This window comes from Lemur catta, chromosome 6, assembly GCF_020740605.2.
Source record: "Lemur catta isolate mLemCat1 chromosome 6, mLemCat1.pri, whole genome shotgun sequence".
In the NCBI taxonomy this organism is placed as follows: domain Eukaryota; kingdom Metazoa; phylum Chordata; class Mammalia; order Primates; family Lemuridae; genus Lemur; species Lemur catta.
In genome coordinates, this window is record NC_059133.1 from 74,298,788 (window position 1) to 74,370,876 (window position 72,089).

Sequence of the window (72,089 nt, forward strand, 5' to 3'; positions counted from 1 at the left end):
TTGCTATAAAAAGCAACTCAGCCATAAAAAGAAATGAAATAATGTAATTTGCAGCAATGTGGAGGAAACTTTAGACCATTATCCTAAGTGAAGTATCTCAGAAATCAAAAACCAAACACCATATGTTCTCACTAATAAATGGGAGCTAAGAGATGGATACACATGGGCACAAAGTGATATAAAGGACATGAAACCAAGTAGGGGAGAGGGCAGGAGAGTGGGTGTGGGATAAACACTTACCTATTGGGTACAATGAACACTATTCTGGTGGCGGGCACACCAAAAGCCCTGACTTAAGCATTATACAAGATATCCTTGTAACAAAGACACTTGTACCCCCTTAATTAATATTTTAAAATTAAAACAATATAATTAAACACTACAGCAAAGTGTTCATTGCTGTCCTATGACTTGCATGATACTCTGCTTACTCAGAAATCCAAAATATTTCTAGGGCCAAATCAGTATATCTCATTTTGAGTGTAGCTCACAAATTTCTGTCTTCTCTCAAAGTCAGGTTTTCAGGCTGAGCAGAACATTCAGAGAGAAGAGAGATTGAAAATATTACTCAATTCTAATCTGTAGTTCTGGCTGATTTTCAACAAGATTTGAAACGTGATGCCATCCTTTCTTATTCTCAAGCCCAAGTAGCAGTGGAAACATTTAAGAATTTAATTTTACAACATGATTTTCCCAAATATTGATTTTCCTTTAAAGTCTAAGAATCATGTCATGTAAAGTCAAAACAATTTTTTCAGGTTTTGCAGAGACTTGTTTAACTGGTTATGTGATGAAAATATCTTCCAAGGGGCTAGTTTTCATAGCCATTCTTCACCTTCAAGGTAAGTAGAAAAATCTGGGCCACTATCTCCTTGAAATTGCTTTTGCAATTTATCTTCCAACTAAAACAACTTGTTAAGGAATGCTTTGTCAGCTAAGCCACTAGATTTTCTGTGTGTAGGAGATGTATGTGTTTTTAGTCTAAATTTTCACAGTTTTTTTTCTAGCTCAAGTTGGTCCTTGTTTAATAAAGACCATTTAACATCATCTAGATCATTTTTCATTTCATTTCTAAGAATATTTGGTACCAGAATTCCTCTGTGAAGAATGAAGTGTATTTTAACAAAGTCAGACTTTTCATGTTTTTTACAAGAGCGGTGAAACCACTCATGAGTATATAATCAATTGAAGGGACACTGTCAGTCTAGATGTCAGTACAGACATTTTGTTTCTAGATATGAAGATAAAACATTTGCTTGTTTCAGGCAGCTTTTGTAGCAGAAACAATTTCTTGAATTTCACCAGTATATACAATTTTTACAAGTCCTATACACCATAGCATTTATTGGTTAAATCTAGTTGATTTACCAAATTAGATATTAAAGCTGTTTTTCTTCAGTTTGTTGCACAAAGTCTCTTGAATTTCACGTGACATGTGATCAATACATTAACTTATCACACTATTTGAGAGGAAACCTTTTCAATTTTTTTTCAAATATTTACCAAACATTTCCATCACCCCAAAAAGTTTTCTTATGTCCGTTTGCCATAAATCCTCTCCCATATTTCAGGTCCCTGGCAATCACTGATATGTTTTCTGTCACTCTAGTTTTGCCTTCAAAATTTCATATAAATGGAATCACATAGAACATACTCTTTTATGTCTGGCTTCTCTCAGTTGGTATAGTGCTTTTGAGATATATTCAAGTTGCATGTATAGTATTATATTCTTTTTTATTGTGGAGTAGTGTTTTAGTTTTAGGAATATACCACACTTTGCTTAGCCATTTACTTATTGATTGACATTTGCATTGCTTCCAGTTTTTGTCCTTCCTATCTCCATATAAATTTTGTGAACATGTGTGTTTTTTCCTCTGGGTAAGTAGTTAGGTATGGATTTCTGTGTTTTATTGGAAGCGTGTGCATACTTTAAGAAGCTTCCAAAATATTTCCCAAAGTGTCTGTATCATTTTGCGTTCTCATCAACATTGTATGAGTGGGTTTCACTGCTCTACAACTTTGCCAACACTTGCTGTTCTCAATTTGTTTACTTTTTAACATTTTAGTGTGTATACAATGATATCTCATTGCAGTTATAATTTGCATTTCCTTGAAGATGATGTTGATCACTGTCTTGTGTGTTAATTCACTACTTGTATATATCTTTTTGTGAAGTGTCTGTTGAAATATTTTGCCTATTAAAAAATAGGCTGTTTATCTTTTTATTATTAGGTGGTAGGGATTCTTTATATTTTCTGTATGCCAGTCCACTTTCTGATAAATGCATTGCAATATTTTCCCCCAATCTAGGGCTGACTCTTCATTTTGTTAACATTATTTTTTTGGAGGGTAAAAATTTTTAACTTTGATGAAGTCCAATTTATCATTTTTTCTTCTATAGTTTATTATTTTTATCTGTTTTAGCTAAGAAATCTTTGCCTATCCCAAGATTAAAAAGACTATTTTTCTGTGTTTTTTTGTACAAGTTTTATAGTTTTGGCTCTTACATTCAGTTGTGTGATTTAATTCATATTAATTTTTGTATGTGGTACAAGGTTAGAGGTCCATTTGATCATACATGGATAGGAAATTATTCTTAATCATTTGCTGAAAAGATTGTCCTTTCCCTTGTTGAATTCTTTGGTGCTTCTGCTGGAAATCTATTTATTTTATCTATGTGTTTTTACTTCTGGACCTATGTTTTTGTGGCATTGGTTTATATCTATCTATGTGTCAGGATTTCACTGTGTGTTTATTGTAGCATTACAGTAAACCTTGAAGTTAGTGTAAGTCTTCCAATGTTGTTCTTTTTTGAAGTTGTTTGGATACTCTAGGCCCTTTGCATTTTCATGTAAATTTATAATCCACTAGACAATTTCTACAAAAAAGCCCTCTGAAATTTTGATTGGATTTGTGTTAAATCTATATATCAATTTAGGGAGAATTGATTCTTTAACACCACTGAATGTGCCAATCCATGAATATAGCATATTTCTACATTTACTTAGGACTTCTTTAAATTCTTAGCAATGCTCACACATATTTTGTTTAATTTATTCCTAATTATTTTATATTGTTTGATACCATTATAAATGATATTGCCTTTAAATTTTAATTTCCAAATGTTCATGGTTAGTATATAAAAACACGATTTATGTATATCAATCAACCATATGTCCTATGATTTTACTCAACTCACTTATTAATTCTAGTAGCTTTTTCATAGATTTCTTAGTATTCTGTACAAAGATGATTATGTCATCTGTGAATAAAGACAAGAGATGAAAAGCCAGCGAAGGAAAAATAAACAGAAAATATTACAAAGCAACCAAAATGGTAATAAACCCAATAAATATCACTGAGATACTTTGAAGAACCTCGAAGAAATCCCATAAAATTAATTAGAAAATTGGAAAAGAACAGAGACATAAATATGATTATAGAAAAGATGGTAAGTATTGGAAGATGATAAGGAGATCCAATTTCCATATAAGCAGTATTCAAAGAGAAAAAAAGCAAATGGAATAGAAAAAGGTTCATGTAGTTGACTATGTTCCATTTTAGGTACATATACTAAATTCATCTTCTTATGTTGTTCACATAATCTTTCATAGAAGAACTCTAGCTGCTGTTTAAGCTTTAGAGTTAGATTCACTTGGTTCAAATTATTGCTCAATTTGTTACTAGCTCTGTGACTTTGGGAACACTAACTCATCTAGGTCACTTAGTTACCTTATTTGTAAAGTGGAGAAAATAAGAGTAGTTATCTATAGGCTTGTTCTGATCTTTATTAAGATACTTTACATAAAGTGCTTCATATGGTGCCTGGCACAAAACAAGCATTCAATAAATCTTTTTTTTTTTGAGACACAGTCTCGCTCTGTTGCCTGGGCTAGAGTGCTGTGGCATCAGCCTAGCTCACAGCAACTTCAAACTCCTGCATCAGCCTAGCTCACAGCAACCTCAAACTCCTGGGCTCAGGTGATCCTTCTGCCTCAGCCTCCCGAGTAGCTGGGAATACAGGCACGCACCACCATCCCCGGCTAATTTTTTTTGTATATATATATTTTAGTTGTTTGGCTAATTTCTTTCTATTTTTAGTAGAGACAGGGTCTCGCTCTTGCTCAGGCTGGTCTCGAACTGCTGAGCTCAAACGATCCACCCGCCTTGGCCTCCCAGAGTGCTAGGATTACAGACATGAGCCACCGCGCCCGGCCTCAATAAATCTTATACTATTAAGTATCTTTTCCTGGTCTCTTGTGTTTCATTTAGGAATGTTTCTCAAAAAGGCAACAAATAACCATAACCAAATAGCTCAAATCATAACAGAAAATTTATTAGATCTTGAAGAGATCAGAGAATGAATTTACCCAAGGTTAAAAGTATGTGTTCAGGACTTAGTTTCATTCTCTCTGTCTTTCTCTTTCTCCTCTTTGGTTCTCTCCCTGCTCCCCCACTTCCTTAATCTCTCTCTTTGGTCTTCCTTCCTCTCTTTTCAAATTAGCTTCTTTGGTGCTTGTTCTGATCTTGGTCAGGAGCTCCCCTTGTGGTAGTAAAATAGCTACCAGCAGCTTCCAGAACTTCTCATTCACATGGAAATAAAAGAGTGAAAGATTTTTTTTCTAACCCAAATGTTGCATAGAATTAACAGCTTCATTATGAGTTGACCAATTTAGGACTCATGTCCATTCCTGAACTGATTACTATAGCTGAAACGTTACCTGTAGAACTAAGCGTGGAATCATTTTCTTTCAAAGTATTCTGGTTGTATGAGGGCAGACAGAAAATTCTCCTACGAAGAGAAGGGGAAATGGATGACAGGCAGCCGAAAACAGCAAATATCTATGACAAATCTTATCCCATTCATGTTGTCTCTTCTACATTGAGGTCATAAGATTTCCTTATCATATGGAGAACTACTCTTTACCTATATCCTTGGGTAATTCCTCTATTTTCTTTGGATGAAGTATGTACTTTATCTGCTTTTTGGTTATGTGTTTTCTTTTTCTTTTTGGCACAGTTTTTATGCATTAGTCCCATGTTGGTTTCTTAATAACAATTATTACTCATCTTGAAATGGAAGTACTAGACACTTGCTAAAAATAAATTAATAAATACATAAAATAATACATGCTGTAGTTAGGAGTGGTTGAGGATAACAGCAAAGTATTTTAAAGTGACTAGCTCTGTGTTGCAGTCTGGCTATAACTGCTTCCACTCCCTCCTTCTCCCCATTTCACCTCCAGAGGTCTCCCTTGGCTAGAGCACTACACTGCAAATCTCTTCCCTTGCCTTCTCTCCCCTCCCCTCTCTTCTCTCTTCTCTCTTCTCTCTCTCTCTCTCTCTCACACACACACACACACACACACACACACCCGTCTTACCTACCTTTCTTCTACCACTTACAGCATGATTTGTCTTCCTACTGAATTCTCCCTGCATTCTGAGATGTCTCCCTAAGGACATTGTCTCATTCCCATAGACTCCTTGCACTCATGGAGCTCAACACTCTAATCAAAGGAATCTTCGAGCTGTTGGTGACATGAAATTTTGGAGAAATCAGTTGTCCTCGTCTAGATCCTAGGAGGCAAGGATTGGCTCTCTGGGCTCTCTTCTCCTGTCTTAGTCTAGACTTCACAGTATTTGGCAGATATACCTCCTAGTTTGTGGCTTGTGGTCGTGTCCTTTTCCATGTCTCATTGAAGATAATTTTCCCTCTACTTTTTTGTTTGCTTTTGGTGGAGTTTGGGATTGGAGAAGAGTAAAACATCTTCTACTTCCCTTTCTTTAACCAAAAGTCTTCTTCGGAATGATTTCAGTCTATTTGAGATGTTCACTTGGATGGCCCGCAGACACATCAAAACGAAAACATTAAAAAGTATAAATATATTTCTTTTTGCCTTGTACTACAATCTTTTTCTTTCTTCAGTTTTTCCTATCTCAGTAAAGGCACCACTGTTGCCTTGAGTCTGGAACCCTGGAGATTTTCTAGACATATTTCTTTCTCTTATTCACAACACCTAATGGCTGCCAGATCTTGTATTTTCTCTCTTTCATACCTTTCAAATCCATATTTCTTTCTCAGTGCCCACTGCCATTTCTAAGAGGCCCCCACTTTGTAATTATGACTCTCCTTCTAGACTGGCCTTCACGTTTGTTGTTTACACCATTTTTCTGCTGTGTTGTAATGCTAAAGAATAGAGGGAGGCAAGGAAGGAGGTGTACAGTATAAATTAGCTCTTCCAAATCTGTTCTTGAATAACTTTCAGATACATCACAAACTGGTCTGTGGTATGAGACTGGTATGAGTTAACCTTTAACATGTGATAAAGTCTACACTTTTATTCTTGAGAAGAATGATGTCCTTACCTATGTTTTTAAAAACAAGGAAGAAACAGTTCTCATTTTTTTCTGGTGAATTTGCCTATGTTTTAGCAGTGATGGCGAGAGGGTGGAGCCCTGGTCTAGCCTGTGGCCAGGTCAGCGGTGCAGCAGAGGACATGTATGAATAGGGAAAAATAGTTTCAGTTTGTCCTTCAGCACATCAGTGAAAATTATTAGTAGAGGACACCTAGTGGTGTTTTGCAGAAATTCACTTAGACTAACAACTCTTTGAATATTAATAGCACTCAGTATACCAGGACCTTTTAACTCCTGTAACACAGGCACGATACGACAACAACGTACAAACCAAACCTGGTGTTAAGTCTAACTGCATTGGTCAGTGTGCGTTAACTGCCATAACAACCAACTTCCAAATTCTTAGTGGCTTAATATAATAAGTTTATTTTGCATCCTCAAAACAGTGTAGATGCTCAGTTGGTGACCTTCCACATAATGATATAAAAAAAGACTTGATCATATGGAAAACAACCTACCTTATGTTTGTATAAGAAGATTCAATACCATAAAGATACTACTTCTCAATACAAAATAAAACAAATAAAACAAAATATAACATTGTATGTTAAATAAGTATGGAGTACATGGCTGTACGAAATTGCCAACTCATTAAACTATACAGTTAAGGCCGAGCACTGTGGCTCATGCCTATAATCCTAGCACTCTGGGAGGCCGAGGCGGGCGGGTGGATCACTCAAGGTCAGGAGTCTGAGACCAGCCTGAGCAAGAGCAAGACCCCGTCTCTACTAAAATAGAAAGAAATTTTATGGACAACTAAAAATATATATAGAAAAAATTAGCCGGGCATGGTGGCGCATGCCTGTAGTCCCAGCTATTTGGGAGGCTGAGGCAGGAGGATTGCTTGACCCCAGGAGTTTGAGGTTGCTGTGAGCTAGGCTGATGCCATGGCATTCTAGCCCCAGCAACAGAGTGAAATTCTGTCTCAAAAAAAAAAAAAAAAAAAAAAAAAAAAACACCAAAAAACTATACATTTAAGATCTATGTATTTCACTATATATAAATTTTACCTCAATTAAAAAAAGAATTAAAAAAAGAACGTCCAGTAGAAAGCTGGAAAAGAAGAGCAATAAAGGTTGGGGGTGGAGGGAACACCATATATGAAAATTCATAAAATCTCAATAATTAAAATAGTACTAGAGTTTAAAAAGTAAATAATTAAAAAAGAGAAAGATTAGTATGGCCATGTGAATAAACAGATTAATCAAATAGAAAACCCAGAAATAAACTCAAGTGCATACAGAACTTTTAATAAAAAATAAACTAGCCATCAGAAATCCAATCAATTATTCAATGAATGTTTTGAGGATAACTGTAAATATGTGTATTCTATGGAGAGAAAGGAAGGAGCAAAGGAAGGAGAAAGAAAAGTTATTCATGCTTAAGAAAAAACCTTCAGGTATTGTATTAGACAGGGTTCATCAGAGCACAGAACCAATGGTATGTGTGTGCATATATATGTAAAGGGATTTATTATAAGGCATACTTCATGCTGTTAGGGAGGTTAACAAGTCCCAAGGTTGGCAGGGTGAATCAGGAAGCTGAAGACCTACCAAAGCTCATGGTGTAGTTCCAATGCGAAGCCCTCCTGGCAGGCTTGAGACCCAGGAAGAGCTAATGTTTCAGTTCAACTCTGAAGTCAAGAAAAAGCTGATGTCCCAGTTTGAGGGCAGACGGGCAGAAGGAATTCTCTCTTACTGGTGGAGGGTCAGCTTTTTTGTTCTACTCAGACCTTCAGTTGACATCAGGGAGGATAATTTGCTTTACTCAGTCCCCTGATTTAAATGTCAGTCCCACTCAGCACCCTCACAGACACACCCAGAATAATGTTTGACCAAATATCTAGACAGCCCACGGCCCACTCAAATTGACACATAAAATTAAGCATCATAGGCATCATAGAAGATTTACATTCTCTATTTATTCTCTTTCCTGAAATGTTGGTGTCACAAAGGATCATAATATTTGGTTTGAAAAGGACCCTAGAAGAGATATTTATTGCAGAATTTTGCAGCTATATTTTTAATATGTGCACAGAATTTCTCCTCTACTTCTTACTGAACATGCCTCCAAACTACAACATAATATTTGTTTAATGAATAAATGTAGAGAAATTTTTGCTCTTTTCATAAGATGGAGAGGCATCAAATCACGTCACTTCCGGTTGCCCACTAAATTAAAATGGCCACTGGCCATTGACTTTCACATATTAGGATGCTGTCACACTGTCTGTAGCCATCAGAGCCCCTGACAAATAGGGACACACACTTCTCCTCATTTTTTTTTCTTTAATGGGTTTGGATTTGATCTGTGCTTTGTATGATCATTGGTGATTAGTTTACTTTGATAGTTAACTTGGTATCAATATCATACATTGATATTGCATCAATATCTGATATTGAACTTACTCTGATAGTTCAGTGAGTGCAACAGAGATCACTCAAAGGCACCTGCAAGAGTGAAATCATAAAAATATTGTCAAGGATAACATAGCACTCATGTTTGGATCCTGCATGCTCCAAAATTATCCAAATTATCTCCCAATTTGAAACAGGCAGAATTTTTGAAGAGAAGCCTTTCTGAGAGTCCCACCCAGTGTCACTTTTAATCATAAGGGCACCTTTCTGCAGAACATTTTAGTCCTGGGGAAAAGAAGAACTGAACTGCTAGCAGGGATCACCTTGGCATGGTTTAGCTAATTGGCATTGATCCCTCACATGACTCTCTGATTTTGCATGTTTTTTGCTTTGAAGCAATTCAAAACCATATTGTTTGGTGTCTTAATTGACTCAAGAGAAAATCTTTCTGGCTTTTGGTGGAAGATAAATCAATAACCAACCATAAATGATGAATTAAGGCATTCTAGTTTCTGTATCCCATAAGAAGGATACTTTATCAAATAAAATTGGCAAGAATAAGCCTTTTAAATGACAAATGATTTTTTAATATGAAGTCTCAATTATCATGACTGGGACATACACCTATTACACCAGAATCATTCTTTGTTCCTCCGGTTTTCCCATAGTGCAAATCGCATGTATCTATATGTGAACTGGAGGAACTCATGACTGCCTTTCTTCACTTGCAACTGTTTGTTCTGCCAACCCCCAGATCATCATGGAAAACTGAAGAAAAAAAATAAAGAGTCCTTATAAGAATAATGAAACTGAAGTCCCTCTGGGGCTTACCAAGGAAGCAGCTGTTGAAAGATAATTTGGTTCTTCTGTTTCTCTGGTAGGTTCCCAGGTGGAGAACAGAACTAATCCCTGCTCTGCTGGGTAATGGATTTTGATGTTTCCAGGAAAGAAAATGAAGTAGTTATTAGGCAATAAAGAAAAATATTTCCTTCCTCAGTATAGGTTTACACTGTTCTGTCCCTGAAAATTGATATCTCCACTAGATAAGAGTGTGTATATGTTTTTTAATAGGTTCAGTAGTCAAAGAAGTAGGAATTTCTGCATTTAACTTTTCTCTATGTTGTTCACTGTTATAATCCAAGTGTCTAGAACAAAATAGTGCCCATCACATTGTAGGTGTTAAACATTTTTAGATATGTGAATGAATGCCTGACTTTGTAGAGTAAGATTCATACTTGATACAAATTATAATTTTACATGTATATACATTCATGCTTAAATGCACCCATATAAATGTTTCTGTACATTAACCAAAGTTAACTTCACACTGTGAATTATATCCTCCTTGATTATTTTTTGGAGCTTGCTTCCAGTCCAGTGAATGCAGATCTGCCTTTCACCATCTGCCACACCCCCCGCCCTCAGGAGATGCAGGAGTTCATGGGTGAGAGATGATGCTATAATTGAAGACAATTTCTTATCTGCATATGTTGGGGCTTTGCATAAGGATGCTGCTTTTAGAGCATATCTATAGATAATCTAAAAGCCTCTGTCATAGGAGGGGCCCAAGAGGTGGGTTTCGGTTTGTTTTAGTGGTCAAGTATTGTATCATTGACCTCATTTAGAATTGCCAGCACATGGTGATGATAAAAAGCAGACCGACTTTTAATCAGTTTTATTACTGTTTTAAAATTGTTTGTAGAGTATGTGCCTCTTTATTGCCAGCACTCTGACTGGACTGCCACTGTTCTGTAAGTTCCTATTTCTAAGCCTTTTGATGTGTGCCTATGAGTTAAGGACACTGCAAACTCTCAGGGGAGCTCAGGGGCACTTCAATCCATCCCAATGTCACTCTACTCCCAAGATGGGGTCTGATATGGAATACAAAATGGGGCCACTGAAATAGAGGCAGAAATTATAGTGGCAGGAATAAAGGTTAAAATGGAACTGGATATAGGCAACACTTTCAACCAAGTTTCTCTGACTGCTCTGTTCTCATATCTCTCAGAGTCTTTTCAGAAAAAGATCCTTGGGATCTCTGTATTTCCTGCCTGGCCATTGAAAAACCAAGTGGACCTTGGGTGCTGCCTGTATCTAACTATGTACTAAAGCAGGAAGGCCCAGGGCAGCTTGAGAGGTATGGTGGTTAATTTTGTGTGTCAAATTGGTTGGGCCACAGTGCCCAGATATTTGGTCAAACATTATTCTGTAAGGGTGCTTTTAGATGAGATTAATATTTAAATCATTAGTGTTAAGGTTAGTTGGTGGATTAACATTTAAATCAGAGTATAGCAGACTGTCCTTAGTTCAGAATAGGGATAGGCTTCATCTTAGTTGAAAGACTGAATAGAACAAAGACTGACTTCTCCCCAGCAAGAAGGAATTCTACCAGCAGAAGGCTTTTGGACTCGAACCATAGCATCAACTTTTCCCTGGGTCTCCAACCTGATGGCCCAGCCTGCAGATTATGGTCTTGCCGACCTCCATAATCAGGTGAACAGGTTCCTTAAAATAAATCTCTCTCTCTTCCTCCCCTCTCTCTCCCCATCCACAGGATAATACACACACATCTTATTGGTTTTGTTTCTTTGGAGAACTCTGACTAAAACACCAGGTATGAGACTACGTGAGGATTTGGGAAAAACTACCAGCTGGTAATAAAAAGTGTGCCTGTTTGTGGAGGATCGTCTATGTCCATATTCTTCAGGGAGGCAGCTGGGGTGCTGGGGACAATGGGAAGTGGGTGGTCAAGAATTCAGAATCCAAGCTCTGAATATCTGTCTTACCAGGACACATTACTAACCATAGCATAGTCTATAGCTGCCTTTGGAGAAGTGATACACTTTGGGAAACAATGATATTTTTTCGTTTAAAATAACACAATCTTAAACTCCCAGTCCAACAATCTGCTTCCTATAGATATTAATTAGTAGATTATTTTCTTATTCAATCAATAACAGACAAGGAAATAACTTATGTAAATTACATTTGCCAAGAATGCTTGTAGAACTACAAAAAGCTAGACCAATAGAAAGTGTTCTGTATAACGTGCTACTGTTTTAAAACAGTTTTGCAGACAGTGAGGATTATTTAGGGGGAAGTTATGGATTTTTTTTCTGAGAAGCATAGGAAAAGGCAGAGAATATTTTACATAAGACTTCAGAAACATTATGTTATTCATTGATCAGAATAACTCTTGAAGATAGATTTCTTTGAACATCAAAGAAATGGAAGATACCATTATGGACTCAGTTTTGGTCAAAGCGATTAGATGTAAACAATAGAAACAGAGTCTGGGCAATTTAAGCAGAACATTTTATTTATTAGCAGATGGATGTCAGATTTATAGAAGATAATTAAAATGTCTAAAATTGGTGTAGAATGTCTAGAAATGACTCTTAAAAATCGACAGGACAAATGTAGAGAAACAAAAAGAAAAATAGGCACAGATACACAGTAAGAGAAACTCAAAGGGCTAACAAATAATAACAATTAAACAAATTTAACTTAGAATCAGGGAAATTAACAGCACTTTTTAACTGTTAGATTATGAAAAAAAAAAAGTGGGATGATACCAAGCATTGGTAAGGGTGGAGGGAAACAGGAAGCTATGTGTGCTTGATAGGAAAAGAGACTGATGGAGCTATTTTGCACATTTCCTAAGATCCTTAATCCTCTTCACGGTGTAAACTCCAGAGAAACAAATACATATGCCCATGAAGGGATACACATGAGAATGTTTATTGCAACTTTGTTTATGATAGCAGGAGTTGGAGGCAACCTAATTTTCCATCATTAGGAAAGGGATAAGTAAAATATGATGAAGATTATTATGTATTACTGTGTAGCAGAGGCAATGAATTGCAGGTATCTACAAAAACATAAGTAGATACTATCAGAGTATTTAGTTAAAAAATAAACAAAATAATAAATAGCTTAGCACAATTTATGTAAATAAAAAAACATGTAATACCCAAAACAATAGTATAAGTTTTCAAAGAGATATTAATATATATAATATCCCTGCACATATAACAAGACATTAGAGTAGGTATATCTTTTGTGGTGGTAGAATGAAAGAATCAAAATAATTAAATCAGAAAAATGGTCTTCTATGATGATAAAATAAGAGTATAATTAAATCAGTTTTTGTTTGGATTTGAAATCCAAAAGAAAAAAAGAAATTTAATAAAAGGATATGGGTACGTTTATAAATTCCTAGAAGGAACAGAAAATCATGCACTTAGTGGCTATATGACCTGGAAAAATACCTAGAATCATGCCACAGATTGGTCCAGTGAGGAATCTACAGCGACCACAACGGAGCACTAGATACTTTCAATGGCGCTTGATGCTGGATGCTGTCACACAGACCTTTGCACTGTTGGCCCAAGAACTTTGCCTTCCTGCTTCAGAGAGAATCATTTTCAGTCCCTAACAAGCTTCCAATTCAAAGTTGGGGTCAAGAGTCCCAGTTTAGTGGTGCCCATGTCACATATCCATAAAAAATTGGCAGATATCCACCACAGACTCCAAAACATTGAGGTCAAGTTTCCAAAAACAACCAGACATTCAACCATGAACCAGATGCTGATTGGGTACCAGAACTGGGGCAAGAAAAGGAGGTGTCTTTTATTGCTCTCTTTGCAGATGGAACTCATAGGAATGATGATGAACAGGCCTTCCTCAGAATATTGTTTCTTCTTGTGATTTCCAGAAGGATACATTGATGTTGGGATTTAAAATGTTATTTTTACTTGTGAACCTGTGTCATTATCAAATTATGTTATGTTATCAAAGTATGTTAAACACCATAATTATATGTGATTTAGTCTTGGGGATAAACAATGGCACATTAAGGCATGGTTGTGGCCCCACCCCACAATGAAATGTCATGAAAGAATTATCTTTAATTTATAAACTGATGTTTCAATTTTGCCATCTACTATGTTAATATGTCCTGTCATGTATATAAATTATGTAACTTAGGAGTATGGAACTTCAATATAGAGATGGGGGAGGGGGCAGGGGAGGAGGGAAACCTACCTGATGGGTACAATGAACACTATTTGGGTGATGGGCACACTTATAGCTGTGACTCAAGCACTACAAAAATGATCTATATCACCAAACACATTTGTACCCCCTTAATACTTTAAATTAACAAAAAAGAGATGGGGAAAAGGCATACTAGGAACATGGGCAGGCAGGACAGCTGTTGGAAGAAGGGAGTGTCATGCAAGGGTTTACATGAAGAGAAGGAATTGAAGGAGAAGAATAGTATTTGGGAATGAAAGCTTTGAAGTCTATTAAGAATTTTCAGGAGCTTATTGTCCTTACTTCTAACATTTTCTACCTTCTATTATTTTATAATCGCAGTATAATTTTTATTCTCTTTACAAAGCATGCCTAGAAAAATAGAGGTGACACTCAATAATAAAATGTTTGATATCACTATTAAAGTTTTTAATGGAATAGAAAATTTGATTTAAACATGATTTAAATGGTTAGCAGTCTCTATTAAAATAAGTCTTCCTGGAGCCTAATTACTTTTCCTCTTCTTATAAAATATTTAACTATTATTATTCTTCATAGATGAGTCATCTTCATTGAAACAAGAATGTTCTGTGTCTTGGCATCTGTGTGTGTCTGTGTACGTGCGCGTGTGTGTGGAAGCAAGTGCATGTACATCAACCAGGGGCTTGGCAAAAACCAGAATTTGTTCATATGGTTCAAATGAAGAGACTTTAACAGGATAATGGTCGACAGGCTTAAGGGGACAAACAAGTAGTGGTGTGGCACTCAGACTAGCAACAAAGAGAAGCTGTTAGTCCTTTGGGACCAGAGGAGGTTATAGAGTGAACAGAGCCTGGGAGGAGCTGTGGTCGAAAGGGACACAGCTGCCACCAGTGATAATAGTGCCAAGCAGAGAAAGTGATCAGAAAAGGAATGTCCCAACATTTTTCTTTTTCTGCCTTCCAAACACCTGCCAGCCCCTCCCCTTGGCCAAATCTAGCTCTAGGAAGCCAGCCATCAGGGAATTCCTGGGATACAATTCATGGAGGTCAGCCTACCTGATACAGAGAAGGGCAGGAAATGGTGAAGAATAAATCTGGGTCCGGGAAATGAGAAAGACTGGCACATTTTATAGCTTTTGTCACATAGCATTCACTCTTGTCCATTATTTAGAAGATGAAAAAATTGTCACCCCTAACACTGAGGAGACACAAAATCTCATCAACTATCAGATGGAATGATGTATTCAGTTACAACTTCAAATGAAATTTAAATTGTAACATTCTCCATCATCACAGCCTTTCAGACAAGATATTAAGGAAAGAGGAGAAAAATAATCAATCAACACAAAATATACATAATGACTACAGTACCTGGCTCTGTATTTTGTTACTAGACCAAAGATTATTATATTTTTTTCCTCCCGCATCCATTAAACATTCTCCTTATACTCTGCTAGCATTTGAGTGCCCATGGGTATTTATCAGGTGTAGTGTCACAAGCCTTCATCCCTAAAATATCTGAGATCATAGTCTTATCTTTATTGAGTTGCTGCAATTTCCTATTGAGGAAACGGCTTGCATGCAGGTGTTTAAATGGAAAGTGATCACAGGAAGCAATAGTGAAAACCAGGGGAAGTAAAACATGGAAGGGGGGAAGGCATTACAGGGTGGGTTGCATTATCAAGTTAGCTATGCTATGGGTGACTGGTACTCAATCTTGCAGATCCATCTGAGGAGCCTTTAGAATTGCATCTCAGAACTGGCTTTCCCAGGTATAAAAAGATAGAAATTTATTCTTTGGTTCCTGTTCCCAGGAACAGTGCTCTATTGGTCCAAGCATTGTCGCATGTGTGTTACCTTCCATGGGTTAGGCATGCATGAGTACAGAGTAGATTCCCACAGGTGACCCCTGCTGTACATCAAAGAAACCACAGGACAAGAAGCAAAAGGCACACAGCAGAGGCATGAGATGAGGTGCTGTCAGTTTGCAGTTGCACAAAGTTAGTCCCTGATTTGTGGAAACAGTCACAACAGGAGTGGGTGGAGTAAGGGGTGGAGCTGTGTGGAAAAGAAGTGGGACACCAGATATACTACATAGTATAATGCAAGCACCGAGTACATTGGTAATAAAGCAATAACTAACAATGTTGGGAGTGGAGCCCAGAAAACCATGAAAGAGGTGTTTAACCTGAATATGATTTTGAAAGGTGATTATCAGGCTGCGTGGGCATTTTAGAGGGACCAGTATGTGCAAAGGCCCACAGAAGTGAAACCATGTAGTATGTGAGAATCTAAATCAAAGTGCGTGTTTTCTCAACATCCCAGATCTAACTATTCTTTTTCATTTAGTGATATTTTAATTGTATTTTAAGATACTTTGAAAAATAAGCACATCCTCAGACTATATGACTTTGGCAAGCCTATAAATATCTTTTAGCTGTCATTTCCTCATCTGTACAAAAAGCACATTGGCCCATGTGACCTCTAAGGCCTTTTCCGGCTCTCAGCTTTATTCCTCTGCGCATCATTTTATGCATACTGACAGCATTACATACAGGCAGGTAAAATGAGCAGCTGCTGGAAATCAGCTCATATACATGTGTAAGAAGTCTGTCTACAAATGGTAGAATTGTCTAGAAATAGATTCTGGAGTAATAAATGTGGGAAAATATGGAGGCTACATTATTCTTTTTGCCTAGCCACTCATTATAACTCATGTAGAAAACTCCCCACTTGTAATGTGTAATGCAGTCTTGATTGCTCAGGCAGCATCCTACATATTACCTGTATTAAAATATTTTGTTTTTAAATTTCTTACCCTTAAAATATAATTTGCTTGATCATGTAAAGGGTAAATTGGTGGGAATAATTTGAAATGGGGAAAGTTTGATAGTTATTTTCAAGATTATATTACTCTCTGCTGCGTAGTTCTCTTATCATGGAAAGAACTGTAGAAGAAGTAAGCTGGCTTATTTATAAAAACTAAATATTCTGCAAAATGAATCATAAAAATGTTGTATTTGTTAGCTTTTTAAGCTAGCAACTAATATAAATTGTTTTGGATCAGGGTAAGAGGTATAAACAAAAGCATTTATATATGTAAACTAACATTCATACAATATACCAGGTGTGATAGGTGTGTTATAGGTGGAGGGTACCAGTGTTGCCTGGAATTCTATAAAACTTTGTGATCCACTTCAGGCTTTCTCAAATCCATTATATTATAGCATAAAACAGTTACATTGTAATCGGAAACACTTCTGAATCATTGCCAAATTTGCCAGCTAGTAATAGACACAATTCTTTTATTCATGGTGAATTGAACATTGACATACTATCATAATTCATGTTAAAATATCTCATATATTCATCTTTAGAGCTTCGACAATTCACAGCTCTGGAAAGAAATATGTACTGTGAGACTGAATTCACAAGGTACATCTAAAGCAAAGGCCGGCTTTTACTCTTTTCTCAGTGCTACAGGCCCAAATCAGTGGTTTTGTTAAGTGGCATTAACGAAATTTTTAACTGTTATTGTACCAACAATGAACAAATAGAATTTGAAATTAAAACATTATTATTTAAACGAACACCCACAAAAATGAAATACTTAGGTTACGTATAAAACTAACAAAATCTATATAAGATCTATATGAGAAAGTTATAAAACTCTGATGAAAGATATCAGAAAAGAAACAAATAAATGGAGAGATCACCCATGATTGTGAATAGAATGATTCAATATTGCCATGCTGTCAGGTCTTCCTAATTTGATCTGTAGATTCAGTGAAATACTAATCAAAATTTCATACCTTGCCTTACTCTGCATTTGCACAGCACCCAAGAAACCTTTAAAACAGCCCTTTTGAGATACTATATAGAAGACCATTCTTAACATCTGACTATTAATAAGTATTATTATTAATAGATCCTAATCCTAACTTCACAACCTCTTATGTAACGAATCTGAGCCAAGTTCAACAGGCGCTTCAAGAATACGAAAATCATCATTTACCTCAAGCTGATGCTACAAAACACCCCACCCCAGTTGCCCCAGGAGACTGAATTCTGTTCAAATCCTTGAAGGAGGGCTCCCTGACAGACCAATTGTCCCCAAAATGAAAAGGCAAATTTTAATGAGTGCCCCTATAGCAGTTAAGTTGGAGAGAATACAACATTGGGTACACTTGTCTGAGTCAAGCCTGTTTCTCAGTCTTTGCAGACAGAAGACATCCCAGATGCTGGTCAAGACTCCTATTCCTGCAAACTCATTGAGGACCTTGCATATCTTTTCAAAAGACAACCACTAAGCCATTGCTCAGATGAGTAAATTTGCATTTTTTGGTTCGATTTGTCAAGCTATTTGTTGGTTATCTTTACTTTTGTCCCTTTACATGTCTTATTTGTTTACTTGCATTTTCTACCCATCTACAATAATTCTCACTGTTGGTAAATCCTAACAGTCCTATTACTTTTAACCTCTCCCAAATAACCAAATCCAAATATGCTTTTTTATGGCTAGATTCCCTTTGGAGTTTAACCCAAGAAAAATGAGAACAAAATATGTATATTTAAACTTCCCAAGCCATGCCCTCCAGGCTAAGCTTATCAACTGCTGAGTCTGTCAACAAAACCCATACACTTTGCCTCCTGATCCACTTACCTTAGTCCATGAAAGGGTTAATTTTCCCCTACCATTTATGAGATGGGCTACTCCCACCACTCCTATTGAAGGACTCCTTAATCCCAACATTTCCAATCCTAGTTGGCCTTCCTTTATACTTCCCTTAACCAACACCTACCATATTCTTACCTTAGAGTGCAGAATCCCAAATGCAGGCAAGCCCCAGCAATGCAATTCCTGTGCTAAAACCCTTCCTTTGGCAAAAAAAAAAAAAAGAAAAAAAAAAGAAAAAAAATTCGTATCAAAGGTCCTGCTGTTAGGGAAAGGTCACACAACCTCCCACAATAAAAATTCCTCTTGCCATTATAATTATAGTCAAAACACCTTAGTTTGATGCCAGCTATATACAATTACTTCCCCTAATTGCCAACCCTACACTGTTCACAGTCCCACCCTCAGCTGGCCTACGGTGTCTAAATTTTTAAGCCAGGTTATTTGAATTGAAGAGACTACAGCCATCTTATAAGCAGAAATCTTACTTTCCCCTCTAATGCCAATAATTCACATCCTCAGTGGGCCCAATTAATATAAACACTTAAGAAAAGCCAGCCAGTTCAGTTGTGTGTCCCTAGAGGTATGATATTCCTCTGTGGGCATCCCCTGAGACCTCACATGGGGAAAGACTAAGACTACCCCTGCCTAGAAAATACCAGGGAATGCATATGAGGGAATGCACACTAGGATACCTGATATTGAGTGAAATCCAAGTTTATTCTAAGCCAAATACTGCCTGGACTAAGAGGGCCAGTGGCCTAATAATGGCTGGAATAATAGGTACAATCAGTCTACTTGCCCCTTGGAGTGGTTTTATCTACTGTGAAACCATCCTCAACAACATCACCTACCTTTTAGAAACCACCATTTATAATCATGAAAATGAAATAAATCAGTTGACAATCTCCCTCAATGCACTTACAAATTAAGCTTTAGAAAATCGAAGAGGATTAGATTATATATGGGCTACCAAAGAAGGGGTTTGTACTGTATCAAACTCTTCCTATTACATTTAGATTAATAACACTAGCCAAGTCTCTACAAATTTACAAAAAATTTATAAGACGGCTGAGTGGCTGCACAAGACAATCAAAAGAAAAAGACAGATGTGGCCTCTAATATGTGAAACAAACTATGCTGGTGGCCCACTTTTAGACAAATGCTGAGGTCCTAGCTAGGACCCTTTATAGTCCCCATTGTAATCATAATTTTTGCTCTCCTTTTCTCTCCTTGCATTATTAAACTTTTAAAATCTCTTATCTCTCAGGTTGTCTAGACCACCACACAATGAGTCTTGACATTCCAAAGGTTCCACCTCATTCCTCTTCAGAAAGATGAAGAATGAGACTATTAAAATCCCCTTAATCAGATGCCTTGTTCCTTCTGTCAACAGCCACCTGACCTACGGAGAGCCCCGGAAGTCTCCCCCACAGCGTGAGATGCCTTAAAGCCCATGCCCTGACACCCACTCCATTAATAGAAAAGGAAAAATATATAAAAGACTTTTGTGCCCATAGGCAGGGTCAATGCTCCATACCAGCAAAAAGCAGCTTCAGAAGATAGATCTTCTCTCCTCGGCCTCTCTTGTAAGATTCCAAGGGCCCAAAGCTCTTAAATAGCGGGGGAATATTAGACTAGGAGACTAGGAGACAGGGCCGAGACAGGATACAGAGATTGGAAGACTGGGTGCGGTGTTAAAGTAAACAACTCTCAGGTGGAACCTAACTAGAGGGCTGATTACCACAGACAAGAACCAGCTGCAACCAGCTTGTCAATTATCTCTTTCACTATACATGAACTTTGGCTAATTATAATATCATTTACATTGCAATTTTAAAATTTCTCGAACCTGGAAATTTCCATGACAGTTCTGAGACAGCCATATAAAGTATAAAAATGGGAGGGAACCCAATTCTAGGAATTATTACCCAAATTCTTAGTAAAAGCCAACCCCCTAGCTTTAAATATTCCTCCCCTCAGTTAGTAAGACTTCAAAAAACAAAAAGCCACTTCCTCCTGGTGCAGGTGCTCGTTTTAAGACTGCCCACTCTCTCTTTCTTAAGAGTGTACTTTTCCTTTCAATTAAAAAAAAAAAAAAGCTGTGACATGCTTGGCTCATGTGGTACATCCTAAAATTCTTTTCTCCCACTGATCACCAAGACCCCGGAAAAACCTCCACTTGGAGGTCACTAACAGCTCCAAAGTTATTTTGAGTCTTATACGAAAAGTAATAAAATGAAAAACGATACAGGGACTTCTAGCTGTGACAGAGTTACTAATTTAGAAAGCAGAAAATAATGATAAAAAGCTGTTTTCTTGACTATTCTATAGAAGCCGAATGCAAGCTGACATACTCTTAGTTATCACTCACATAAAAATTAGTGGTGCTCCTTCTTCAAACTTGCCTTTTCTCCACACCTTTGCTCATGCCATTTTCTCCACTCAGACTGTCTTCCTTTTCCCCAGCTTCATGAGTTGAATCTTTCATGGATAACTCATTAGCAACCTCTTCCCTGAAGCCTTCCATGAACATCTAGTTAGAAGTTCTCTCTCCATTTCCTAAACTTCCAGGGAATATATGATCTTTTAAAATCTCATATTTATATCAAGCACTGGCTTAATATATAGTTATTTGTGTATTTATTTTTAACTCCCCTATTTGTAAACTCTTGGAGGGAAGGAAATTTGACTTAGATTTCATTGTATTTTTCATCATAATTTACAAAAGGAAGATGTTCAACGAGGGGATATTAATAGCTACCAAATGAATAAATGATTATGTATTGAATACTTTTTGCCTCCAAAAGCTTTCCAACTTGTCACTGATGCCTAAAATTCAACCCTTAGAGATACATTTCACTGACTTAAGCACTGTAGGTATTTCCATAAAAGCAAATAGTACAACATTAATTAGTTGTCACTAACTACCTAGTGTGAATTAATGTGTATTTGTAAAGTATGTCTGGGCCATTATGAGAAGATGAGGATTTTGGGTAGTGGGAAGGAAAGGGCTACTAGAAGAGAGGAAGAGGGACATAAGAAGGAAGGCAAAAGCCTTTCAGACAAGCCAGTGGTAGATCTATATCTATGCTTTCTCTAAGCCTTGCTAGGTATAAACATTCTCATGAAGGAGCTCATCTCAGAAAACATTTTTCTTTAAATGATTTTTTGTTCTTAATTCCAAGATGGAAATGCTCAAATCTAAGGCCTTCCTGGAACTTGGTAAAGTATTGGCAAATCTGATTGCTTCAGACCGTTTCAAACTGGCTGGATTGTTTGTTTGGAAGCAGCTAGGTTTGTGTCCACCACATTAAAACATTTGTCATCCTTCTGTCAATCTGTGGCAGTTGTTATGGCTGTCTTGCAGATTAAGCCCATTTGGGGCTTTCTAACTGAAGCTTCAAATAGTGGCATCTGTTCTTCATCATCTTAATCTGTGGTCATTTTCCTGAAAGGCCAAAGATGGCCAATTCATCCTGAGAGTGGAAATCAATATGCCTCTAACCTCATGTGGCCCAGATTTTATGAATAACATCCATGGTTTCATTCAGAAATGTTCCACCTTGCTTTGATTCTTGGAAAAATAGAGATCATTCTAACACTCTGCTTTCCAGATGGTTCTGTCTTTAGCTGACTTTCAGCAGTGAGCCAGAAGCCGGTTCGTTATGACAGTCCTGGGGAAATGCTCTCACTGGTGCACCGCTGGGGATCCTGACTTTCTCCTCAGATGCCACTGCAAATGGCCCTCTGCTCAAATGCAGATTCTGACAGGTTGAGCAATGGCAGGCATTTCCTGGGTTGCCACAGCCTTGAATGGTTTTTAACGGAAGAGAGGTTTCATGGATGAGTTAATTTAAGGTTTCTGATGCTGGGTTGTCTTTGGGTTAGACACATGAGATGTAACAAGTCTGTAAATTCAAACGAATAAACTCACACAACTTCACATTCCTTGTGCCATGTTTGAACTGTATATTTTGCGAGCTTCTTTAAGGTGAAAGAAGTGTATTATAATAAAAGATAATCTTCATCAGGTGCCTTAAGTTTGCATGAATGACATTTTTTTACCCATTTGATACTTAAAATCTCATTTAACCTTCTCAACAAACATACAAATCAGTGTTGTAAGTCCTGAAGACAACTAATATTAAACTATTAATATTAAGAAATACAACCTCCTCTCAAATATTAACAGGAATTCTGAGATAGGAAAAATTTTGAGTTGAATAATCCCATGGCTGAACCGTATCAAGTTATTTTTTATCCTTTTTTTAAATTTTTGCCTCAGTCTTTTGCTCTGAACTCTAGTTTCCAAGATGGTGGTAGCAGCTCTAAGCAACACAATTATTCTGTAAATATTTAATGAAAATCTAATTTGTGGTGGGCACTGTTCTAGGTACTGGGGATATGATAGTAAATAAAACAGACAAAATTTTATGCATTATCAGGTAAATGTATTATGAATATTTTCTTTTAGTTTGTGGCTTACCTAATTATTGTCTTGATATCTTTTGATGAAGAGAAATTTAAATTTTGATGAAGTCTAATATTAAAATATATTATATTTTAAAGGTTATTGCTGTCTAGGGCTAAGAAATTTTTGGCTACTCCAAGGTTTCAAAGGCGTTCTCCCATATTTCTTCTAGAAGCATTATAGCTTTAGATTTTTAATGTATAATTTGCATAGAGTAAAATTCACTTTTTTTAAGGACACAGCTCCTTCAATACTGATGAATGCATACAATTGTGTAACCACCACCAAATCACAGTATAGAACAGTATCATTATCCAAAAACATTTCCCAGTGTCCCTTTGAAATCAGCTCCCCACTCCACTCACAGTCCCTGATAAATACTGGTCTGTTTATGACACTGAACTTTTGTCTTTCTCCAGAATGGAATCACACAATATACAGTCTTTTGAGTCTGGCTTATTTCACAGGTCATAATGCATTTGGACAGTACTCATCTTGTATCTTTATCAATAGTCAGTTGTCTTTTATTCCTGAGTAATATTCTAGTGTATGGAAAAAGAGCTTTTGGATCTATTCACTACTTGAAGGACATTTAGGTTATTTCTATCTTTTGGTGATCATGAGTACAATTACTATAAATGTATGCATGCAAGTTTTTTCATGAACATAAGTTTTCTTTACCCATAAAAGTCATATTGCTGGATTATATATGGTAAGTGTAAGTTTACCTTTACAAGAAATAGTAAAACTGGAGGACATAAGCTGCATGGCAGAACAGGAGACTCCTGACTCTTCCTCCACCCATGGATGCACTGAATAAACATCTACACATTGATAAATTCCCTCTGAGAGAAGGTCAGAAACAAGTTGAGAGATTCCTATGCACCGGACAACTGAGGAAATATCCACATTGAATAAGTAGGAAAAGGTGAGGCATACCCAGGCACAAATTCCTCCTTGGGTTCTATGCTGTACAATCAGGAAGAAATCCCTAACACCTAGCTTCTCTCTGGAGTAAAAGTATGGAGTTTGTGTATGAAATCAAAGTTAAGTTGTTATCAGCTTAAAATAGGCTGTTATAAGCATTAGATGTTTTATGTAAGCAAAAACCTATAGTAGACATACTAAAGACAAAAGAAGAGTCAATGCCTATCACTACAGAAAATCATAAAACCACAAAGAAAGACAGCAAGAGAGGAAGAAAGAAATAAGGGATCTACAAAACAACCAGAACACAATTAACACAATGGCACTAGTAGCAATTAGGCAAGAGAAAGAAATAAAGGGCATCCAAATTAGGAAAGAAGAAGTCAAATCATCTGTTTGTAGATAACATGATTGTATACAGAGAAAACCCTAAATACGTCACCAAAAATTTGTTAGAACTAGAAAAAAAATTCAGTAAATTTGCAGGATACAAAATCAACATACAAAAATTAGTAGTATTTCTATATACCAGTAGAGAACTACTGGAAAAAGAAATCAAGAAAGCAATCCATTTACAAAGCTACAAATATAAAAGTAAAATGCCAAGAAATAAATTTAACCAAGGAGGTGAAAGATCTGTACAATGAAAACTATAAAACATTGATGAAAGATACTGAAGAGGACACAAATAAATGGAAAGCTATGCTGTGTTCATGGATTAGAAGAATTAATATTGTTAAAATGTCTGCACTACCCGAAGCAAAATCTACAGATTCAATACAATTCCTGTCAAAATACCAATAGCATTCTTCACAGAAGTAGAAAAAACACTTCAACAATTTGTATGGAACCAAAAAAGACCCCACTAAAATGGCCAAAGCTATCTTGAACAAAAGAATAAAGTTAGAGGCATCATAACACCTGACTCTTTTTTTCATCTAATATGTTTCCTTCTTTCTGAGATGATCTGACAACCAATATTTCTAGTCAGCCATCACATCAATTTTTTATAGTTTTCTTTTTAGAGATCTTTTATTTTTTCATCTAAATTTATTCCTAGGTATTTTATTTTTCTGTGGCTATTGTAGGTGAGATTGTTTTCTTGATTTCTTTTTCATATTGATTGCTATTAGCATATAAATGCTACTAAGTTTTGTATGTTGATTTTGTAATCTGCAACTTTATTGAATTGTTTATCAGTTCTAAGAGGTTTTTGGTGGCTTCTTTAGGTTTGTCTAAATATATGTCTTCTGCAAACAAAACTAGTTTGACTTCTTCTATTCCAACATGGATGCCATTTATTTCTTTCTCTTGCCTAATTGCTCTGGCTAGGACTTCCAGTACTATGTTGAATAGAAGTGTTAAGAGTGGGCATTCTTGTCTTGTTCCAGATCTTAATGAAAAGGTTTTCAATTTTTACCCATTCATTATGATATTAGCCATGAGTTTATAATGTACAGTCTTTATTGTGTTGAGGTATATTCCTTCTATGTCCACTTTGTTGAGAGTTTTTATTGTTGGGGCTCAGAAAACAATACCCCAAAATGAAGGCCTCAGAAACAGCCTCATAAATAAGTTTTCTTTGACCTTCTCCTATCCTTCTCTCAGTTCCCTTCTTCCCTGAGGCTAGCCATAAAAATTAGAATTCCTCTTTCCCAAGGTGGGTCATAAAAGCTAGAACCCCTTTTCCCAAATGCCAGCCATAAAACCTAAATCCTCACTATAAATAAATTATCTGACCTTCCTTGTTTGATTGAAGATCATAAGACCCCCAATCCAGAGAGGGCCCTGCCTCATGCCCAGAATTAAGGAATGCATACTCTCACAGGCCAAAACAGGCCTTGCTGGGTTTCCTCACTCAGTATATTAGCATTAGATTATACCCTTTTTGTCCAACCATAATTCTACATGGCTGTCTATATTTTATTGAACCTAAGTACACAAAAGGACAATTTCTCCTGTAACTTCACATCTTTATTCTGAAGGCTTCTGTGTATACATGTTGAATAAATTTATATGCTTTTTCTCCTGTGAGTCAATCTGCCTTATGCCAGTAATTTTTCAGTGAACCTTTAGGGAACCAAGGGCCTTGGTCCCTACATTATCATGAAGAGATGTTGAATTTTGTCAAATGCTTTTTCAGTATATATTGAGATGATCATATGGTTTTTGTCCTTGATTCTGTTGATGTGTTGCGTCACATTGATTGATTTGTGTTGTTGAACCCTCCTTGCATCCCTGGGATGAATCTCACTTGATCATGGTGAAAGATATTTTTAATATGTTAGTGAATTCAGTTTGTTAGTATTTTGTTGGGGATTTTTGCATCTATGCAAATGAGGTAGATACAGAGTCTTTATAATATTTGTGATTTCCATATATTTTCTTTCCATCTGTAACTTGTTCTTTTATTGTCTTAACAGAAGAGCAAAAGCTCTTAATTTGATGGAGTCTAATTATTCAATTTTTTATGGGTTATACTTTTGTTATCACATTTAAGAAAATTTTTCTAACTCTAACAAAGATTTTCTTTTATGCTCCCTTCAAAAGTCTCCACTTGTTAAATTATCTTTGCATATTTGTCAAAAAGCAGTTGGTCAAATAGATGTGGGTCTGTTTCTAGATGCTACAATCTGTTCTATTGATCTAAGTTTATGCCAAGATTATACTTTCTTGATTACCTTAGCTTGATAGAAAATTTGAAATCAGATAGTGTGGGTCCTTTAAGTTTTTTCTTCTTTTAAAAAAATTGTTTTGGCTATTCAATTTCTTTTGCTTTGCATAAAAATTTTAGAATAAGCATGCTCATTACTATGTAAAACTCCTGTTGGGATTTTGTTGGGAAAATCATTGAATTTAAAAATAAGTTTGGGGAAAATAGATATCTTAATAATTTTGGGTTTTCCAGTAGGTAAACATGGTATATCTCTTCATTTGTCCATATCTCATTTAATTTGTTTTTTTAGTTTCCAGCAGAAAGATTTGCAGATATTTTGATAAATTTATACCTAATAAGTATTTTGAGTGCTATTGTAAAATTGTACGTTAAAAATTTTCTTTTCCATTTTTTTGCTGGTAAATGGAAATATGATAGATGTTTGTAGATTGGCCTCATGTCCTCCAAACTTGATAAACTCACAGAATAGTTCTGTTGGTTTTTTTGTTGATTAATCAGAATTATTTATGTGGACATTTATGTCGACCACAAGCAAAGAAGTTTTACTTTTCCTTTCCAAATGGCATGTCTTTTGTTTCTTTTTCTTGCCTTATTGCATTAGCTAAAGATGTTGAATGGGAATTGTGAGAGCAGACATTCATGCCTCACTATTTATCATGGGGAAAGCATTCAGTTTTCCACCATCAAATATTATGCCAACTATAGGGTTTTGGCAGATACTTTTATTAGATTGGAGAAGTTTTCTTCAATTCCTAGTGTGTTGAATTTTTATGATAAATACATAAAAAATTTCATCAAATGTTTATTGTGCATCTATTGAAATGATCATATAGTCTTTACTCTGTTAACATGGTGAATTTTATTAATGCTTAAATATTAAAACAGTCTCAAACTCCTAAAATAAACCCTATGTAGTCATAAGAACAAAACATTTTTTTATGTATTGCTGGATTTGATTTGCTAAAATTTTGTTGGGGATTTTTGCATCTGTGATCATCAGAGATTTCTGCTTGCAGTTTTGTTGGGCAGAATATTAGTGCCCTCAAAGATTTCCATATTCCAGTCCCTGGAATTTGTATGTTATATGACATGGCAAGGGGTAATTAAGCTTACAGATGGAATTATGTCACTAATCAGCTGACCTTGAAATAGAGAGATTATCATGTATTATCAGGGAGAGCTCAATGTAATCACCAGCGTCCTTATAAATGAAAGAGAGAGGCAGGAAATCAGAGACAGTGAATATGCGATAATGGAAACAGAAGTTAGAGTGATATGATTGCTGGCTTTGAAGATGGAAAAGAGCAATTGGCCAAAGAATGCAAGCGGCTGTAGAAGCTGGAAAAGACAAAGAAATGGGTTCTCCCCTAGAACTTCCAGAAGCAATGCAGCCCTGCTGAGACTTTGATTTTAGTCCACTAAGACCTATTTTAGACTTCAGACTTCCAAAATTGTAAGATAATAAATTTGTGTTATTATAAGTCATTACATTTGTGGCCATTTTTAATAGCAGCCATAGGAAATGAATATAGTAGTTTTGGTTTTGTATAATGTTTTAGTCTGATTTTGATATTAGAATAGTGCTGACCTCATACAATAAGTAGGGAAGTAGTCTCTCTTCCATTTTCTGGAAGATTTTGTATAGGATAGGTCTTATTTTTGTCTTAAATTATTTGCTGGAATTCACCAGGGAAATCAACTGAGCTTGGAATTTTCTTTCTTGGAAGTTTTAAACTACATATTCAATGTCTTTATTAGATGCATAACTATTCAGATTATCTATTCTTAAGCTTTGGTAATTTCTAGTTTTTAAGGGATTTATTCATTTCATCTCAGTTGTAGAATATATGGTATCTTAGCTGTTCAGGCTGCTGACAAATTAGCATAAACTGGGTAGCTTATAAACAACAGAAATTTATTTGTCACCATTTTGGAGGCTGGAAAATTTAAGATCAAGGTACTGGAAAATTTGATGTCTGTAGAGGGTCTACTTTCTGGTTCATAGTTGGTGACTTCTTGCTGTGTCCTCATACGATGGAAGGGGCAAGACAGTTCTCTGGGGCACTAATCCCATTTATGAGGCTCATCCCTTATGACCTAATCACCTCCCAAAGATTCCACCTTCTAATATCATCATATTAGTTATTAGATTTCAACATATGAATTGTTGGGGGAGGGGTGCAGAAACATCCAAACCATAGCATATGGCTATAAATTTATTTACAGTATGCCCTTTTTATCCTTTTAATATCTGTAAGGTCTACAGTGTTATGCTCTCTTTAATTTCTGATATTCATAAATCATGTCTTCTCTGTTTTTTTCTTGGTAATTCTGGTTAGAGATCAATTTATTTTTACTGATCTCTTCAAAGAATCAGCTTTTGGTTTCATTGATATTTCTTTATTGTTTTTCTTGTTTTTTCAGTTTCAATGATTTCTTTGCTCATCTTATGGGTTTCTCTCTGATTGCTTTGAGTTTATTTTCATCTTCATCTAGTGGCTTTGAGATTGTTTTGATCTTCTTTATCTAGTTTCTTAAGGAGTAACTTAGATCGTTAATTTGTGACTTTTCTCTTATGCAAACAAAACTAATTTTAAATACAAAAATGTATTTAATGTATTAATTTTTCTTCTGAGCACTGCTTTGTCAGAATATAACAAATTTTGACATGTAGTGTTTCTATAATTTTTATTTCATCCAAAATACTTTCTAATTTACTTTGTGATTTACTTGCACATAATATATTGCTATTCTTTTTGTGTTGACAGTCAATTTGCTTCCAAGTTTATTTTTCTTTTTCCGGGTTGCTTTGGCTATTTGGGGTCTTTTTGGTTCCAAATGAATTTTAGGATTTTTTTTATTTCTATGAAGAATGCTGTTGGGATTTTGATTGGGACTGCATTGAATCTGTAGATCACTTTGGGCAGTATAGACATTGTAACAACATTGATAGTTCTAATTTATGAGCATGGGATATTTTCCCACTTATTTGTGTCTTCTTTAATGGCTTTCATCAATATTTTATAGTTTTCAGTTTTATAGTGTACAGATCTTTCACCTGCTCAATTAAATTTATTCCAAAGTACAGTTGTGCACTATATACCAAAGTTTTGGTCAACAATGAACTGTGCATATGACAATGGTCCCATAAGATTACAATGGAGCTGAAAAATTCCTATTGCCTAGTGATGTCATAGCCATCGTTATGACATTGCACAATGCATTACTCAGGTGTTTGAGTGATGCCTTTGTAAACAATGCTACTGCATTTCTAGTCATATTAAAAAGTACAGTAATATCCTAAGCCTTCATGTTCACTCACTTCACTTCACTCATTCACTGATTCATCCAGAGAAACTTCCAGTCTTGCAAGCTCCATTCACGGTAAGTGCCCTATACAGGTGTACTGTTTTCTAGCTTTTATACAGTATTTTTACTGTACATGTAGATATGTTTAGATACACAAATAGTTACCATCGTGTTACAAATGCCTACAGTGTTCAGTACAGTAACACACTGCACAGGTTTGTAGCCTAGGAGCAATAGGCCATACCACATAGCCTAGGTGTGTAGGAGGCTATACCATCTAGATTTTTGTAAGTACACTCTATGATGTTCACATAACAATGAAATTGACTAGTGACACATTTCTCAGAATGTATTCCCATTGTTAAACAATACATGACTGTATTTTATTTTTTTTTATGCCATCAAAAATTGGATTGCTTTCTTGATTTCTTTTTCATCTAGGTCATTATTTGTGTATAAAAACACTACAAGTTTTTGTATATTGATTTTGTATCCTACAACTTTACTTAATTAATTTATTTGTTCTGGTGTGTGTGTGTGTGTGTGTGTGTGTGTGTGTGTGTGTGTGTGTATGTAATCATTGGGTTTTCCTACATCATCCTTGAAATTTAAGCAGAGTCAGCCACACCTTCACAGCTCATAAACTCTGTGTCTTGCAAACTTAGAACCATATGGACACCACCAAATTTTATGCACTGTACTTTCCAGAGCAGTGGCTTGAGCCACATTTGGACCTACTTGAGCCACTGCTGGAGCAGCTGGTGGTGTCCACGTGGTGATGTGAACTGCTTAGAATCTGAGGCAGAAACTTGCTGCAGGTGCAGAGCCGCAACAGAGAGCCCCTACTAGGGCAACGCAGAGTGGAAATTGGAGTTGAAGCCATCACAGAGAGTCCCCACTAGGGCAGTGCCTAGTGGAGCCGTGGGAGTGAATTTACTTCAAATACTCCAGAACTGGAGGGGCACCAGCATGCGACTCCAGGCTTGGAAAGCTATAGGCATGAGACACCAACCTGTGAGAGCTGCATAGACTGAGCCCAGCAAAGCTGTGGGGGTGGGGCTGCCTGAGGCCTTAGTGGTTCAACCCCTGCCCCAGTGTATCCCAGGAAGTGGGACATAGAGACAAAAGGAATTATTCTCCAGCTTTAAGATATAATGCTGTGTTCCCTTTTGGGTTTTGGACTTACTTGGCACCAATTACCCCTCTTTTATTTTTATTTATTTATTTTTTTACTACCTCTCCCCTTTGGAATGGGAATGTCTATCCAATGTGTGTCCCATCATTGGTATGACCCTCACCAGATGCCAGCACCATGCTCTTGAAATCCCACACTCACAATCACAAGCCAAATAACTTTCTTTTCCTTATAAATTAGCCAGTCTGTGGTATTCTATTACAGCAGCAGAAAATGGATTAAGACACAGGCTCTCAATGGATTGGATGATGCCAACCTGCATTGGTGACAGTGATCTTTACTCAGTCTACCGATTTGAATGCTAATCTCTCATGGAAACACTTGCACAGACACACCTAGAAATAATGTTTTATTAGCTATCTGGGCATTCCTTAGCCCAGTCAAGTTGACACATAAAATTAACCATCACAATGTTAGTGTGAGATATTGGCCTGTAATTTCCAGTTCCTTTCCTTCCTTCCTCCCTTCCTTCCTTCTTTCCTTCCATCCTTCCTTCCTTCCCTCCCTCCCTCCCTCCTTTCTTTTTTTCTTTCCTTCCTTCCTTCCTTCTTTCTTTTTCATGTTTTGGTACTAAGATTTTGCCAGCCTTGCATATTCCCCCAGCAGATGTCCTCTAGAGTGTCAATGGTCAGCACTATGTTCTATGTCCACTGCATGTCAACTACTGACAAGGCAATGGCTTCATAAGCTTGGTTCAGACTATTAAGGATTCATTCATGAGTGAGGGGCTGCTTCTGAAACTGCATGGAGGAGGATGGCTGTGCAATCAGAATTTTTTAGGAAGGGGGAAAAGGAATAGCCTTTATAATATATACCACAAAATATATTATTACCATCATCCTCATTGACAGAAGGGGAAAAAAGGTGTTTAAGAGATGAAGTAGCAGGCTACCAAGGTACACAGACAGCAAGTAGAAGTTCCAGAATTATGGCATAATGAAAATAATACTACTCTACATGTCAGAAAATCTAGGTTATAGCTTTATTTAAATCATTAAGTAACTATGCAACCTGTGGCTAGTCACCAAAACTCTCTGGGCTCAGTTTCCTCATTCCAAAAATAAGTTCTAAAATAAGCTCTATGAATCACATATTTGACAAAGACAGCTTCCTACATTATGTTCCTAAATTTTTGTTGACTTGATTAATGAACCATTTGTTACCAGAAATATAAGAAACTGAATGTCAATATTAAACATATTAGAACAGAAAGCTACTAGAATTTTGATTTTGTGTAAGCAAGTTGGATCAAGAAGAGCTGAAGTTGGAAGCTAAGTTTACACGAAAACTATTGTAAAGGCCCAGATAATTCTATATTCATTTTCTTTTTTAAAGATGTATGAGTTACATAGTTTTAAAGTTTCTGCCACTTTATGTTAAATGAATATAAAGAATTAAAGCATCAAGATTTAAAGTTATGAGGGAGATGTAATGAACATAATATAAGCACATCTTGAGTCTGAATATTGTTTTTGCCTCTTACTAGCAAAGTAAGGACAGATCACTTAACCTCTTGACTCTCAGATTCTTTATCAGAAGAGGAGTAAGAAAGTCTGATGAAGATAATAAAACTTATCTCTCAAACATATATAAAAGTTTTGCAAGCATATATATAAAATTAATGGCAAAATATATGTACCTAGGAGGTGCTCAATTATTTGTCCATCTCCCAATTTCACTTGTGAATGATGTCTGTAAGTGTGCTTCCCTATGAAGTGGGTATTTCTGGGCTGGGCTGGAGAGCCTACAATGTGAAGTTCTAGTAAATCAATACTGTATTGATAATGAAAGCTAAGGGACATCTTCTCTCCATAAATTAATCCAGACAGTGGGAAGGGTATCTGGGGAGGGAGCTATAGCAATTGGATTTGCATCATCATGGCTTTGTGTAACTGTGTCTCACTCCCACTCCCTCCTGACCCCATCCCTGAGTTAAATTATTTAAAGAAAAAATCTTAATTGATTTTGACATCTGCCCTTTATTGTTAAGAGTACTTTTCACTGCAAGTAACAGAAATTCCAGCTAACAGTGGCCTAGATAAAACGAGTTTATTTTCTCACATAATAAGAAATATGTTGCGGCTGATATTGGTTGAGCACCTTGTAAATATCAGATCTGGTATCTCTGCAGTTCTCTTGACCTGATCATTTTCACACTACAGCTGCCAATGTTACAGGCATCAGGTTCATGTTCAAGTCATGAAGTGCCAGTGACAATTATGTCTGTCCCTTTTATCAGTGAAGAAAAGTTTCCCAGAGGGTCCCCCAGTAGACTTCCACTTCAGTCTCTTTGGCCAGAAGGACATGACAAGGTCATCTGTAGCTGCAAAGGAGGCTAAATAAATCAGTATAGGTGTTCCCACTTCTACAGAAGAGACAGACATGAAGGTTAGTTCATAATGGATGTGGCCTAACCAACCAGCAGTGAATACTCTAGTACCCCTTAGCAGGTGCTTAGAACTGCTTCCTCAATGGAATTTTTCATCTTCTGCACAGTTAGAAATTTTACTACCAGGATTCACATAGCTGTGGGGAAAAATATATTCTACCTGAAAGTTTAGGGTCTCAAGTAATAGCTAGAGCTAGCTTTAATTCTACACGTAGTAACTGATTTTAGCAACTTGGGAAGGCTAATTAATGCCTTCCCTAGTTTTTCTTTATTTGCTGATGTATGCTTGAATTTTTAGTTTCACCCTTAATGAGCCATTTATTCTAATTAAAATATATAGAGCATCTCTGATGTGACTATTCAGTATGTTAACCAGAATTCCAGAATTTTACAATTGCAAAGTAAGAAGCTGAAGGTAGATTTTTTAAATATTAAGGATTGTGTTACAGCCCTGAAGAGAGCAGAATGTGAGAACCAAAGACAAATTTCATCTGGTTCACAATTTTGTCCAGAACTAATCCTTATAGGTAATCATCATGATGGCTTATACATTATCTGTCTCTGGGGTAGTCAGTGGTTGAACTTGATTCTTTGCTTCCTTTCAAAAGAGTAGATACCAACCAATATATGTCCCTAGCTTATCTCCTGTTGCTATTCTATAGAAACCAAAGTGGCTTTCCTTGATAGTATCAAAACATCCAGAGCACTTTGCTACTTCTATGTGTTCGCTTAGTGTAAGTCCCACCCAGAATGCCCTCTCTGCCCACTACTGAAATCTTGCTCATGGTCCAGTGTCATTTTCAAATACTCCCGTCTTCATTCATTTCTTTCAAAGTATCGCAGTCAGAATTTCTCTTTGCGATACTGATCATATGCCACCTTGTATGGCAGATATTGGGTCACACCCCTATTAAACCGTAATGTCCTTTACCTTGAGAGTCATAATTTGTCATCTCTTTAGTGTCCAGTGAGGCAACTGTCACATTATAGCCAATTAATTTTTACTCTAATTGTTGAGTTTTTACTGTATTTGTGGAATACATGTAGAACAAATGAATACATGGAATAATATTGTGGCTTGAAAACCCATTGGCCTGAACAGATTGTAAACCTCCTAAATCCCTGCCAGCACCAGCACCAAATGGTATGTGCACATTTTTCCATGAACAGCTCACTCTTGGCACTTTGTGTTTGAGTTGCTGCTGTTGTTATATTTTAGAGACATCACTGAAAAGAATAAATGAAGAAGGACAATATTCACTAGATTATATAGAAAATGAGAATTCTGGGCATTTTGCACAAAAATATATGATGATCAGTCATTTATTTAGATCAGTTTTTTAGAGAACTAAGTTGCTCATCTTGGTTACTTGCAATGACTGGTATTTGTTCGTTTTATTGTAGCAACCATTCCATCTGGTGATAGCCAGTCATTGAACTGAATTCTCCTTTCTCTGCCAAGAGAATAGATGACTTAATAAAATTGTGATGTTTCTACATAATATTAATAACTAACATGTCATGCTTTTTTTTTTTTAGGTAGGTCATTTGCTCCAGACAAGAAGACTCGTAGATGAAGTTTCCTGCCTGTCACTGAAGATTAACTTAAAACACATCCATAGGAAATGGAAGAGCAACTGTGGTGAAAGATAAGAGCTGACCATTGACCAGAGAAAAACATTGTTCAATGGTTCGTGAATGACACAAAGATGTGTTACTCCTGAGACTTGCTGATGTCTAAAGATGCTGCCTGTACACTAAATAGAGACCACTCTGAAAACAATCCTTATGAACAAAATATCACTGGGAGAATATACATTTTTTTAAAAACTTAATATAAATAAGTGGTAATTTTCAATTTTCTTTCCCTTAGCAGCATGTCTATCAAGACTTCAAAAATTTCAAGTGACTCAGACTTTGCATTTTTAAAAGTAGGTTATTTTCTGGTATATCTCTGATGGAGTGATTTCTCACCCACAGAATCTAGGAATTACCTGATTTTCAGTAGTATAAAACAGTCCAAGGCTAAGAGTAAAACAATTGCTAAAGATTCTACCAAAGTCCAAAATAGTTTTTGAATTAAAGAGACGCTCAACATAACCTAAGGAGAATTTCGATCCAATAAATTTCAAAGGTGTAGGGATGCTAATTTACCCCTTCTGTCACTGTAGGTGCTTCTGAGACTGTGTGGGAGCTCCCAAGGGGAAACCTAGAAGAGCTAAAGCAAGGGGGACCCATTTTAGATCTCTACAAGAATTCAAAATGAGACTGTATTTTGCCCACCCACAACCCCCACGGAGGATCTTCCAATTACAAAATTTCCATCCAATTTCTTTTCAAAATCCTAGCCTACAAATAGTAAGTCTTCCCTTTCTTCCTCTTATTTGGGCTTGGGTTTCCCTTATATCTGTGATGCTGTTCTTATTTCATGAAATCAGGATTTCTTACCTTCTAGAAGCTGATTTACTGATTTGAAGAATGATTCCTCTTTTGTCAGGATGTCAACAAATTTTCCAAGGCCATATTTCTGAAAGAGGCTGTCTATGGAGTTTTTAAGGCCAACTTCATAGACTTTACATTTTATTATTCTAGAAGGAACCACAAGATATTTGTCACTGCTAGTTGCATTCCTATGCTATAAAAGACTTTTATTACTTCTATTTCTATATTTAGGAGAGTTTCCCTGTTTCCCCATCAATATTTAGAGAAACAAAACTTCATGCTCCTGTACTATCATCCTTCTGCACCAAAGACTCTGCTAAGCTCAGTGAACACTTCAGAAGTGCCTGGTTCTGCATCATCTGAGGCCTTGTCCATCCTTTCTCTCTGACTTGTGGCTGTGGCCAGGGCAGAATTTTCAAGTTCTTCAATCTCAGAGGCATATGAGCCTAGGAATCCACTAGCAAAGGCCTTGGGGTCAATATTCTGTAAGTGATCATTCCTGTAAAAAATCTCTTTCCACTTTATCATGGTGTCCTTGGATGGCCCTCAACAAGAAGATCAAGCCTGCGGTGAAAAGAAAATATACCACCTTACTCCTCTAAAATGAAGACTCAATAATAGTAATATATGTACTTTTATATTCTGTGTTTTTACACTTGACTTTATAATGTGATTTTTTTAAATTTTGAGACACGGTTTTGCTCTGTTGCCCAGGTTAGAGTGCAGTGGCATCATCATAGCTCTCTGTAGCCTCAAACTCCTGGGGCTCAAGTGATACTCCTGCTTCAGCCTACCGAGTAGCTGGGACTACAGGCACACACCATCACACCCGGCTAATTTTTCTATTTTTTGTAGAGAAGGGGTCTCACTCTTCCTCAGGCTGGTCTTGAACACCTGGCCTCAAGAAATCCTTCCACCTCAGCCTCCCAAAGTGCTAGGATTACAGGTGTGAGCCACCACACCCAGCCTACAGTATGATAATTTTTAATAGCTTCAAATAATTTTAAAATATGAGTTGAATAGCATGTAATTGTTAAAATATGGCTGTACAACAGTTTTTGAGACAATTTGCTTAATTTTTGGCAGAGTGTCAAAATATATATTATATATATTTCTTCATTTTTAGGCATTGAATTGCATGGAGTATCTTATTCTTAATGATATTTTTATTTATTTATTTATTTTTTGCTCTATCTTGGGCTTGAAGTTTTCCAACTTTCCCTTTATCTCCTCATATTTATCCTTAGGCTTTTAGGACATAGAATTGAAAATAAAACAGAGGCAGGACCTTCTGGTTTTCTTTTCTTTCTTTATTTTTTTATTCTAAGTAGCAATTGATTGGCTCCAGAGAACAAAGCAGGAGAAAAAGTGTTTCGTGCTAACTCTCAGGGCTGGCCTACTTGGTGCTGGTCTGGGTAGTAGGAACTACTTCCCCTGTGGCTACAGGGAGACAGTTGAGGATAGTAGGACACTCCTCTTTTTGAACTCAGAGGTAGAAGCTGCTCTGAATCTGCTTTGTCTTATTGTGGCTTCAAACTTTAGATCGCACAATTGGATGTCACTATGACACAGACAGTGAAAGTCAGAAACTTTGACAGTTGGTTTTAGTTTTGGATCCCTGCCAAGTGAGCAGTGGCTTTTGCAGTCTATTTGTTTGTGAAGTCACCCCACTCTGAAGCTTCTGTTTATTTAGATGGTTCTTTCTTAGTACTACAAATACATTTTCCTCTGTGTACACTCTCCCTCTTTTTTTTTTTTTTTTTTTGGTGACAGAGTCTCACTCTGTTGCCCGGGCTAGAGTTCCATGGTGTCAGCCTAGCCCACAGCAACCTCAAACTTCTGGGCTCAAGTGATCCTCCTGCCTCAGCCTCCCGAGTAGCTGGGACTACAGGCCTGGAACACCATGCCTGGCTAATTTTTTCTATGTATTTTTAGTTGTCTGGTTAATTTCTTTCTATTTTTTAGTAGAGATGGGGTCTCGCTCTTGCTCAGGCTGGTCTTGAACTCCTGACCTCGAGCGATCCACCCGCCTTGGCCTCCCAGAGTGCTAGGATTACAGGCGTGAGCCACAGCGCCCGGCCCACTCACTCTTTAACTGAACCTCTGGCACACTAACTAACTTCCCCTGGCCCAAGACAGCCATAACTGTGATGATAGATAACTTGACACAATTTTAGAATCACGCTGTACTGACAGCATCCCACTTTAAAATCGCACCATGTTATCTTTTTACTTTCTGTTCCAGAGCTTTGTCATACTCTACAAGACCCTGCAAGATCCTGCTTGGCCCATGCACAAGCTCAGTCCAGAAATAGAGTAGAGAGTAGTATTCAAGGATTAAAGACTCCCATTCTTTGGACCATTAAGTGACAATTCTTGAAAATATTTTGCATGCTTCCCTTGAGATCCTAATTGCCTGAAGCATGTACTTTAATAATAGTCCCTGATATTTCCTTCTCTTCCTTCCCTGTCTCACTGTCTTCATTACTTCACACCTGTATCCTGGGATCACATTTCAAACAAAATACTCTCATCCACATCCTTGTATCATCCTCTGCTCTCAGGGAACCCAAACTAAGACAGTTGGCCTACAAGTGGTCCTTCAAAGCCAGTTCTCAGAATTGGATCATAGAACTGGCTCACTCACCAATCAGGTGCAGTAAGGAAGGCATCACTGGTCCAAATAGAGAGGTGATAAACTCTGGGGTAGTCACAGCTGCTGGCATATTGTAGCATTACAATTACTAAGATGCTCACCAGTGTTGGATTTGGAGGAGGTACAGCATTAAGGAGAAGCAATGGTATGTATCAGGGATTGGCCTGCTAGAAGCTGAGTCACATATGATTCACTGCCTAATTTTGTATGTAAAGTTTTGTTGAAACACAACCATGACCATTCAGTTATGCATTGCCTGTGGCTAATTTAATGCTATAATAGCAGAGTTTAGTATTTGCAACAGAGACCATATGGCCCACAAAACCTAAAATATTTACTATCTGGCCCCTTATAGAAAAAGTTTGCTGGCTCCTGGTATATAGCATGGGTTAACCTCAGCCAGACTAGATTTCTTGACTGCATGTTTATCTCCAGAGTTTGCAGAAGCGCAGTATTGACCCTTGACCCAAGCTGTAGGATGCGCTGAGATAAATCATGTTTTGCAATCATGGGTCTGTGAGTTGTCTGGGGCCAAAAGCTAATTACCAATCAGCACTGTTTAATAATGTAACATATGTTACATGTTTTGGATTTATGATTTGCAGCTGGTTCCAGTAGAACCTGTGAGGCTTCAGTGCTTGAGGCTGGTCACATGGCTGGAATGTGCCATGTGTAAACAACTCCTTATAAAAGACTCCTGCCATGAGCACAAATGTGTGCTGTTGGTATCATAAGTGGGATTTTGAACACAGCCCTGACTCACACTATGGGGAAGTAGCTAAGACTGTTTTGGGGGAAAAAGAGGGAAGATGAGAAAAAAGATTCAAGTGAACTTTTCATGGCTGAAATGGTTACCAAGTCACCTCTAGTTTGAAGTGGCAAAAACTTTGTGCTCTGTGATGGTGGAAAACTTATTACTGATGTTTAGAGACAATAGATGTATGGAACCTAGAGAAATAGAAAATGGATTAAAAGGGGTATGTGGGCTGATATAAAGCAGCAAAGAGTTTTGTTAGTCACTTAGTTACTACCAGTCACTTTAGCAAAATTAAAAGGAAAAAGTCATCTGTTGAGAGACAAATGAGATTAAGATTTTTGCATTTTGGCCAGCAAATTAAGCTCTGACCAAAAGGATCTGAGCAGATAGTATGTTTGAGAGAAACACTAGTCCTGTTTGACCATTACAAGAAGCATGATAAATGTGGGAAATGCTGTAGAACAAGAGAACATAGAGCTAAAGGATATACAGTTAAGAAATTGAGCCTCTTTATGGATGAGTCAAACAACCAAGGCATGGAAGTAGGACTGGCCCCTCCCATCACTCTCAGATACCCACTTAGCAAATTTGTATTCTTACAACTATAACGTTTGTTGGACCAGAGGCCCTAAATCCCCAGGGAGAAAGGCTTTGGCTTGAAGACAGGTAAGAATTCCATTGGCTCTACATGCCATCAGATCAGCATGTAATGAACAACATGACTAAAAAGGGTGGGAGTGAGAAACTTAATTTCTATAGAGAGCAGTTTGCTACTACACAGGGCAGGTGGGGAGGAGTATGTCTGGAACTCAGGAGATTCACTGGTTTTGTCTCTTGCTGTTTCTATGTCCAGGGTTAATAATAAATAGGCAATTACAGCAATTATTTCCTGAAAAGTGAAGGACAACTAAGGGCTTAGATGTCTCAGAGATGAAGATCTACATCACCTCCACAGGAAATATAAACAAGCTAGAATGTCAAAAAAAGTGAGAAAAATCTAAAATGGATAGTGAAGGAGGGAGATAAAAAATATCAATTATTGCCTTGGGGCCAGTTGCAACAGCAAAGACTTCAGTTTGTTCACCTAATCTGCTTGTATAAAGTCTTTAAAAATATTGTGGCTGGCCACCACCTTGAAGCAGACACTGTGACAGATGGGATTTCATGGAGATCTTGAGCAGATCAGAGGGCTGTGAAGCGTGGATTGTATTAGACAACTCTTGTACACAATTTCACATAATCTAAAGCTCACATCTTATACCCACCATTGTAGTGGAAACCAGATCTGCTCAGATTTTGACAGGCTTCCTCAAGTCATAATTTGATAATGTCTCAACTTGGGTCTCATGACATGTATTTTTTGCTTTCTGCTCCATGATTTCTCTAATGCCAGAGTTTGGAATGTCTGTGGATATTAGTTCAACAGCACATTGGGAAGTGCAGGAGCATTAAGTTTGGTAGGGCCACATGTGACCAGTGGAAGAGAGAAGCTAATGGATGAATGCATCCCTCTTTTGTCTCTTGAGCAGAGAGCTCTGAGACATATTTCATAGGTTTCCTTGGATAGTCTCATAAAATCAAGCTCCAATTTCTTGAAGCAGTAACAAACTTTAAAACATATCCTCCAAATGTTTTTTTCTTCTTTCCTTGTCCTTCACAACTGTTTCCTTGCTCACATTCTCAAATAAAACACATGTATGCAAGGCTTTATCTCAAACTCAGCCTCAAGAGAAAAATAGTTGATTTCCACTGTATTGGGATTATTTGTTAACATATCTTTCTCCACATTAGATTATGAGTTCCTTGAAAGCAGGAATCACTAGGTTGTCAATGGGTATTTATAGAATGAGTGGAATAAAAAGAAATTCAACATGCATAACTGTTTTCTAAGTATGACCCTGGCATAATCTATTCTCATGACAGAGTAAAGCATAAATTTCCAGCAAAAGTGATTTTATTTTAAAGGTGAAGACTACTTGTTAAACAAAGTTGGCTGTCTTTACCATTATAAATTGTCTTGAGTCTATATTCCTACAAAACGAGGGGCAGTTAAATAGATAAGTCAATAGAGGATGGACTGAGGACTGGCTGCCATGATGTGGCCTCACTTGGGAAATAATAAAGGAGAATAAAAATAATTAAAATTAAAGGAGAGCTGCCCACTACTAGAGTTAGACGAATTTGTCACACATGAAAGAGCTACTCTAATTAATATAATTGCAACAATTATAATAATAGCTGCCATTTGTTCAAAATCAAGTAAGTGCCTTACATGCATTCTGTTAGTTAATTCTTACAATCTCATGCAGTACAGACAATTTTTATACATGTGGAAACTGAGATAGGGAGACATTAAGTAACTTGCTCAAATTCACGTAGAGGAAAAATGTGTAAGGACATGAACTCAGATTTCCTTACTCTAGGAAACGTGTTTTCTACCACCAAAGTATACCTCAAAGATATACACAAGTGGTCTATTCATCCTGCATGTGAGTTCAAGGTTATGTCTAAGATTTTTAAATCTCTGACCCAAGATTCCTGATTCTATATTTCAGATCAAGAAAAATAATACTACACACAAATTAAAAGATAATAGGAGTGAACCTAGGTAGGGCATATAAAAAAAGCCCTAATGTATGCTTTACTTTTTACTAGGACACCTAATATTAAAGGTACAAATGAACAATATGCAAAAGGATTTGTATCTGCATTTGTCTGACTTCTGAGCCCGTGCATTAGTTGACTCTGCCATGTGAATATAACTTAATGGGGAGAATACAGTCTCTGAGTTCAGAGACCTGGCTTCTAACCCTAGTACAACCATCAATACTTTAATTATTTAGCCTTCTGTGCTTTAGTTTTCTTCATTTGTCACATGAGTACCTGCTCTCCATTTAACCACAGGGTTCTTACAAGGTTATTAAAATGAATGTGGTTTGAGAAAGCTAAGTGCTATTTAAGTGTTTAGCACTATTAATCATTATTTTCCATCATTAAATTTGTTATGCATCTGCTATATGACCCAGCACTATTCATTGTATAAGATCATCTTTCTTATAATCAAAATAATCCTTAAACCAAAAATGTTATTATTACCCTTGGGGTTAATATTATATTTTTAGAGATGACACAGTGAAAATATGCTTAAACCTCTGAGAATGCATAAATGTTTTCTTTTCCTCTCTTTTACTATTAAAGAAGCCATTGAGTGTTCTGGACAAATGCTTCTTTTGGGCAAGATTTATAGCCTCATTGGTTCAGTTTCTCTTCTCTTGGAAACTTTGTGATGGTTTGTGTAACCAGAATCCTTAGAACACTTGTTCATGATGCAGGAACAACGTCAAGTATAGTTGTTGGTCAAATTTCTATTTGTTTTCCAACCCAATTTAGCTACCACAAGAATGGTTAGGCTTCTCTTGAACTGAAATGTGGACAATTTCCATACAAAGCAAGGATACCAAGCCTCTGCACTCCCTCCACACCAGCGAAGAATGGGGAAAGGAAGAAATCACCTTGGTGGGGAGGGAAATGGAGGCTTACTGAAAACCAAATTGAAGTTGACACACAAGCAGACTGTGAACTCTAAATAAGAGAGACTGGAAGGTCAGGATACAAAATTAATGCCCACAAATCAGTGGCATTCATATATGCTAATAACAGTCAAGCCAAAAATCAAATCAAAGACGCCAAACCTTTCACAATAGCATCAAAGAAAATTAAATATTTGGGAATATATTTAAAGAAGGAGGTGAGAGACATACATAGGGAGAACTATGAAACACTGAGAGAAGAAACTGTAGAAGATGGAAACAGATGGAAAACCCTACCATGCTCTTGGGTCGGCAGAATCAGTATTGTTAAAATGTCCATACTACCTCAAGTGATCTACAAATTTAATGCAATCCCTATCAAAATACCATCATCATTCTTTACAGATCTAGAAAAAATAATTCTATGCTTCATGTGGAACCAGAGAAGACCTCATATAGCCAAAGCAATCTTAAGCAAAAGGAACAAATTGGGAGGCATCAGTCTATCAGACTTCAAGCTTTACTATAAGACTATCGTAACCAAAACAGCAGGGTACTGGCACGAGACCTTTGGAACAGGACTGAGAACCCAGATATAAAACCATCCTCATATTGTGATCTGATCTTTGACAAAGCAGACAAAAATATACATTGGGGAAAAGAATCTCTATTCAGTGAATGGTGCTGGGAAAGCTGGGTAACCACATACAGAAGACTGAAATGGATGCCCACCTCTCACAGTTCACAAAAATCAACTCACGATGGACAACAGACTTGAACCTAAGGTGTGAAACCTTAAGAGTTCTAGAAGAAAATGCTGGAAAAACTCTTATAGACATCAAAGGCAAACAATTTATGAAGACCCCCAAAGCAATCACAGCGGCAACAAAAATAAATAAATGGGACCTGATCAAATTAGAAAGCTTCTGCACAGCCAAGAAAACTATAATTAGAGTGAATAGACAACCCACAGAATGGGAGAAAATGTTTGCATTCTACACATCCAATAAAGGGCTGATAACAAGAATCTATACAGAACTTAAGAAAATTAACAAGAAAAAAATCAAACAACTCCATCAATAAATGGGCAAAAGACATGAACTGAAACTTTTCAAAAGAAGACACAATAATGGCCAGCAAACATATAAAAAAGTGTTCAACATCTCTAATCATTAGGGAAATGTGAATCAAAACCACAATGAGATATCACCTAACTCCAGTGAGAATGGCCTTTATCAAAAAGTCCCAAAACAACAAATCCTAGTGTGGATGTGGAGAGATAGAAACACTCTTACACTGCTGGTGGGACTGCAAATTAGTGCAACCCCTGTGGAAAGTAATTTGGAGATATCACAAAGAGGTAAAAGTACATATACCATTTGATCCAGCAATCCCATACTCAGCATATACCCAAAGGAAAAAAAGACATCCTATAATAAAGACAACTGCACTCTAATGTTTATGGCAGCACAATTCACAATTGCAAAGATGTGGAAACAACCCAAGTGTCCATCAATCCATGAGTGGATTAATAAAATGTGGTATACGTATACCATTGAGTACTAGTGAACTACAAACAACATAGTGAATGAGCACTTCTTATATTATCCTGGATAGAGCTTGAGCCCATCCTTTGAGGTGAGGTATCACAAGAATGGAAAAACAATCACCACATGTACTTGCCATCAAATTGGTTTTAACTGATCAACACTACAGTGTTCACAAGGTAGTAATATTCACTGAATGCTGGGCAGGTAGGGGTGGTGGGGGTGGTTAAACTCACAACTAATGGAGGCGGAGTGCACTGTATGGGGGAAGGGCATGCTTGTAGCCCTGGCTTGGGAGAGGCAAAGGTATTGTATGTAATCAAAATGTTTGTGCCCCCATAATATTCTGAAATTAAAAAAACATTAAAAAAATAAAAAAAATAAAAGAGACTGACTCTTCTTTATTTTTTTTTTATTCCCAGGACTTAGCAAAACACATTGCCAACATTTTAGTAAATGACTAAAAGGAGAGAATAAATAGAGATTTAGCCTAAGAAAATGCATTCACTCAATAAAGGGACTAATTGTGAAGTTGAAGTTAGAAAAATCACTATTCTGGCTCCTTCCCCTTATAATCAGTATGTTTATTCACTTTCTTAAGCCTAAAATGTCTCATCAGTAAAATGGGGATTAAACTGTCCTTCATATGAGTGACAGAGAAATCTATCTAAAATGCAGATCTGACCAAGACACTCTTGCTTAAAACCTGATAGTCTCCTAGATCACAGGAACAAAAAAATAACCTCCCTGATCTGACCCCTGGCTTCCTTTTAGAAAAAGCCGTTGGATAAATAAACTCTCAAAGTTGCAAAGCAAAGGAACTGGAAGATTTATAAAGCCATAAGAGTTGGTTGAAAGAAGAGTCATGAATATGCAGGACAGCTTTGTTCTTATAGTATCAGGTCAGCAACGAAGCTCCAGATGTTAGGAATGTATTCATTGTAACTATCAGAAAACTCTACCACAGTCATTGAGTTAGACAGGCAGGAACATCAAATACAAAAGCCCTGAGAAGGGAAGAAGGGTGGCATGTTCCACGAAGAAAAGGGAACAGTGAAAGGTACAAAACAGGCTGGAGAAGGCGGCCAGGGTCAGATCAAATCACATAAAGTCTTGAATGCTCTTATTAATCAGTTTGAGCTTTATGCTGGATGTGTTGGGATAAAGTTGCAGGGCTTTTAGTCTGGTCAGAATAAACATGCGATGAGAGACAGGAAAGAATCAAGAGTTTGGTTTCACAACTGAGTGAACAGTGGGGACATGTACTACACGGGGAAGGAAGAAAGAAATGGATTTTGTTGTGAGGGCAAAAGGGAGGAAATCGAGAGTTTTCTTTGAGACATACAAGCTTAGAGATGCCTATTAGACAGACATTGCTATAAATAAGTGAAGTAATTACTGAATGTTAGAGTCTGGATCCCATGGGAGAGATCTAGGCTGGAGAAAGCCTATAAGAATTAGGAATTTCTTTCCAGTGTTTACAATGGAACATTTCAATCTCTCCTCCTGGAATCCTAGGAGATAGAGCATCTTTAACAAAGAAGCTTTTGTTTTTGTTTTTGTTTTTGTTTTTTGCTCTTTAAATTTGTTTCCTACATATTATATGGATGCCACATAAAATTTCGTTTTAAAAAAATGTTTGAAAAGTCACATCATCATAACAGCTAGCATGTCTGTAGTGCTTACTATTTGCCAAACATTGTTCTAGTGTACACATACATACATATATATTAGTGTCTCTCTCTCTCTCTCTATATATATATACATATATAAACTAATTTATATATATATATACACATATATATATATATACATATATAAACTAATTTAAATGTCACACCAACCTTGTACCATGGATAGCATTATTAGCCCTATTTTATGATGGGAAACTGAGTCAGGGAGGTTGTGACTTACCTAAAATCACAAACCTAGAGGTGAAGCCTGGGTTAAGTTGGCACTCCCAACCGCTGTCAAAGAACAGTATTGAAAATTTCTAATAGGGTATGCAAGACTTTAACCCACTTTGCTGCCCCATTAAAATACCCCAAGAAGCCCATGCTCCAACTAGCCTGGGTTGTGTACTATTTCCCCAAGTCATTCATGCTGTTGCCTCTATGCTCTTATTCGTTCTTTCCTTCAAACCCTAGCTAAATGGCAACATTTTGATAAAGCCTTGCTCGGCTCCTCATCTTCTGAAGACAGAATGTATTGTGAGCTCCCTTGAAGTTTTAGAATTCTCTGCTCATAGTCCAATTACACCAATTACGATTCTTTTTGTGTCAGTGTGAATGGATCTATCTCCTTCCTCTTCCACATTTACACAGAGATTGTGAAAACCTTAGGGGCAACAACACTTCTGCCTTGTTTAACCGAGCTCCATAAGGTGTCTTAACTTCTGAAACTGACAGTCTAGAAATAAATACAGACACAGAAACAATTATATAGCACAATAAAACAACTGTATAAAGAAGCAGTATTTCACAGATTCTTGAAACAGATTGCTTGGGTTCAAGTCATGGTCCTGCCACTTGTTTCCTAAACTTAGAGAAGTTATTTAGCCTACCTTTGCCTCAGTTTGTGCATTTGTAATATACAAATAATAACATTAATTATTTCATAGTGCTATTTTAGGGATTACATAAGACATATAAAGCAGTGATTGGAACATAGTATGTATCTGATAAAGGTTTGTTATTTGTATTTCATTACCTTTATTACAGAAACATATTCCAAGGTTAATTGGCCCAGGTTATTGAATTTTGTATTTATAGCACTTACAGTAAATGGCAGTACCTGTTTTTTTGAGTGAATGATTCAATTAATGGACAGACTACACTCACTGAGTCATAATTAATACAACAAATATTTATTGCATATCTACAATTTTCTTTTGCTGTGCTACTTCCTGAAGTTTTATTAGTGATCCATATAGACAAGCTTTCTGCCCTCTCAGAGATTATAGTCTTCCTAGGATGTGGTGAGACTATATTTGTGGAGCAAACAAAGAAATAGGCAAACATATAATAGGATAATAATAAGGAATATGATAATGGAAGTACAGAGTGCTATGGGAATAGAGGAGAGACCCTTTCTCAGATTTGGGATGTCTAAATGTTATCTAAACTAAGTCCAGCAGCTACCCAGGTGAGCAAATTGGTGGAAAAGAGAACACAAGACTGAGGGGTTAAGCAGAGTACACACAAACAGGATGGAAGCCAAGGGAGAGCAGGACCTATTGGAGGAACTTGAAAAGCTTGGTGTGACTAGATGCAAGGCAGCAGAAAGCGGCAGTCTCAGGAGTATTTTAGTTAAATCTTAGGAGTATTTTAGTTAGTTTGGACTTTACTATAAGATAAATGGTTAGCTATCAGAGGTCTTGATCAGAATTGTGCTTTAATGATATCCTTCTGGCTGTAGTATACAGAATAAATCAGACAAGGCTGAGACTGAATCCAATTTAGAGGCTATTGCAGAAGTCTAGGAGGGCAAGAGAAATGGGACTAAGTAAATTGGAGTGAAGATAAAGAAATGAGCGTTGGAGATAAATCACTGAGGCCTGGTGGTGATTAGAAATGAAGGTTGGTGAGGGAGACAGACAAGTCTAGTGTGATGTTTTACTTTCTGAGAGACAATTGAATAGGTAGTGATACTGAACGTGAGGATAGAAAATGTGGTGGACTAGAGTTGGCAAGAGAATGATGAGTTCAGTTTTGGATATACTTAGCTTCAGTTGTTTACAACATTAGAAAAAGAGAAGGCAGCTAGCTGAATTAATCAGGGCTTGAGTTTGCCAGCCAATGATTGAATGAATAAGTGGCAAGATGACCGAGGATACTGTCAAGGGTTTCATTGAAGTGATGGTTTATGGAATTTTACTAGATAGAGAAGGAAGAGAAAAGAGAAAGTCTGGACAAACAGAAAAATAGATGAGCGGAAACCAAAGAAGTATTGTCAAAGAGCAGGCACAATGACAATAATAAGTAAGTAGGAAGAACAGAAGTTAGAGTTAAATTATTGGAATTTATGATTTTATGGATGGGCCCCTCCAGAGTGATAACAAGGACCAAACTGTAGTCATGAGAGTCTGAAACAGAAATGGAATAAAGACAAAAGTCAACAGAGATGAGTAAATCAGGAAACAACGGGGTCAGGTTATTGTATGTATCATACAAGTAGATTTTTCATCATTCAAGATGGTGGCAGAACTTGGGAAGGGGAGGAAGACTCTCAAATGGCAGTGCAAACCTTTAGTCAATATGCTACAGCATGTGGACTATTAGTAGATGACACCAGGGAGGGTATATGGAAAGCAGAAATAATAGAAATCTGTCTGGGATTTAGACTTCCAAGGAGTCTCTAGGGGAGCCTAGATGCACTCCAAATTTAAAATATTATTTTAGAAAGAATATGGGCAGAGCAGATAATGAAGCCATGCAACAGAATTCACCAGTGGGCTGCATTCCCAGAAGTGAGGTGGAAGCAAACTTGTTATCAGCACAAGCAGGATGTCCACTTGGGAGCCCCAACCATCGCATGCAGTTAATTTCTTCCCTGCTTTTGAAAAATTGGCAACTGAAGGTAGAAAACAGTGAAAGTAAGAAAATATTTAATAGGAAACTCCTAATGAGAATTTATTCTGTTTGAAAGGCTATTTTTAAAACCAGATTTTTTTATTTTTTAAAGAAAAAAATGGTTCAAAGCATCCCCCCCACCACTACCTTTCAGAATCTAGGTGGAAGGAAATGTAAAAACAAATCAGTAAAAAGAAATGGAAATTCTCCACTGTCTTGGTGTGTTCCAGTGAAAACATTATGGGAGGTGTGGAAAACTCTACAAGGCAACATTTCATAGGATCATAGCATTTTTCAGCTGGAAGGGACCCTGGATCAAATGGAGCGGTGATTCATTTTAAATGAGGGTGTCCTGAAGAGGCCAACAGAATGGACGGTAGTCAGTCTGGAACACTGCTAATTAGGAAAGTCAATGCATATTTCCCACAGAAGGATGTTTTCCAATTTCATTGAAAAATTAAAATTCTAATAATTTTTGTGAAAATTGTAGATGAATTTCATTATGGAAATGTAACTCTGATCAGAATTTTAACAATAATTTTACTGATAATAAGATCTTGCTCATTTATTAATAATAGTTGGTTTCTACAAACTTATTATGTAATCTTGACTCTGAAACTTTGAAATAGCATTATAACTCCATGGAATGGCATACTTTAAATGAAAATCCATTTTGCTATTAATGCAACTAGCAAATCAGAAATAATGGTAATTAGGAAGCTCAAAACCATTTTTTTCTTTAGTGGTGTAACTTACTACTTTTCTCACAGTAATTATGCAATAGTCTAGATTTTTCTTCTTTCACTTAAATGCTTCCTTCATCTATACCTAGCAAGTACCTAACACAATAAATTAGAGAGGGGGGAACACTATCTTGTCACTGACAATGACCATAGTAAGTCAGGCAAGTTCCCAATATAACATCTTCTTCTCTTCACCGTCTGACAATAGGGCATAACTTGCTTAATTATATCTCCAGGCAAATCTCACTTTGGCTTTGTTCTGGTATCCTAAGACATTTTCAAATTTTTTACGAGGTGGACTCTTTATCCAAATGAAATCTTACCACTATGTAAAATAGATAAAAGCCAAAGCGATGGCGCTTGGCCCACAGCTCAGCCCACATACATTTCCACTTCCCAAATCTCCATCCCGTACAGCTAAAAAAAATTTTGGGGCTGAATTTGAAAACCAGTGCTATAATGGTGTCTATAAAAATCCCAGGCAAAGAAATATTTTTAGACTAGTTTGTTTATTTGCACACACACACACACGCTCACACACACACATGCACACCCACCACTCACATGCATATACATAAGATATGTACGTACAAACTATGCATAAAGCAAGACCTGGCTGTAAAGGTACCACTGTAGAAACCAAATATTAATAGAAAACCTTATGTCTGATGCATTTGTAAATGTTATGGGGAATGAATTTCAATCATTTACAAGAGTTTATGGTACATAGCATGGTCTGGTTTACACAAATTGACACTGGCTTCTTTTGACCAAGAACTGGATTTTATTTATATGCTGGTTGGAACCTTTGACTCACACAATCAGACACTCACATAACCCCTTTAGCTGAAAAAAAAAAAAAAAAAAAAAACCTCAAAACTTGGATACACAAGAGTGAAGAAGGTAGAGTGTTGCAGTCTCCTTTGTGGATTGTGGTTAGTGTAACAGGATCGTGAACAAAAGGGTCACAAAACCACACAGTTTGGACAGGAAACACTTCAAAGCAGCAGCTGCCTTCAAACCAAAAAGTTTTATACAGGGAAATTGAGTATATGGTTAGTTAGTGTCCTAAGATGACTTGGGTGAAGACTGAAGACCTGAGGGAAAGGTGAAGGGTATTAAAAGAAAGATGCCGTCTTTGGCTGAATACCTACTGTATGTAAGAGACTTTACATGTGTAGTCCCTTCTATTCATACTACAGCCCTACTAGGTTTATCTCCTGTTTACAAAAGAGGACACTCTAGTTAGGAGAAGTTGATCAGTTTGTCCAAGATTATGCAACCTGTATTTGTTTTATCACATCACACTCTTTCCTTGCTCTTCCACAAATGTGCCAGGAATGCTCTCACCTCAACCCTTGGCTATTTGCTGTTCCTTCTGCATACAATTTCCTTCCAACAGTTATCCTCTTATCTCCCTCTCTTGTTTCACGCAGGTCCCTGCTGAACTACATCTTCTTAGTAGGGTCTTCTCTGACCACCTTTCATAAGATGTCACTCCTTGTCACTTTCTATTCACACATTAACTCTTGCTTATGCTTTTTTTGAGTCTCTTGACTTTCCTGAACTTAAATTGTCATTTGTAAGATCCTTTCTTGTAGGTTGGGTGGTACAGTGGATGACTGTTAGAGACACAAGTATATATATCTCTTGTTTCATGGTAATTGCATCAGAATATTCTCTGGGGGAACTGCCTCTTTCACATTCTTAGCAAACTGATTTGAGTGGATTCTTCTTATCCCCAGCTCCCTGGACGGGTCTTGGCTGGCTTAAGTCAATTAGTATAGACCATAAGTTTGGCCAATGTAACTGGCTCAGGGATGGTCACATGTCTGATATAAGAAAATGAGATCAAGGAGGCACTTTTATCCCTGCCTTCTGGGAAAAAAAGCATCCTCAGATTTCTGAAAAAGTTACTGACAGACATGATCTCTTTTTATTTTGGGGCATGAACAAGTGATTGGGAAGATGTTAAGCAGGAAATTCCTGAATTGTAATTAGGGTTTATTCAATGAATACTGAATATTTACTATGTGCCAGCTGTCAGGTACTATTTTAGACATTGAGAATATGGTAGTTAACAACAGAGACAAAGTCTTTGTTCTCCTGGAAATCATATTTTATGGTAAAGACAAAATAAGTAATCAAATAGATTAGGTAACATCAGCTAGTGATACGTGGTACGAAAAAAATTAAACCGTATTACCTAATGGTGAATAAATGAAGGGCTTTTACCTAGTAATAACAGCTAAGGTCTTTCTCAAGAGGGTTCAAGTTGTCCCTATACCTGCCAATTTTGTCCAAAGTTAAGAAATATTAATAAGTCAATTACATTATTTTGAGTGATTTTGAGGGCATAAGGAAGCAAAATTTAATGTAAAATTATAAAATAAAAATTGTAATATATATTGTAGTCAATAACATTATGATACTACCATCTGTATCTTTTAAAATTTCTTATCAAGTATGTCAGAAAATGTTTTCTTTCATCTCATTGATCTCTACTGAGTGAATGTGATCATCTCTAAACCCATCACACCATCCAGGGTCATGGACTTCATTGATTGGCTTAAGCCTATGCATGGACCTGAGGGTGGGGTCAATCCCACCAAATTGTCAACCCTATTGACTGCAGTTGGGGAAGTTATGGTGAATGATAGAGGAAGCATCATGAGAAAACAGAGAAAAATGGGGAGATTGGGATAAAAAAGACCATGAAACCTATAACCTCTCCTCCCTGCTCCATGCTGCAAATGCATTGAATATCTGGATAAGCATAACTCCAAGAAAAAATGTGGCAGCCCAAAGTGTCAGAACTCAGAGGAAACTCAAGGCAAAGGAATAATCAGGAGCTGATAACACAGCAGTAAAAGAGCACAAGTCCCAACATAAGGCATGGGATAGAAAATATGATCTTCAGTCCATGAAAGAAGAATGCTGAAACCAATCCCCTGTATCAGTCTAAATCTGGAAGCTTTTAAGTTCCATCTATTTATGGAAAAAGGACTAGAAAAACTCCACCTACAAACCTGGGAATAGGAACCCACAACAAAAATGCCTGTCATTCACCTGGGAAGGTACACAGGAAAAAAGTCACCTCTGGTTATCAATGATCCAGGTGGACAAATTAGCATTTGTCAGAAGAAGTTAACACCTTAGAAATCTTTTTAAGAATAAAATTCAAAATCATTCTGAAGGGGACACTTTCACAACCCAGGGCACATAAGACTTTCACAAGAGGAAAAAACATTGAAGATGAGCTGACAATCCAAATTTAAATAACCCACAAGGAAATAAACCACTTTGAGGGGTGATCATCAAAGTCAGCAATTACTTAAAAATGACAGTAACAAAAACAACCTGAATTTTCTAGGGGACAGAGCCTGTGTTCTTATGGCCAGGAGCTGAGGTGGGAACACTTGGAAGTGGGGCCAGCGTGGAATGTAGTCAAAGCCCCAGAGGCTTGGATCGAGGGCTGGAGCGGCTAAGAGTGTGGATTGCTAAACCAGAGTGGCAGGAACTCTGTCTGGGCCAATAGGCAGTGGGAATTTCCCTAAAGCCAGCCAGATTCCAATAACATCAGGGTTGAGGGGATATTGATTTTCAAAACGGCAAAGAAAAGGGAAGCTGAGTCTCAGACACCTGCTCTGAGCCAAAATAATTGAGGAGTGAGAGAGTGTCCCTGTATAGGGGAATACATGGCTGACGGCAATGTGGAGAGTGGCTCAGAATTGGCCCAGAATAGGACTCTCAAAGATGAAATAATGACTTCAGAAACCAGACGACCAAAAAGTGAGAAGTCAAGCTCTCATGGTGAATGAATGTCAATAGAAACAATATATACAATATTTAAATACCAAAAGACTGACAATATTAAAATTACCAGGTGCAGAAAAATTCTGTATAAAAATATTTGAAAAAATAAAGTATGCAATTACAATGATGAGTATACCCAAAATAGCAAGATTAAACAGACTTTTCTTTTTTATTTTGTTTTTTTTCAGCTTTATTGAGATAAAATTGAGGAATATTATGAATAAATGTGCAACTTGATGGTTTAATATATATGTACATTGTGAAACAATCACCACCATCAAGCTAGTTAACATATCTGTCACCTCACATAGCTACCATTTCACTTTTCTTTTTTTTTTTTTTTGGTGAGCGCTCTTAAGATCTACCCTCCTAGCAAATTTCAGGTACACAATTTTGTTAATTATAGACATATTGCTGTACATTAGATTTTCAGAACTTATTCATCTTTCATAACTGAAACGTTGTACCCCTTGACCAACATCTCCTGTTTTTTCCCTCCCCTCAACCCCTGGTAACTACCATTCTACTCCCTGCTTCTATGAATTTGACTATTTTAGATACCACGCAGAAACTTTTCAACAACAGATGGAAACTCTAGGAATAAAAACTATTGTGGTTATGTTTCAGGTGAAAATGTAAGAAGTTTGAAAAAGAGCAATGGAATATACTCCATGTGTTTAAGCCCATTAGATAAGAATACTTTTCTCAGGGAGGGAAGGTGGTAAGACAGGTTGAGGGATATTTAGGGTTGCCAGCTGCTCTTTCTTTAGTAAATTGCTTCAGGAAGAAGTAGGAAGCACATATATATATATATATATATATATGTTATATATATGCATATGCATATGTATATGTGTATATATGTATATTTTAACCTTCATGTTCTCCAATCCGGTTTTACCAAAAATAAAGCTGATATTTTGATTTGAGTCTTGTGCCTGACTTCTTAGTTTTTCTTCTTTTTTGATATTCTTTTAACTTATTTTTTAATGTTTTATTTTGAAAGTTTTTAGTCTATGTAACACTGTAAGAATAAGGCAATGAATACCCATATACTTTTCATCTAGAATCATATATTGTTAACATTTTTTCACATGTACTTTAATATCTCTATAAATATTTTCATATTTGCATATTCTCAAAACCATTTGAGAGTATGTTGAAGATATCATAACTCTTTGCTCCTTACTTCGTCAGTATATATATACCAAGAACAAAGACTTTCTCTTATATAATCACAACACTATTATCAAATTCAAGAAATTTAGCACTGACACAATACCATTACCTAATATACAGTCCATATTCTAATTTTGCCAATTGCTGCAGAAATGTCCTTTATAACAATTTTTTTTCTGATCTAGGTTCCAATCGAGGATTACACGTTGCATTTGATTGTCATTGTCTCTTTTGTCTCCTTTAATCTAGAACAGCTCCTAACTCATCCTTTCTTTGGCTTTCTTGACATTGACATTTTTGAAGACTAAAATTCAATTGTTTTGTGAATGCCTTCTTCATATGAGTTATCTGATCGCTTTCTCATTACCAGTTGTAGGCTTTGTATCTTGGCCAGCATGCTGTATAGACAATGGGTACCTCTCAGGTCATCCCATCGGGAGGTATGTGACCTCAGTTTGTCCCTTTAGAGATGATGTGAACTGATCACTTGGTTGATGTGATTTCTCTACAATAAAGAAACCCCTTTCCTTTTTAATTAATATGTAATCTGTATGTAGATAGTTTGATCCTGTTGAACAACAAACTCTCACCCATTGGTTGTAGCTTCCACTGATGATTCTTGACTAAAACAATTATCGCTGTGTTGATGGCTAAATGTTTTGTGCCTTTTTGTTTTGACTGGATCCAAATCTGAAAGGACAGGAAAGTGGTTTTTCACTCTTAAATAGAATGCCTGGTACATGAGCCTGGAAACCTGGAGAAATCAATATACAGGTTAGAATGGAAAGAAAAGGTGTCTTAAAGTTGCTTGGGTGGACACGTTTAAAAATAGGCCTAGCCAGTCTTTGAATTTGTTGGCTATAGCAGTTTATGTTGTGACTGGTGTCTGTAGGCATGTCATTGGTTTTAAAAAGCACTACTAGATTTTTAGGATTGATCCAACCTTTTTGTGCGTGTGTGGTGTTTCCAAGTGCGGAAGCATATCTGGGTTTAGTAAATAAAGGCATTCAGTGTAAGGATTAAGGTAATTAAGGCCTTCAATTGAATGAGCAGATTATGGAATCAGGAAGAGATTAAGATTTCTTCCCATCAGTCAAAAAAGACCCTCTTCACTGTGGAAATCAGGCCTATTTCTTGACAATGTCAAAATTCCTCAAGGAAGAAAAGCACCTTACAGAGCTAGAACAGATTGACCTCAAAAGAGGCAGTGCTTCTTTAAAGCTTCTCTGCCGGGAGGGCACAGAGCTACAGCAGGTGCACCCTGATCTCTGCTGTTCGATATCTTTGGAGTGCTGAGCCTGAAGACATGAGAATGTAATTGATTTTTGCTTTTAATTCCCCTACCCAATACATCTTGTTTCCTAACTTGTGCTATGAGACAAGACTTTAAGAAGTTCTGGTTCTGTGGAAAAGCGTAATAAATAAGTGATGGAAAGGGAGTTTCAGACTGCCATAGGGAAGTCACGTTTATTTAATGGCTGGAGATTAAAAGCTGAAAAACAAGGTTTGGGAAAAATTATATGTCTTCAATCTCTGCTTCTTATTGAAATTTTAAGGAAAATTATAGGAGCAGCCATAGGGGGAAGCAGACATGAGTCCTACAAAATTGGTACGGACTGGTTGGCAGGGCTGTGAACAAAATGACTTATCTTTACTATTGTCTTTTTGTCTCTTCACTTTCCCAATGGATTATAAAGTTATGAATTACTTATTGTAACCATTTCCTGCTCTCCTGGAGTTATTGAGGGTGGATATTACAGCAAAAATAGTCCAAAGAGGATTGTAGTAATAGAAGAATCAGTATAGCAAGCCCTGATCCCTCTAAAACACACACACACACACACACACACACACACACACACACACACACACGGCTGGGACAGTGGAGGTGATGTCATTTTCTTTCTTAAGAGGAGCAGAGTCCATGGAGAGGTAACTGTCTATGGAAGAGAGTGCCGGGGAGCCCCCCAAAACCTTGCTTGGGCTGAGCAAAAGGACATTGGTGACCCATGTAAGTGCCACAGCCAAGGAGAACCCCCTTTTGGAGAGGATGGAGTGGTCCCTCATCCTGCCCGGGACTCCACAGGATGATGGTTTCACCCTGTGTCCATGAACCCCAATTTAGGAATACAGCTGATAGGTGAAATTAACACTGTGCAGTCTTGCCAGAATTCCCAGAGCCTAGGGAAAACGGCACATGTAAAGGGAATATAGCCACGATGCCTTCATCTGGTGGCTAAATAGAATGTCTAACTAAATCTTTCAGGAGCATAATCCATGACAAGAAACCTTTGAGGGCCTGGTCCCTCAGCCAGCCAGACATATACACCACCTATACATACAGAAACCACAGACTGAACCAGAGGAGCAGCGATTCATTCACTCAACAAAACATTTAGTGAATGCTTGCTATTCGTCAAAGACTGTTATTGGCAAAAGGGTAGAGCAGGAAACAAGACAGATAAAGGCTCTGCTTTCCATTCATTGAGAGAGACAGACAATAAGCAAATGAACAAATGGATACACAACATGAGATAAAATATGTCCTTTAAAAAACTGTGGAGAGCAAACTTACCTCCACTGGTAACACCACTGTATAAAATCATGGCCCACCCCTCCCAAGGGAAGCTCAAAGAAGAGGCAGAAGAGAGGCAAAGAAGAGAAGGAGAAAGTTATGATCCAAAACAAAAGTTCTGTGGCTCAGTAGAGGCTGGCATGGAGGAGGAGAAAAGGATATATGGGCATAGGATAGAGGAAGGGGACTTTGAACCAAAATGAGACTGAGATATTAATAACGAGAGTTTTTTTTTTAAGTTATTGGATTGGACTAATGTTAAACATATGAAACAGATAATTGGAAAGCCTAGGCAGCCTTGTTATCCATTAGTGTAAGATCTTTACAAATCAAAGATGGTAGTGATTATTGAAAATACGCAAAATTTCCTGTTTGCAGATTGATGCAGTAAAACTGCTTGATCAGACTTACATCCTTTAGAGTCCAACAAGTCTCTGCTACAATGTTTGACTGGCATCCCTCATGTGGTTGATGGTTGTATTACTAATATGTATGGTTTGGGGAATATCATTTTGCTAGAATAGGCACTTGCTGTGCTTTTCAGATTTTCTAGGTGTAGGGCTGGTGTTTCAATAATCTCATATGTCTGATTTAATCTTTAGCTTAAAAAGAGTTGAAGGTTTGATTACTTCAACTTTAGAGGTACTGGGCAAGTTACCTGTATTGGTGAAATACCCTAGGCTGTAGCAATGGAAAGAACCCCAATTCTACCCAGACATTTAATTGAAATCACTCTGGTTGAGGTTGAGCAAAGTAAAAAATGGTGAAATGAGGAAAGAAAAATTTTAAAAAGTTTTTGTGCTTTAATATAGAAGGGGAGAAAGGAAATTTAATTTTTGGCTTTTACTTCTCTCGAGGAATTTATTCCTGGAAGGATATTCATACTCAAATTTGGAGACATTTTAATATTGCTGCAACTATATTATTATGGGGTAATTTGTGCAGTCATTTGGGCTCTTTACATAAGTTGTGCTGAGCTATAATAATGGAGAATGTGCCTGGACATAATTCACAGTGGGAGAGAGATCAAAGATTTTTGGCTTCTTGGGCTGAGTAGCTTTGTGTGTACCTTAATGTGTGCCCTGTTCTGATTCATCTTACGGAAAATTAATATTGCCTCCCTCAGGTCTCAGGATGGTCAATAAAGGAATTGGAAGAATGGCCACATGAAGGAGGGATGGGGTCCTTCTCCCCCATTGATAAACTGTGGGACCTCTCCCCTAGGGCCCAGCCATAAACAGCAGCCTCGAATGGTTAATTAAGCTTATTATGTTATAGAACAAAAATTATAGAAGGATAGGGAGAAACTTGTTCTCTCTCTTCTCTCTCTTTCTCCTCATTTGTCACTGGCATGGCTCCCTCTTTGGGCAGCTTGCATCCTCTTTCCTCCACATGGAAAGCCCTCTGGGGCAGGCCTGTGAGGAGTCCCTGATCTGAGACTCTGCCTGAGAAAGGGCAGGTTAGTCCAATTCAAGGAAGAGGAGTTTGAAGCCCGTTCTAGTCTTGGGTTTACACCTTGGCCTCCAATGCAGCTGATACCAATACTTTTTGATTTTTGACTCTTAAATCTATTTTCCCAATTGCCTCAGCATTCAGAGGGGAGAAGGAGCAACTAGCCTTTGCAAGTGGCACCAATGACCCCCGCAGCATTGTGAGTGAGGGAGTCCACAGGACAGGGACACAGGCACAGGCTGTGCCATGAGATGCAGCATGGCAGCCAGACAGAGGGAGGCACTATGCCCAGCGTGACGATGCCAGCAGGATTACCAAGCGCCAGATAGTCTGTCCAGGGCTTTACACCTACTGTCTTATTTAACACTCATAAAAATCCAACTCAATAGATAGTATTATTAATATTACCTCCAAGGAGAGTAGTGGGGCTTTTGCAGAGGTTAACTGTATGGAAGAAAGCCTTCTAAGCTAGTGGCATTCAAAGGTTTTTAACTATTTTCCACAATAAGAAATATATTTTTCATTGTAACCTTACATTCTAATGCTTACATATTTGATTGAATCAAAAATGTCCAAACAAACTTCAAAGCCAGTAGTTACCATTTACTATCTGCAATGATATCTGAAATTTTTTTCTTCTTTACTTTTTCTTAAAACATCTGGTTGAAACAACTAAAGTGTTTTCAAGAGCCATTTAATTATTACCCATGTCATTTTTTTAAAAATAAAAAGTAACCATTCTGAGTAATATCATGTCACATAAATCTGGATTCAAATCCTGCTTTGATCACTTCTGAGCTGAGTGACCTTGAGCAAGTCACCTCTCAGAGCCTCAGATTCCCCATCTGTAAAATGTGATTAATCCCTACCTCTGCGTTTGTTCAGTAGGAAAACAGTAATGTGTCAGGAGCTCAGCTGAACTGTAGAGAGCTGAGTCATAAGGGGTCAGAAAAACCCATTAAAAACAACAAACAAAATGAAAATGACAATCCTTTAACCACTCACTGCCATGGTATAACCAATGTCTAAAACTGGGGAAAACGCCAGCTCCTTCCATTCCATTTTCCCTGTGAAATGCTGCACCAGCTGAGGGTCAGGTGGATCAGCACAAATGTAGTGGTTGTCTCACTGCTGAGGGACCTCTGAAGACAAAGCTTCTGCAGTTTATGGACCGGGTTCTGTGGAGAGGGCAAGGGAGAAGGCTGGAAGTAGAAAGGTATTGTGTACTGATTCCGAGTGGAGGAAAGCGTCTTCGGGTTTTCTCCCTCCTTCCATTGATGAGGAGGCCTCAGCAGAGATGCGCTGAAGAAAGTCTAGGCTGAGGGGCCCCAGTGAAGATGTCTCCAAATGAAGGCACTGCTACGGTTTGAACTTATCCCCCAAGTTTCATGTGTTGGAAACTTAATCCCCATTGCAACAATGTTGAAAGATGGGGCCTAATAGGAGGTAATTTTAATAAGAGGGTAGAGCTCTCATGAATGATTTAATGTTATCACAGGAGTGTGGGTTAGTTCGGTCAAGAAGAGTGGGCTTATAAAAGTGAGTTTGGCTCCTTCTTTTTCTTCAGCCTTCCACCATGGGATGACACAGCAAGAAGGCCCTTCCCAGGTGCTGGCACCTTGACATTGGACTTCTCAGCTTCCATAACTGTGAGAAATAAATTTATTTTCTTTATAAATTACCCAATATGTGGCATTCTGTTACAGTGAGACAAAATGGATTGAGACAGGTGTGTAGGCTAGAAATACAAATGTGGGTGAGAGCAGAGGGGCCTGAGTCTTTGACTGTGACTCCCTTCAGGGACTGCAATGCACTGGCTGTGACCAAGTCTGATGGGGAGGGCAAATTTCCCCCAGAAGTTCTGCCAGGTAAAGCCTTTATAATTGCCTGTGGTTGGCACTGAGAAATAATATGTAGGAATTTTTCCAAGAATCAAACTCCTTGTACTATGTAAGAAGAAATAAGCTCTGTATCTGACAAAAATATCTTCTCCATAGGGTCACTATGATAACTAAATTAAATGTATTAAAATTAACACAGTGCTCATAATAGCACCTGGCACATAGTTAATGATATACTTATTTTTTAATTAAGCAAATGAAATAGCAAGTGCTCAGTAAATGTTAGCTATTTTGCGATTGTCCAGAACCTGACCAAGTATTTCTACCCATTCCATTTTGGTCCAAGCCATCCATAGATGATTGCAATGGTGGTAGAAAATATACAAGAATACTCAACAATGGACACATGAAAAAAAAGAGGTGAATTTTTTCCCCTTGAAAGTCAATAATTTGTTTAACAAGGAAAGGATAGTAGGATTATTAATAGAATGTCACCATTTTGCAACCCCAATAATTAATGTAAACTACTCCTTGATCATTAACAGCTGCTAACATCACAAAAATAAGGATAAACAGAAATTATGTTAACTCTTGAAGGAAAAACACATTACTTTCTATGTTGCCAGGGAAATTTAACCTGTGACTGATCAAGCATCTAGAACTAGCAATTAATTTATAGGGAATTCAGAGAAGAAAGGAACATATTAATTGACATCATGGAGATGCAATCAACAAAATCTAGACTATGGGAAAATCGTAGAACAATCTAGTTTCTTTAATACAAAATTTCAAGGTAAGTGACAGAATGGGAACCTATATGTGAAAAGAGTTTTAAAATACAAATAACTAATTAAATTATTTAGTTCTTATTTGGACAATTATACAAATGAGCTGTAATAAAGAAAAAATGGATTTATTACACACACACACACACACACACACAATTTCAGCAACCTAGACATAAAATATTACCTCACCTAGTCAATAGCTTCAAAATGTAACCACTATTCTGACCTCTGTCATCATAGTGTTTTGCCTTGATTTTTTTTGTAAATGGAATGATACAATATGTATATGGTTTCTTTTGCTTAACATTACATCTGTGAGATTTAGTTATATTGTTGCCATCTAACAATGGTTCAGTTAAAGCAGTATATTTTGTAAAGATGCATAAGTATAAGGCATTTGCCATTATAGAAATTATTTGGCATTTAAAAAATAATCCAGCACATATATAATAACTTATAAGACTCAATTCATGGAAGAAATGTAAAATGTAATGATTTTTGAGTCCCTCCTTTATGCAAAGCATTTTCCCAGGTGCTATAAGAAATACAGAATAAAAAACATGATCCTGGCTGGTGTGGTGGCTCAAACTTGAAGTCCTAGCACTTTGTCAGGCTGAGGTGGGAGGATTGCTTGTGGCCAAGAGTTCAAGATCAGACTTAACAAGAGTGAGACCTCATCTCTACCAAAAATAGAAAAATTAGCTGGGCGTGGTAGTGCACGCTTGTAGTTATAGTTACTCAGGAAGCTGAGGCAGGAGGATCACTTTGAGCCCAGGAATTTGAGGTTGCAGTGAGCTGTGATGATGCCACTGCACTCTAGTCTTGGTGACAAAGCAAGACCCTGTCTCAAAAAATATATATGTAATCCTAACTCTTAAGAAATCTATAATCTAACAGGGAAGATAAGGCATAGGCAAGAAAAACATAAGAATCAGATATTTAGTAATTCAAGGCAACAATAGAAAAGTGTCACAGGTAATTTGTGATTAATTTGTACCTTGTACAGTTCATAATCATAGGAGTTCAAAAAGGAATCTGCCCAATGTAGCTTCCATGGGCAGAGTTTATGAAGACAAAGGAATTTGAGCTGGATCTTGGAAGAAGCATAATTCCAGAGAAGCATACGCAGGATATAGTTTAGGTGGGAGACTGATGAATAAAAGCTTTAAGGAATTTTGGAGAAAGTGATTAAATCAGCATAGATGGGTTGGGGGGACAGTATTGGTGTTTTTTCCAGCTTTGTTGTAGCATAATTGATATAAAATAAATTGTACATATTTAAAGCAGTATAATTTAACTTCTAAATATGTGTATACTATCCCCACAATCAAGATAATAAAAATATCTATCACTATAAAAAGTTTTCTCATATCCCATTGCAATCACTTGCTCTTTACTCTTTCCCCATGTTTCTTGCTTCACTAAGGATAATTATTTTCAAATGAATACTCATTGCTGCTTATATTAATTATTCATTTTCATTGCTAACTACTATAGCAATGTTTAGATATATTACAATTTGTTTATCCATTCATCTGTTGATGAACTTTGGATTATTTCTGTTAAATACTTTTTGGATAATTCAAATGGAGTCATTATGAGCATTTATGTGCAAGTCTTTGAATGGAAATGCATTTTCATTTATCTTGGGTGGATATTACAAAGTGGAAGACCTGGATTCTATGTGTGTATTTATTTATTTATTTTTCATATATATATATATTTTTTTAATTTCAGAATATTCTGGGAGTACAAACACTTTGGAGTACTACTTAGCCATAAAAATGGTGAACTACCTCTTGTATTATCCTGGATGGAGCTGAAACCCATTCTTCTAAGTGAAGTATCACAAGAATGGGAAAACAAACACCACATGTACTCACCATTAAATTGGCACTAACTGGTCAACACTTAAGTGCATATACAGATACATTTATTTTTTTCAAGAAGTTGCCAAAGGTTCTTCAAAGTAGTTGTACTATTTTACGTTCATACCAGCAATGAATGAAAGAATCAATTGTTCCATATCTTTGTCCACATTTCGTATGGTTAGTCTACAATTTTAACATTTTTAATAGGTATGTAATAATAACTTTTTGTGCCCTTAATTTGCTTTTCCATAATAAGTAAGGATATTGAGCAACTTTTCATGTACTTATTTGTCATCCATAAATCTTATTTGGCAAAATATCTGCTCAAATCTTTTGCCTATTTTTAAAATTGGGTTGTTTGTCTTCTTAGTGAGTTGAAAGAAGTCTTTATATTTCCTAGATACAGGACTTTTGTTTGGTATAATATATGTTTTGAAAATATTTATTCTCTGATTTTCCTTTTCATTTTCTTAAAAGTATCTTTTGAAGAGCAAAAATTTTTATTTATTTGTTTTTATTTTAGAATATTACGGAGGTGCAAACATTTTGGTTACATAATTTGCTTTTGTATCATTTGAGTCAAAGTTATAAGTATGCCCATTACCAGATAGTGTGCTTTGTACCCATTAGGTGTGAATTTACCCACCCCCCCATGATATCCTCCCACCTGATTGATTTGCATTGAGTTTTACTTCCCTATGTACATGTAAGTATTGATCAATTAATTCCAATTGGTATTGAGTACATGTGGTATTTGTTTTTCCATTCTTGTGATATTTCACTTAGATTAGAATAATGGTCTCCAGTTTCATCCAGGTTGTTACAAAAGATATTAGTTAACCATTTTTTATGGCTAAGTAGTATTCCATGGTATACATATACCACATTTTATTAATCCACTCATATATTGATGGCCACTTGGGTTGTTTTTACATCTTTGCAATTGTAAATTGTGCTGCTATAAACATTCCAGTGCAAGTGTCTTTTTTATAAAACATCTTTTTTCCTTTGGGTAAATACCTAGTAGTGGGATTGCTGGATCAAATGGTAGGTCTACTTTTAATTCTTTGAGGTATCTCCATACTACTTTTCTCCACAGAGATTGTACTAGTTTGCAGTCCCATCAACAGTGTATGAGTTTTCCTATCTTTCTGCATCCATGCCAACATCTGTTGTTTTGGGACTTTTTGATAAAAACCATTCTCACTGGAATTAAGTTATATCTCACTGAGGTTTTGATTTACATTTCCTTGATGATTAGAGACATCCGAATTTTTTCATGTGTTTGATGGCCATTAGTCTGTCTTCTTTTGAAAATTTCTGTTCATGCCTTTTGCTCACTTTTTAATGGGGCTGTTTGATTTTTTTCTTACTGATTTGCTTGAGTTATTTGCAGATTCTGGTTATCAAGCTTTTATCGGAAGTATAGCATGCAAATATTTTCTCCCATTCTTTAGGTTGTCCATTTGCTCTCTTGATTTTCTCCTTGTCTGTGCAGAAGCTTTTAAATTTGTTCAAGTCCCATTTATTTATTTTTCTTGTTGCCGTGATTGCCTTTGTGATCTTCACAAATTCTTTGCCTAGGCTGGTATCCATAAGAGTTTTCCAATCTCTTCTTCTATAGTTCTTATAGTTTCATGCCTGAGATTGAACTCTGTTATTCATTATGCATTAATTTTTGTGAGAGGTGAGAAGTGTGGATCCTCTTTTAGCTGTCTACATGTGGATATCCACTTTTCCCAGCATCATTTATTCAATAGGGATTCTTTACTCCAGTTATGTTTTTGTCTGCTTTATTGAAGATCACATGGCAGTACGAGGATGGATTCATATCTTTGTTCTCTGTTCTGATCCATAGATTTATGTCTCTTTTTTTGTGCCAGTACCATGCTGTTTTGATTACTATAGCCTTGTAGTATAGCTGGAAGTCTGGTAAAGTTATGCCTCCTGATTTATTCTTATTTTGTATGAGTGCTTTAGCAATTTGGGGTCTGTTCTGATTCCAGAAAAAGTGTAAAAGTATATTTTGAGGTCTGCAAAAACTAACATTCATATTTTAATGGGGATTTCATTGAATCTATAAATCACTTTGGTGCTATAGACATTTTTACAATATTGATTCTGCTGGTCCATGAGCATGATATATTTTTCCATTTGTTTACATTCTCTGCAATTTCTTTTCTCAGTGTTTCATAGTTCTCCCTATTTGGTCTCTCACCTCCTTAGTTACATGTATTCCTATGCATTTTATTTTCTTTGATGCTATTGTGACAGATATTGCATCATTGATTTGATTCTCAGCTTCATTATTATTAGTATGTGAAAGCTACTGATTTGTGTGCATTGATTTTGTAGCCTGAGGCTCTGCTGAATTCACTTATCATTTCCAGAAGTCTCTTATCAGAATCTTTGGGGTTTTCTAGATATAGAATCATATTGTCATCAAAGAATGACAGTTTGACCTCTTCTTTCTGCATTTGGATTTCCTTCTCTTGTCTAATTGCTCTAGCAAGGACTTCCAGCACTATGATGAATAGAAGTGGTGATAGTGAGCAACCTTGTCTGGTTTCAGTTCTAAGTAAGACTGCTTTCAATTTTTCTCTATTCAGTATGATGCTGGCTGTAGGTTTGTCATATATGGCTTTAATAATTTTGAGGTATGTCCCATATATGCCTATTTTGTTAAGAGTTCTTATAAAATGGTGCTCAATTTTGTCAAATGCTTTTAATGTGTTTATTGAAAGGATCATATGGTCTTTGTTTTTGCTTTTATTCATATGGTGAATTACATTGATAGATTTGTGTATGTTGAACCATCCTTTGCAATTCTGGGATAAAGCCCATCTGGTCATGAGGTTTTTTTTGTTTTGTTTTGTTTTGTTTTGTTTGATGTGCAATTGAATTCGATTTGCTAAGATTTTATTGTGAATTTTTGCCTCTTTACTCATAAGGTATATTGGTCTGTCGTTGTTGTTGCTGAGTCCTTTTCTGGCTCTGGTATCAAGGTGATATTGGTTTCATAAAATGAGTTGGGGAGGTTTCCTTGTTTCTCAATGTTGTGGGATAATTTCTGCAGCATAGGTACTGGTTCTTCTTTGTAAGTTTGGTAAAATTTGAGTATGAACTCATCTGACCTGGGACTGTTTTTTTGCTGAAAGAATTTTTATTGCTGCTTCAATTTCAGTGCTTGATATTGCTATTCAGAAATTCTTTTTCTCCTGATTGAGGTTAGGGAGGTTGTGTGTTTCTATGAAATTGTCCATTTTCAAGTTTTCAAGTTTTTGGGCATAGGGAGTTTTATAGTATTCAAAGATGATGTTTTGTATTTCCGTGATATCAGAATGGCTTAAGCTGCTGCCTGATCCCCACTGTGCCTGTTGTCTGGTGAAATGGCTCTGCACAGACTCCAGGCAGGTCCCTGGTCTGACCAAGCAGAGGTCTGTGGGGATGGTGGGAGCCGTCTTGCAGATCAGTTCCCACTGCGCCAGCAGAGCAAGTGCAGCAGGATCCTAGCACTCTATTCTCCTATTTTTCCCCACTCGTTCTGTGGTCTTGTTAGATATGTCATTTTTTCCCCCACTCTGAGTGTCTTGTATTGTCTCTCTGTGATTTCACAATGCTGCTTCAGAGAAGAGCAATCCACATGTAGGCAGCTGCCTGTACCTTTCACTTCTTTCCTTGGGAGCAGTGTGCTGACAGGCTGCTTCTAGTCCACCATTTTTCCCCCAAGGTCAGCAAAAGTTTTTAATTTATTAATTTGTTCTTTTAAAGTGTATGCTTTCTATCATATTTAAGAAATATGTGCCAAACCCTGGGTCATTAAAATTCTCTCCTATGTTTACTTCTGGAAGGTTTATAGTTTTAGTTCCTACATGTAAGTCTGTTAAAAAAATCTATTCCTACTGCAAAAAATGAGACAATGTGTTCTTGAGGGAATGCCAAGTGTATAGTTGTGCAATCTCTATGTAAAGAGATTACTTGTGGATTTAATCAGCTATCTCAGCAGAAGCCAGATGTCCCAAGGGAGCTATCTGGCTGTGAACATGCCTTATCCCTCCAGAGGAGGGGAAGACTAAGATCATCAGAGATCCGCGAGGCTGCCACTACCAAAGGCCCAGAGCATACAATCTGTCTCCTCTTGGGTTTGAGAGGGTGGAGCCTCTTCCTTGGCTTCAGTGGGTCAGGCTGCCCTCACCTGGGGCCTCAGGGGCAAGATCAACACCCATAGCCAAGAAGGTGGAGTCACTGCCCCAGTGGGCTCAGAAAATGAAGCTATTACTCCAACGTCACATAGGGCAGAACATCCAGCCAAAGAGGGTTATTCTCAAGCCTTACAACTAACGGAATTTGCCTTGTTAGGGTTTGAACTTGCTTGAGAATCGTCACCCCTTCTTCTTTCTGATTTCTTCCTTGTGGAATGGGAATGTCCGTCTCATGCCTGTCCCACTGTTGTATTTCGGAAGCACATAACTGGTCAGGCTTCACACATTTACAGTGAGAGAGAAATTGTGACTCAGGATGAATCTTACATTGAGTCTCACCCATACATGATCTATATGATATTTAGATAAGACTTTGATCTTGGAATTGACGCTGGAATGAATGAAGATTCTTGGGGCTGTTGGGATGGGATGAATGTATTTTGCATGTGAGATGGACATGAATGGGTGGAATGTTATGGGATAAACTGTGCCCCCCCAATTTATAAGTTGAAGCCCCAACCCCCAATGTGCTGTATTTGGAGACAAATACATCTGGGACCCTAATCTGATAGGACTGGTGTCTTTATAAGAGACACCAGATCTCTCTCTCCTTTTCTCTCTTTTTTACTCTGGGTGTACATGGAGAAAAGACCATGTGAGGACACAGTGAGAAGGTGACTATACACAAACCAATGGCAGAGGCCTTAACAAACATCAACCTTGCTGGAACCTTGATCTTAAAACTCCACTTCCAGAACTGAGAAAATAAATTTCTGTCATTTAAACCGCCCAACCTATGGTTTTCCATTATGACAGTCCATGCAGACCAATATATTCTTCTTTTTGTTTTTTTGATTTCCTGATCACACTAGCTAGAGGCTTGTATTAGAGTTCTTCAGAGAAATAGAACCACCACAGGATGCATACACATATGTATTTCTATATACACATATACATACATATCTCTATATATAGTGTGTGTATTTGTATATATGTATGTGTGTGTATGTGTGTATATGTGTGTGTGTGTGTGTGTGTGTGTGTGTGTGTGTGTGTGTGGAGAGAGATAAAAAGAGAGAGAGAGTTTGAGGAATTGGCTCATACAATTATGGCAGCTAAGAAGTCCCATAATCTGCCATCTGCAAGCTAAAGACCCAGGGAAGCCAATGGTATAATTCAGTTCAAGTCTGAAGGTCTGAAAACTGGCCAAGTTAATAATATAAATCTCAGCCTGAGGGCAGAAGAATATGAGATGTCCAAGCTCAAGTAGTGAGGCAGAAAAAGAAGCCAAAATCTCCTTCTTCCACTGTTTGTTCTATTTAGGCCTCCAGCAGATTGGGTGCTGATCACACACATTGGGATGACAATCTACTTTACTGAGTTCACTGACTTAAATGCTAATCTCATCCTAAAACACTCTTATAGACACACCTCAAAATAATGTTTAATTTGGACACTCCATAGCCCAGTCAACTTGACACATAAAATTAATCATCACGAAATTAATCAATTGTATTGATCTCAAAAATCTAGATTTCTGTTTTCATTAAATTTTTCTATTGCTTTTCTGCTTTCTATTTCAAATAACACTGCAGGTTTTCTTCTGCCCAAATGAAATATGGTCTCTCATTTTGCTCATCCAGCTCCATCCACTACTAATCAATTTGCTAGCCCCTTGACAACTTTGAAAAAAATTGACCAAGTGTGTAAACTTCCCAAAGGTAATAAATTTTATCTGAGTTGAATCTGTGGCTCTTTTCACTTTTTTTAATTTAAAATGAAAATCAATATAATTTGTCAAATGCTTGTCATTTGTATTTTTGAAGATATTTTCATTAAATTTGATATATGAGTAGTGACTAAATTATAAAAATGAATTTCATCAAGAAAAAAGGCTCAGTCTGCAAATATTAACAATGACATGTATTGGCCCTAGGCAAAAAGTCATTACTGCTGAACATCATAAAACAATTTATTATTTCTCAGAAGACAATTTTTGATGCAGATTAAAGTCTTGGCAACACAGAAGTTTAGAACCAAATGGACCTCAAAGAAGACCTTGTAAAATCACATATCTGATCTTTGGATACCTTGTATCCCTGACAAACTCAACATGAACTTAAATGTCTCAGTGACTTGTAACTCACTTCTTTTGAAGCAGTCTATTCTATCTTTAGCTAGTTCTGAACTAACACTGATCTCAAGGTAATTTCTCTGTAGCTTTCATACGTTGACCCCACTTGTCCTTTGGGGTCATAAAGAACTAGTCTCATCCCTTTTCCACATGAAAATCCTTCTTATGTTTGTAGAAAGCACTATGTCCCCTGAGAATTCTTTTAGAAAGGGAAAAATATTCCCATTTTTACCCAACTGTTCCCACTTATGACTTCCCCATCCTGATTGCTTTCTTCTGAATTGGGAAAATTTGAAAAAAGAAATTTTTCTTATGTAAGTTTTATAAATAATAGTCACATATTTGTTGAAAAAGTGAATGAATAAATGAAATTTACTGCTGAAGAAAGATGAACTATAAAATACGGCAAACAACTTGGTCTATATATTAAATATTACTGCTAATTTTAGAAAAAGGAATTACTGTCTTTCAATTTTTTACTTGTCTATACAGATTTAGGGGGAGCTGTGAACAAATATTCATCTTATACAACATATATGATATAAAGTTAAAATTTCTAAATGTCTCTAAATTTAAAACTGGCTTCTTAGCACTTTATCTGGATATTCATTCACAAGACAAAAATTGATAAAAATTTTCAAAATGAATAAAAGTGTATAGTCACTTCTAAAATTTATTAACCCCTCTTCCAAAGTTAATGTAAAATAAGAGCTTTTTATTGTGGCATTAATGTGCCTCCCTAACAAATGAATAGTGCTTTGTGATTCAGGAATTATTAGATCCCTTCCATTTCCTACTATTTCCACACTTCCGTCTGGAGACTGACCAAGGAAAATAGCTAAATCTGCAGAGCAGTGCTGTCCAGTAGAACTTTTTGTGATGATGGAAATGCCTGATACCTTCCTTAGCCAATACAGTAGCCACTGGCCGTATGTGGCTATTGAGCACTTGAAGTGGACTAGTGAAATGGAGAAACTGAATTTGAAATTTTATTTAATTTTAATTAATATGAATTTAAATAGCTATATGTGGCTAGCGGCTATCAAATTGGACAGAACAGCTTTAGTTGGTGGATCCTCAGATATTCATCCTCTTAGGTATATGTTCCAAGACATATCAGTTGTGTTTGGATTTTTTCCTCCCCACTTAAAAGTATTTTCTTCAAAGTTACTGTCATTATACAAAAGAACAGTTTCGGTTACAACACAGACATTTATAAGCCATGGTATCTAAACAAATTGTATATTAATATTAATAATCTTTGCTTATTTTTCACGGACTTCACATTTTTGTTTTATGATGTTTCTTTTGGTGATTTAAAATAAAATGCTTCCTTTGGTTTCTTAAATCCTGGATATGGCTGTAGGTTGATATGCACAAAAGTGGGTATTTTCGAGGGACGAGTAAAAACAGAAGAAAAAGAATTATTTTTTAAAGTTAAAAGTTCACGTATGCAATAAAGATTGCCTTGAATTTTAAAACCATTATCTTAAGAAAAGCAAAAACAAAACAATAATTGGGATATCTGAGCTATCAAGTGCTAGGATTATATGTAATATTTACCATTGATTCAAGGTTGATTTTTGCTGCTTTGTAAATAAACATTTAGCATATAAAATACTGATCAGAAAGGAGGAATGAGCAATTTTTTGCTCTTTTTTGAGCATTCCAAGGAGAATTGCAAAGACTTTTCATAGAGTTCACACTACTGATTTTTTTTAAAACCCTAGAAATCTCAGCCTTAGAGATGTTGCAAAGAGAATGTCCCTTAGTAGTTGTGGGCATTTTCAAAGGCTTGTTGCCATTTCTGGTGGAGTTGCTCAGCTGGTTTGCTGAGGGCTTAGCTTTAGATGACAGTAGGCAATGACCAGAAAGGAGTGGGAAGGCCAAGAGTGAACGAACGACCAGTTGCCTAAAGATTTCACTGTCACACAGTATTTCCCTTTCCCATCTCTGGTTTTTTCTTTATGATATTTCTTCTTCAAAGCTAAATACATTCTATGTTCAAAGTCAGGCTTAAATGTTACCACCTATATGAAGCCCTCTCTGGTCATGTGAAATGAAGCAATCTTTTTCTCATCTCTCCTGTAGTACTTTGGTTATCCTATTCACTATCCTCCCCCCACACACACTATCTGCACCCACAAGCTGTCTTCATCATAGTCTGGGAGATCGTTGAAGCAGGGTTTACATCTCAAGTATAATATCTTTGTATCAATCTCCTGTACTCAGCACGTGTTAATGATCTGAATCCATTCTCATTTTCAAAATTGGAATAGTAAGTTACCACCTTCACATATTTTTTTCAGGATGCTACTGTTGCATAACTAATTACTCCCAACTTAGCAATTTAAAATGAGCATTTTATTGTGCTCCTGATTTGCGGGTCAGGAATTCAGGCAGGATGTTTCCGTATAGTTCTCACCGAGAGTCATGCATGCAGATGTAGTCAGATGTTGGTTGGGGCTGCTATCCTCTGAGAGCTCAACTGCCTCGATGTCCAGGAAGGCTCACTTACGTGGCTCACCAGAGCTCTGACATGCA

At 36.9% G+C, this 72,089-nt stretch overlaps 1 long non-coding RNA gene across 1 annotated transcript; it reads right to left on the reverse strand.

Moving 5' to 3' along the window:
- Positions 1–4,315: 4,315 nt before the first annotated feature.
- LOC123639893 lies at positions 4,316–20,207 on the reverse strand. The gene is made up of 4 exons (XR_006735829.1): positions 20,011–20,207; positions 18,609–18,673; positions 4,722–4,792; positions 4,316–4,580 (listed from the first exon to the last, which is right to left on the reverse strand). It is a non-coding gene; the product is annotated as an uncharacterized LOC123639893 (long non-coding RNA).
- Positions 20,208–72,089: the final 51,882 nt, after the last annotated feature.